At 37.3% G+C, this 52,944-nt stretch overlaps 1 protein-coding gene across 4 annotated transcripts; it reads left to right on the forward strand.

Annotated features, from left to right (window-relative positions):
• Positions 1–629: 629 nt before the first annotated feature.
• On the forward strand, positions 630–38,775 carry RC3H2 (ring finger and CCCH-type domains 2; the record flags this gene model as incomplete). Of its 4 annotated transcripts, none has more annotated exons than XM_079705999.1 (20): positions 630–860; positions 3,114–3,231; positions 5,845–6,078; positions 12,508–12,683; positions 18,792–18,992; positions 19,459–19,591; positions 19,704–19,822; positions 20,738–20,850; positions 27,475–27,783; positions 31,453–31,667; positions 32,593–33,026; positions 33,621–33,791; positions 35,173–35,319; positions 35,647–35,860; positions 36,101–36,185; positions 36,747–36,828; positions 36,926–37,060; positions 37,314–37,421; positions 37,519–37,667; positions 38,281–38,775. In XM_079705999.1, 20 exons carry the CDS (start codon positions 630–632, stop codon positions 38,474–38,476), a joined length of 3,570 nt encoding a protein of 1,189 aa, XP_079562125.1. In that variant the 3' UTR covers positions 38,477–38,775. The 4 variants fall into 4 exon arrangements, with proteins under 4 accessions (XP_079562125.1, XP_079562128.1, XP_079562126.1 ...); XM_079706002.1 differs by having other exon boundaries at positions 37,519–37,648; positions 38,281–38,437; XM_079706000.1 differs by lacking the exon at positions 37,314–37,421.
• Between the last annotated feature and the right edge of the window lie 14,169 nt (positions 38,776–52,944).

The following is a 52,944-nucleotide window of genomic DNA, read 5'->3' on the forward strand; positions in this document are numbered from 1 at the left end:
AAAAATGAAATTGTGGAAAGTTAATCTGCTTATTTGATATGGTCATTAAGAAAAATACATGAAAGCTTTGATGAGCAACTGATATAAATATGTTTAGTCAGAAGGAGCACTATTAGGATATTGTTTCTGCACAAAAAATTTTCAGAAATTTAATTCAGCAAATAGATTTAAAGAAAAAGATGTTCAAAGCATATAGAATTATTCAGAATTGTTTTAGGTTTTGGGCCTCCCGGGTGGCGCAGTGGTTGAGAATCCGCCTGCCAATGCAGGGGACACGGATTCGATCCCTGTTCCAGGAAGATCCCACATGCCGCGGAGGAACTAAGCCCGTGTGCCACAACTGCTGAGCCCATGCCTAGAGCCCGTGCACCGCAGCAAGAGAAGCCACTGCAATGAGAAGCCCGCATGCAGCAATGAAGACCCAACACAGCCATAAATAAATAAATTTATTTTTTTTAAAAAGTGTTTTAGGTTTTGAAGCTGTGATGGTTGACTTAAGCAGTTAACTCTTGAAAGGTGAATGATGAATATGTGGTTAATTCTTACTTTTGTCCATTTCCAGCTTACAAAACACTACCCAGCAAAATAATGATCTGCTAGACTGCTAACCCGAGCATCCAGCTTCCACAATGCCTGTGCAGGCAGCTCAATGGACAGAATTTCTGTCCTGTCCAATCTGCTATAATGAATTTGATGAGAATGTGCACAAACCCATCAGTTTAGGTTGTTCACACACTGTTTGCAAGACCTGCTTGAATAAACTTCACCGAAAAGCTTGTCCTTTTGATCAGACTGCCATCAACACAGACATTGATGTGCTTCCTGTCAACTTCGCACTTCTCCAGTTAGTTGGAGCCCAGGTAACCTTTCAGGATTTTACGTGTTTGGTATAAGTAATAATTATAGAACTTTGTTCATTAAGGGGTACAAAGTATGTTTAGGGATATTGGAGACATAAAAAATACTCAATATACCTGATTTTCATTATTGTATTCCACAAATGATTTTCTTTAGATAATGTTATAAATCCTTATGCAAAACTGTAAATTGCATATAGTTATATACTTTTTTGTATTCAGTGCTGTGGTCAAAAGTTATGTTTTTAAGTGATTTTGGTGGATAAGAAACATTTTTGTATAAGCATACATAAATATTTAGTCATTAGGGTGCATGAAAAGAAATGTAATCAAAGCTTTGGCCAGAAATCAACCATCTAGAACCCTTAAGTGGAGGTTTTTTGGTTTTCTTTTAAAACTTCACTTGACTTTTAGGATGATATAAATGAGAAAATAGGTCTGTATAGGTATATATACATATACAAGATGTATGTATAGAAAACCAATTTCTGGAGTGTCAGTAACAAATTCTGCAGTTTCTGCTTATGCTCATATGCTATAAAAATAGCATATCTTATTTATCATTTTACTGAATCATCAAGACCCTAGATTTATAATAATTTTCATTTAATGAGGGCCTACTTTGTGTTAGGTATGATAGTAAGCAGTCCACATCTATTATTACTAGTTCTTGTCATAGTTCTTCAGGTAGTTATTATCCCCATTTTACAGGTGAGGAAGAAGATGAAATTCTGTACCTCATGTACTACATATTAAATCAAGAAAGTAAGGATTTTTCTGATTAATCACTTCTTAGAAAATTCAATGAATAAAAATACTCCATTCCTTTAGTGTCTTGATATTTGAGGTTTTCCTTTTAAAGCACATTTCTTTTCAGTGTTCATAATCCAGTTAGACACTCTGAAATCAAGATGCATCTATTTATCAATAGTGTGGCATAAATTAATTGGCAGTTTTTTCCTTAATGGTGCATAAAACAATAGTGCCTCTTGCAAACAGTGGCATCTTAGATTCAATAAAATACTGTAGATTATTTGTAATAATACTAGCTATCATTTAGCATCTGCTATAGGTCAGGTATTGTGTTTTTTCACTTATAGATGTTCTCTCAGTTGGTCCTTAAATTATCTTGCAGGTCTTTACAGTGTGACTTCTATTACCTTTTCAGCCTTATCTCCTGCTCTGTCCTCACTCTTCCTGCTTAAGCCACACTGGCCTCCTAACCAATTGTCAGATGTGCCAAACTTGTTCCCACCTGAGGGCTTTTTCAGTGACTGTTATTTTGCCTAAGATACTCATTCTCTCTCCTCTTTCAAGTCTATATTCAAATGTCATGATTCCCAAGGAAGCCTATCCTGACCACCCCTGTTAAAATTGCAATCCCCCTCCAACACTCTCAAATCCCCCTTATCCTTGCTGTATAATTTTTACTGACCACCTTCTATCATACTATATATTTATTTATTTAAAAAAAATTTATTGGCTGCTTCCTCTTTACTAGAATGTAAGCTACACGAGGGCAAGATATTTTGTCTGTTTCGCTCACTGATAGATGCCTACTGCCTAAAACTGCTTGGCACGTGGTAAGCACTCCATGAATATAAATATTTGTTGAATTAAATTGAATTTTCATAATGGCACTGTGAAACAGGGATTTTCATCTTCCATTTTGCAGATAGAGAGACCATGACTTGGAGCAGTTAAATAATTTACTCAAAATCATATGTAGCAGTTGCAGAGCTGCCCAAGGTTTTACCCAAGTTTTGACCTTTCATTGAGAACAATGGGGGACAGACATAAACAATAAATATAATAAGTAAATTATATAGGAAGCAGGTGCCAAGTGCTAAGGGGAAAAAAGTTCTTGACTTTTTTCCTACTTTTTATTTTGAAATACTTTTTTTAATTGCAAAAAACAGTACACAGAGAACCTGTTAACTTTCTGCAGCTTCCCTTAATGTTAACATTTTTCAAAGTTATAGCATAGTTATCATCCCCGAGGAATAACATTGATACATTGTACAATTAACTACCTCCTTTTTTCCTCTCATTAATTCACCCAGCCCATGCTATTAAGTATGATATCCTTGGTTCTTGGAAAGCAGACTGGCTAGGTGTTTGGCTTTAATTTTACTTAAACTACTTTGATTGTCTGTGTATTAGAAGTTTATACTCACCAAGATTATTATCAAATATAAAATTAACAATTGCATGAACTGGATGAATGTATTTCTTCAGTTTTTCTTTGTTTTTTAGGTACCAGATCATCAATCAGTAAAGTTAAGTAATTTAAGTGAGAACAAACACTATGAGGTTGCAAAGAAATGTGTTGAGGATTTGGCACTCTACTTAAAACCACTAAGTGGAGGTAAAGGTAAGTTCATAAAAAAGTATTTTTATGGGTGAGTAGGACTTGGTAATACATTAATTTTGGAAGACTTGATGTTGATACCCTATTAAGTAATTTTGAGTTTTGATAAATGAGTTTGCTTAAAGAGATCATGGAAATCTTTTTGATTGAGAACATTATACTGTTTTCTAGAGATAATCAATATTGTTATTAATTTAAGAATTCATCGGACATACTACATATTGAGATTTATACAATGTTTATATTCACTGATTAAACTAATGGTGCTATAGCAGAATATTAGTTTTAATGAATCCTACTAAGACAATGTCATGTATTCATTCAGTCATTTATTAAATTTTATGGAGCACTTAGAGTTAACTTACAGGTTAAGGTCTTCATGGAGCCCACGGTCTATTGGGGAGATAGGCATATAAGCTCAGTAAGTTAAATGCTGAGACAGAAATGGAATTCTCTTCTGTTTATCACTGCATCCTCAGTAGCTAGCAGGTCATAGATGTAATAAAAAGTTGTTGAGTGAGTGAATTAATCAAGTATTTATTTTGTATCCGCTCTGTGCTTTCCACTGTTGGATATTTTGGACACAGTGACTTCCTTGAGAAACTTATCCTATCTACCTCATTCATTCATTGAACAGATACTTAAAGAGCATGTCCTAAGTACCAGGCACTATGTTACAAATGATAATTGCTGTGGAAAGAAAACAGTATAGTTAAATGGATCAGAAATGTCAGAGTGAGGGGAAAAGGGTGGGTTGCAATTTTAAACAAGGTGATTAGTGTAGACCTTGTTAAGATGGTAGCTTTCGAACTTGAGATGAAAAAGGTGAGGTAGTTAACCATGTAGGTTCCTGGGAAAAGACTGTTCCAGGCAGAAGAAATAACAAAGTCCCCAAGGCATGCCTAGTGTCTTCAAAGAACAAAAACAGGAGAATATACCTGGAGTAGGGTGAGTGAGGGGGAGAGCAGTATGAGATAATGAAAAGAAATGGTGAGGCCAGATGATGTACAGATTTACAGGCCATTTTAAAGACTTGAGCTTTTACTCTGAGTGAAATTGGGGAGTTGCTCTAGGATTTTGAGCCAGAGGAATGACATGATATGACTAATGGTAAAAGGGTCACACTAGCTGCTCTGTTGAGAATTCAGTGTAGAAGGACAAAGGGAGAACCAAGGTATTGGTTAACAGGCTGATGGGACAAGGTTAGTGGAAGTGGAGGTAGTGAGAAGTGGACAGTCTGGATGTTTTTTGAAGGTAGAATCAAGAGAATTTCCTAAATAATTGGATGTGGGTATGAAAGAAAGAACAGGGTCAAGTATGACTCCTGAGTTTTGGGGCCTGAGCACCTGGAAAGAGAAGTTGCCATCAACTTACACAAGGAATACTGCAGGGACATCAGGTTTAGATAGGAAGATCAGGAGTTCAGTTTTGGTCATGTTGAATTTGAGATGTCAGATCTTCACTTGGATGCTGTTAGGTAACCAGTGGATATATGTTAAGGAATGAGGTATAGGAGCTGTAATTTTGGGAGTCATTGACATACAGGTAGTATTTAAAGCAATAAGACTGGATGAGATCACCTAAGTAGTGAGTATAGATAGAGAAGAAAACAAAAACTGGGTCCTAGGCCGTTTAACATTAGGAAGTCAAGAAGAAAAGATGAAATCAGCAAAGAAGACTGGAAAGGAAGAAGGAAGGAAGAAAATTAAGAGACAGGGGTGTTCTGGAAGCCAAGTAAAGAATGTTTTTAAAGGAGTTAGGAGTGATCTGTGTTGAGTGCTCTTGAAAGGTCAGATAAGATAAGGATTGAGAATTGACCATTGATTTAACAAAGAGGAGGTAATTGTTGTTATGAGAAGAGCAGTTTTGGTCAAGAGATAGTGGCAAAAACTTGACTGGAATAGGTTTTATTGTGAAGTAAGGATTTGGAGATAGTGAATATAGACAACTCTAGAGGATTTGCTGCAAAACGGAGGAAAGAAATGGGGCAGAGCAGGTACGGGAAAAGGGATGAATAAAAGGATTTATTAATTTTCTTAAGATGTATGAAATAACAGCATGCTTGTTCTTACTGTATGCTGATGCAGGTGATCAAGTAGAAAGGGAACAATTGGTGATGTGGGAGAGAGGGAAGAATTGCTGGAGCAATATCTTTGAATCTGAAAAGGGAATAGGATCTAAGATTTTGTCATTAAACTGTGTTCTAAATGTCTTATATACAAAACAACAACAACAAAAAAAGCCCCAAAAACTAGAGCTGTTGTTAATCATTACATTTAGATTTTTTCATTTATTTAGCTCTAAATTTATCTTCAATAGTTTTAGTGAAAATGAAGAATAGACTAAATAAACCCAAATTACTCTCTTTTGTGGGACACACATAACCTAGAGAATAGGATACCCAAATAAAATTCGAAGTAACTAAAAATTAGGCTCCAATTACCACAGAGTAGTAATAAACAGGGACAAAATATTCATTGTTAAGAAATGAAAGTACCTTATGGGGACTGATTAGGAATTGTGGCTTAATAGTTATCTATTTTCATTAAATAGATAATGAAATTTGACTTGTCTTTTTTGATTGAAAAAAAACTGTAGTTTCCTTTTTTCCTAAAGGTGTAGCTAGTTTGAACCAGAGTGCACTGAGCCGTCCAATGCAAAGGAAACTGGTGACACTTGTAAACTGTCAACTGGTGGAGGAAGAAGGTCGTGTAAGAGCCATACGAGCAGCCCGTTCACTTGGAGAAAGAACTGTAACGGAACTAATATTACAGCACCAGAACCCTCAGCAATTGTCTGCCAACTTATGGGCTGCTGTCAGGGCTCGAGGATGCCAGTTTCTAGGGCCAGGTAAGATAGATCACTGTCTTGCCTTTCGTATTGGCTGTCAGAGCTAGAGGATGCCAATTTCTAGGAGTAGGTGAGAATACTCAGATTTATACATACAAATATTGACATAATTAAAGATAAATTAGTTTTTATTCATAATTTATATGATAAACAGTGTGATAGTGTTTTAGAATAAATTTCTCATTTCTTTAAGGAAAGTGACACAGATCCAATTTTACAAATTAGAAAAGTGAGTTAGAGAGAGGCCTAATAGTACACAGGTAGTAAGTAAAGAAAAGTAAACCTTTTTATGAAAGAAATTAAAAGTTCATGATTGTCTTTAAAATTGGGAAACAAATTATTAGAAAAAATAAGAATCATCAGGGGATGATTCCTTTATAGTTACCATCCTCTACATTCTGTTTAAAAAATCTTTACCTGTACCCAGGTTATGAAGTACTTTCCTGTGTTATCTCCTTGAAGCTTTATTGTTTTGCCTTTCTGATTTAGAACTATAGGCTAGGAAGAATTTATTTTTGCAAAGGAAACTTTTTTACTAAGTGGCATTGGGATCACTGGATAGACATGTGGAAAAAGATAAAATTGGATGTAATTTTTTCTTCTTCTTCTATTTCTTTTTTTCATGGATTTTTTTAAAAAATATTTTTCTAATTATTTATTTATTTATTCTTAGCTGCATTGCGTCTTCGTTGCTACACATGGGTTTTCTCTAGTTGCGGCGAGTGGGGCTGCTCTTCGTTGTGGTGTGCGGGCTTCTCATTGCAGTGGCTTCTCGTTGCAGAGCATGGGCTCTAGGCACATGGGCCTCAAGCAGTTGTGGTGCACGGGCTTAGTAGTCGTGGCTCGCAGGCTCTGGAGTGCAGGCTCAGTAGTTGTGGTGCACGGGCTTAGTTGCACCGCAGCATGTGGGATCTTCCCGGACCAGGGCTTGAACCCGTGTCCCCTGCATTGGCAGGCGGGTTCTTAACCACTCTGCAACCAGGGAAGTCCCCATGGATGTATTTCTTAATACTCCTTAGCTACATAAATTCCAAGTAGGTTAGAAATACTTATGATTAAAAAATAAATTGTATAGGTAATAAAAACAAATACATGAGTGAATTCCTTTATAACCTAGGAGTAGGAAACACTGTTTTCTTTGGCTCCACATCCAGAAGCAATAACAGAAAAGATTGGTATTTGGCTATATAATTTTTTTAATTACATCATAAGAAAAGTAAAAAAAAAAAGAGAAACTTGGGGAAATATTTATATTATATCCAATACAGAGGGCTAATATAACTAATATATAAGGTACTTATAAAAACTCAGAAGAAAAATACCAACTACCCAGTTAAAAAATTGACTAAAGATGCACAGACAGACAACTCAAGGGAAAAAGTAATGTAAATGGTCCTCAAACATATAAAAATGTGCTCAGTCTTTCTCATATTAAGAGAAATATACATTAAAATTATAGTGAAATACCATTTCTCACCTATCAGATTGGCAGAATTCAAAAGTCTGACAACTTTTGTCTCTTTTCAAGGCTGTGGGAAAGCAGGTGCTTTCATCCAGTAATAGTGGGAATGCAAAGTGGTGCAAACTTGAAAGAGAGGGATTTATCAATTATCTAGCAAAATCACCTCTGCATCTACCCTTTGGCCCAAAAGTGCTATTTCTAGGAATCTGTCCCATAAATATAGCAAAAAATGCAGAATGCATAAAGTTATAAAGCACTGTTTACAACAGTAAACATCTGGAAGCAACCTGAATGTCTATGAATAGGAGACTGGCTTAGTAAACTGGTATATATCCTTCCAGTGGACTACCATGAATCTGTTGAAAGTAATGAGGAAAATGTATATATTTTGCTGGGTGTGATTTCTAGATACATGAAGTTAAAAAATAAATCAAGGTGCAGAATAGTGTGCATATTATAGTAAAGCACACTTTTAAATAGGGAAGGGAGAGAGAGACAACCAGTTTCTAATTATTTGTTTGTATTTTCCAAAGGAAGCAATGGTAGGAAAAATTAAAAAATAATAAACATGTAGAGTAGGGAAGAACCAAGAGAAAGCAGATGGAGACAGAAGCTAGATCTCGCTCAGTGTACATTGATTTGTAGTTTGTACCCATGTAAATGTTTTATGTAATCATAAAACAATTCTTAGTAAATATAAGTTTTAAAATTGTAAATAAAATGAATAAAACAAAAAAACGCCTAAGAATGAAAAGCTAAAACATTCATAAGTTGGTAGCATATTCATCAGGAATGAACTGTTTCAGGTGACTTTAGAACACAGTGTTTTTGATTTTTATATTCCTAGTGTGATATATAATAAATCCTAAATTGTATTCACTAGTCATATTGTTTATAATTCTATTGGTATTGTTATTTTGAAACTATTATACAGACACAGTAGGAGAAAGCAAGTAGGTAATTATGTTAATGCCATCAGGAACCAAGGTTTTTGGCATTTAAAAAAAGAGAGATACAAGTATGAAATCAAAGAATTTATGTAAAAACCCTGCATTCTTAAATTTGAATTGGCAATATAAATACAGACTCATTTATTTTTCTTTTTCTAGAAAATGACTGTTTCCTAGCTATGTCTACTTAAAAGGCTTGGAAGCAATGAATAGCCATAGCACCCAAATTGTGGCCTTTAATAAATACCATTTCCTACCAAAAAGAAGCAGGGCTCTTTTAATAAATTTCTTATCCCAGTTCTAGGGTAGAAAAGTACAAGATGAACCTGGGAAGTCTTGTGCTAGAAAGCAAAAAAGCTATTAAAGACCATCAGAATCTTGTCAAAAGGACAGAATTTGAAAAGGCTCCCACTGGACAAAAGTGGGACAATCTGAACCTCCAAATGAATAATGACTATAATGGATTGAAACACATAAAATGTGTAAAGATCCATGATCTTGTAATGATAGTATAGTACAGAAAAAATAAATTGGTTATCTTTGGCAGTTGCTATAGCACCAACACATTATGCTCAAAATTAGAAAAGGGAGTGGGGGCTTCCCTGGTGGTGCAGTGGTTGAGAATCTGCCTGCTAATGCAGGGGACACGGGTTCGAGCCCTGGTCTGGGAGGATCCCACATGCCGCGGAGCAACTAGGCCCGTGAGCCACAACTACTGAGCCTGCATGTCTGGAGCCTGTGCTCCGCAACAAGAGAGGCCACGACAGTCAGAGGCCCGCGCACCACGATGAAGAGTGGCCCCCGCTTGCCACAACTAGAGAAAGCCCTTGCACAGAAACGAGGACCCAACACAGCAAAAATTAAAAAATTTAAAAAAAAATTAGAAAAGGAGTAGAAAAACATCAAGCGTGTTTTTTCTGACTTTCCTTTACAAATTGCTTTCAAGGACAGTTTCTCAGGGTTTTGAGGGTAGGTTTCTCTTTTAGCAAAATTCCAGCTAATAAATTTAGAAAAACAATGTTAAGGTTAGAAAAATCACATAAAATGAATTAATGGGTCTAGGCAAGAATTATTATTGGCTGTTAAAACCAGTAGATGAAAGGTTAATAAATGAAAAGGCCCAAACCCACTGATCAATCTTAACATTACTAAAAGTGAGACATCTAGGTCTTAAGTATCTCCTGATGTGATACATAGAATAAGGTGTATGCTTGCCCCCCCCAAAAAAAACCCAAAAGCTAAAAACTCATTCTGAATCTAATCAAGTCTCTAGTTTACATGAAATAAGGAGGATAAAGGAACATCACAAATACAAAATTAGCCAAATCGAGAATGTGGGAGTATTGTTTAGAAAAATGATTGTTTCTGCAAAAAATTATTTTCTTTTAAACAGGTGGGTGGGAGAGTGGGGGAGAACTAGTATAGGTTTTCTTTTTAAGCTTGAAGACATACAAATCAAAAGCAATATACGGACTTTATTTGGATACTTACTCAAAGAAACGAACTATAAGAAGAAATTTTGAGACAGTGGGAGAAAGTTCAACCTGAACTGGGTATTAGATGATATTAAGGAAATATATTACTCTTTTTAGATATGATAATGGTGTTATGTTAATTTAAAATTCTTACGTGTTAGAAATACATAATGAACTATTTAAGGATGAAGTACTATGTTATCTTGGATTTGCTTCAAACCACTCCAGCCAAAACAAACTAGAAAAGTGGGTAATGAGTAGATGAAACCTTAGTGTCAGCCGCTGTATTATGGGTACATGTTATCCCTACTTTTGTATATGTTTAAAATTTTCCATAATACAAAGTTAAATTGAAAAATAATTTTTAAAATCCATATTTATATATAATTTAAGAATGCTTACCTGTGGATGTTTCCTCATGTTTATTTACCTTACCTAAGAAGCACTAGACTAGGTACCAAATATCCTTTGTTCTATAACTCGACAACAAAAAGATAAACAACACAATTTTAAAAATGGGCCAAGGGCTTAAATAAACATTTCTCCATAGAAGATACATAGATGGCCAAGAAGTACGTGAAAAGATGCTCAGTGTCATTGGTCATTAAGGAAATGCAAATCAGAATCACAGTGCGATACCATACCCACTAGGATGGCCATAATTTAAAAAGTGGAAAATAAAAAGTGTTGGCAAGGATGTTAGAGAACTTGGGAATGTAAAATGATGCAGCCTCCATGGAAAAACAATTTGGCAGTTCCTCAAAAAGTTAAACGTAGAATTACCGTATGACCCAGCAGTTCCACTCCTAGGTGTATACCCAAAGGAACTGAAAACAGGTAGTCAAACTAATACTTGTACTCGAATGTTTATAGCAGCATTATGCACGATAGTCAAAAGGTAGAAGCAATCTGGATGTCCATCAATCCTGATGAATGGATGAACAAAATGTGGTATATTTATAAGTAGAATATTATTCAGCCATTTAAAGGATTGAGAAACCAATACATGCTACAATGTGGATGAACTTTGAAAATGTTATTTTAAGTGAAAGAAGACAGACAGAAGGTCACAATATTCTGATTCCATTTATATGAAGCATCAACAAAGGTCAATCCATAGAACCAGACATCAAGCTAGTGGTTCCCAGAGACGGGGGTGGTGGGGGGGTGCGGTCAGGGGTATGGGGTGTGACTGCTTAACGGCTATAGAGTCCCTTTCAGGTGATGAAAATGTCTTAGAGCTAGATAGAGTTGATGGTTGTACAACATTGTGAATTGTATACTTTAAAATGGTTAATTGTAGTTACGTAAATTTTACCTCAACTTTTAAAAAGTCCTTGGTTCTAATTATAATTTTGTTGCTAACTAGTTGTGAAACTTGGCCTAGTCACTTAACTTTTCTGGGCCTCGATGTCTTACTTGGGAAAAGAGGGGTTTGATTTTTAATCTAGATTCTAGATGATCTTTCAGTTCCATTGTTTTCATTGAGAGTCAGTGTATTTTTAACTTTTTAATTCTAAATAATTTCAAATTTACAAAAAGTTACAAGAATAATGCAGAGAATTCCTATATACTCTTTATCCATATTCACTAGTTTTTAATATTTTGCTATGTTTGTTATGTAATTCACTCTTTCTCTCTTCTGCGCCATTGAGAGTAGGTTGCATATTTCATGCCCCTTTACCCCTTGCACTTAAGTATGTGTCCTACGTAAAAACAGTACATTCATCAAATTCAGAAAACTTAACATTTGTACAGTGCTGCAGTCTATAGTTCATACTCCAGTTTTGTTGGTTATTCCAAAAATGCCTTTTATGGCATTTATTTTCTTTCATTTTATGATTGAGTCTAAGATCATGTATTGTGTTTATTTGTCATGTCTCTTTTTAGTCTTCTTTAACATAGTACCATTCCTCAGCCTTTCTTTGTCTAATGTTGGTATTCGTGAAGAATGCAGGGAGTTATTTTATAGAATATTCCTTAATTTGAGTTTTTCTAATGCTCCTTCATGATTAGATTCAGATTATACTCTACCTCCCTGGCTGGAAAACAACATAAATGGATGCCTTCTTTAGGTATTGCATCCAGGGGCTAATATCACTTTTAAATTATATACAAAATAATTCTGACAGGCAAAGCAACAGTCTCATGCATTAAAAAATTACCATTTATCTTAAGACTACTATGTGTTCTCTACATGTTATTTAATTGTCATAGTAGCTCTGTGAGTTTTAAAAATGAGGGCTTTTTTTCACTTTAACATTATCATTATCTAGTTGACTATTAAATACCTACAGAAGATATATTTTGTTTAAGTTCTGTTGACTTGTGTTCTATTTGGTTGTTTAGTAGGACGCATGTTTTCTTTTGCTTGATTTCTTTTTAAGTAAACTGTATTTGCGCACGTGTGATGGCCTGTTTTTCTGCTAAGTATTTACAGACTGCAGATAATGAACCACCATAAACTAATACCCAAAGTAGTCTGACAGGCATGATCTGCAGGTCTCTTCATTTATTATGAACTCATGTTCTTTACTTTTAGCTATGCAAGAAGAGGCCTTGAAGCTGGTGTTGCTGGCATTAGAAGATGGTTCTGCTCTCTCAAGGAAAGTTCTGGTACTTTTTGTTGTGCAAAGACTAGAACCAAGATTTCCTCAGGCATCAAAAACAAGTATTGGTCATGTTGTGCAACTACTGTATCGAGCTTCTTGTTTTAAGGTAAGTAGCAAGCAACCATCTAAACATTACATGCCTGGGTGTGAGATACCTGGAATGGGTGTTACCTGGTCTAGAGGCCCCAGAAATACAGAATGCTTACAAGGGTTAAAAGGAAACTTTGCCTTCTGCATTTATTGCATCTGTGATACTGCATATGTGTGATACTACTATGCGTGAGTGTAAGAACACATACGTGAAGGTGTCAGTAACACTGTGAGGAAATAGTTTGGTAAACTTGGCTCTTGGAATAGTAAAAGTGAACTAAAAAAGCCTACTTCATTAATGTTTACCATCTTAAAAGGGAGTCAGGAAGCATACTGAAAACTTCATAACAGTAGGTAATGTTTTAACTTCCCTATTATTATTTTTATCTGTTTCTCTGTGGTGATTAGATTAAAGCCTTTAATCTGAAGATGTCCCATATGTTGTCTTATGGATGACAAGAGAGTGAAAAGTTGAGGATACTGCCCCACTCTGCATTTAGATTGGTGGGGTTTTTGGCATAGAGGATAGGGATGAACCCTAAGTTATTCAGCAATGTAGTTTCATTGCCAAATAGGCTTATGGGTGATGACAGTTACTGAGAGATGTGGAAAGTAGGCTGAATCCTTGACGTTTCTGCATGTTACAAGAATATAGGTTACTGGTGGGGACTTGAGAAGGGCCCAAGGACTTGGAAATAGAAAGACCCATTGGCTTCTATAAAGCAAAACATCTATAAAGTACTTCTATAAAGTAAAACATCTGAATTTGAAGCCAAAGCTTATTTAAGCTATTTTGCTGGTTTTATAGTCCAAGAATGAAAACAGTACAGGTAGAAGGGAGGTTTTCTTGGCACACTGCTTAGTTTGAGATAACAGGTTAATTGATGATGGAAATATGTTCAAATGAGTTCACTTATCCCCACAAGTGAGGGTTGGACACTATCTGCCTGATAGTTACAGTGCTTGATTGTGTCCTTAGGGCAACAATTGAAATGAATCTCTGGTTCCTCAAACATAATGTTTTTGGCTAAGCAGGCAAATTACAGAAATCATTTATCATCCTGAAGTGACTGGCTTGGTTCTCACACTGTGTATTGTTGACTTAATGTTGTTTCTTTTCCTCAGTGGTATCATACAGATTTGTGTTTTATGATTATCATACACCTTCAGCTGCTCCTAACATCTGACATTTGAATAGCACTAAGTTTAGAAAGATTTCAATTTCATGCTCCCATTTCATCTTGTACTACTGCCCTGTAGTTTAAAATGTTAAAAGCAGTGTTTACATGAATAAAAGGATATCATGCTGACAGTTGCCAAAAGGCCTCTCTCCAGGGCATTTACTTTAATAAACTCACCATTGTTGCAGGTCTTTTCCTTGATTATAGGCTTACAGACCTGAATTTTGGGGGTTCCTCAGGAACAGAATCACCACAACCAAGGTCACATACTACATATTATCAATTTTATAATTTTTTTTGTGTGTGTGTGTGGTACGCTGGCCTCTCACTGTTGTGGCCTCTCCTGTTGCGGAGCACAGTCTCCGGACGCGCAGGCTCAGCGGCCATGGCTCACGGGCCCAGCCGCTCCGCGGCATGTGGGATCTTCCCGGACCGGGGCACGAACCTGTGTCCCCTGAATCGGCAGGTGGACTCTCAACCACTGCGCCACCAGGGAAGCCCCAATTTTATAAATTTGTAATGAGGAGTGCGACTTTTAAATGACTTTAATTCTCACGTCGTAGCTGTTTTCCTGTAGAAGAGTATCAAACCTTTGCTTGCTTAGCATGGAATCAGAACAAGGGGAGTTAATGATTCTATTGTTTAATACAGTGATTCTAAACTGAAGATACACATCAGAATCACCTCTGGAGTTTTGAAGAGTATACATTTGTGGGTCCCATCCCTAGATACTTTGATTTGGTATATCTGATACCAAAATATACCAGTGAGACTTGAGCATTCATATATGCTTGTTAATTATGCAGTCCTTGAAACCAGGGATTCTGATTACCTGAAATTGTAGTTTTCAAAGCTTCATAGGTGATTTTGATGCATGTTTATAGAACTTCAATAGGACCAGGCTCTGTTAGCCACCTGTATACATCTTACAACTCAGGTGGATAGATGTTCATGCTGCCCAAGAGGCACCCTGTACCTTGGTGGTTGGATGAATGTTACCATCCTCTGGTTTTTTGGGTTTCTTTTTTCTGTTTTGGATTAATAATTCCTCCTTTTGTTTCCTCAGTGTTTCTTTCTGTTTTTTTTTTTTAATATTTATTTATTTGGTTGCACCAGGTCTTAGTTGCATCAGGCGGGCTCCTTAGTTGTGGCATGTGGGCTCCTTAGTTGCGGCATGAGAACTCTTTGTTGTGGCATGCGTGTGGGATCTAGTTCCCTGACGAGGGATCGAACCCAGGTCCCCTGCATTGGGAGTGTGAAGTCTTACCCACTGCACCACCAGGGAAGTCCCTCCTCAGTGTTTCTTTAAGTAGATTATTTTGTAATTTCTAAGTTATACTCTGCTCTGTCTTAAATTCTACGTAAGACTGTGTTGATTAGAATTTTGGGTGTCCCATACTTTATAATGTATTCATATATTCTCAAAGAGAATTGTGAACTGATACTATTAAGTTAACTCTCAGATGATAACTTGATTTCCCCACCTTCATGTTCTTGGGGTCATATTACTTCTGTCTCATGTGCCAACAACAGCAATCAAGACTACCAGTGAGGTGGTCTAGGGAGATTTTCGTTTCCTGATGAGAAAATCATTAGTTTGAATAGTTTGAACTATTTGTTCAATCTAAGTTTCAGAGCCTGTACTAGGCGTAGGTATTCTAAATTCTAACCAGGTATCAAATTTCATTGTGGCCATTAGCAAGTTTTAATGGTTCAGAAATAAGTGTATATCATTTATTGTGGAAATTATCTAGCCACATACCTGCATGTTTAGATAATTAGACAGTTACTAGGACATGTGAAACTCTACCTTTTGAATTGATGTTTTTTATCACTTAAGTATAGATTAAAGCTATAAAAATACCCTAATAATTTTTGTGGTGGCAGAAAATTTCTTAATCATCACCCATAGCACTAATGTTTGCCTAACCATCATGTCCCTCTTCTACTTAAAAGTCCTCAGTGGTTTCCCATTCCCTACAGGATAGTATAGTCATACCTCAGATATTGCAGGTTCTGTTCCATACCACTGCAATAAGGCGAATATAGCAATAAAGCGAGTCATAAATTTTTTGGCTTCCCAGTATATATAAAAGTTATGTTTACACTATACTGTAGTCTATTGTGTACAATATCATGATGCCAAAAATGTATGTACTTTAATTAAAAAATACTTTATTGCTAAAAAATGCTAACCATCATCTGAGCCTTCAGCAAGTCGTAGTCTTTGTTGGTGGAGAGTCTTGCCTCAGTGTTGATGGCTGCTGACTGATCAGGGTGGTGGTTGCTGAAGGTTGGGGTGTTTATGGCAATTTCTTAAAATAAGACAACAGTGAAGTTTGCCCCACTGATTGACTCTTCCTTTCACAAATGATTTCTCTGTAGCATGCAATGCTGTTTGATAGCATTTTACCCACAGCAAAACTTCTTTCAAATTGGAGTCAATCCTCTCAAACCTCACTGCTGCTTTATCAACTAAATTTATGTGGTATTCTAAATCTTTTGTTATCATTTCAACAGTCTTCACAGCATCTTCACCGTTCTGTCTCAAGAAACCATTTTCTTTGCTCATGCATAAGAAGCAACTCCTCAACCATTAAAGGTTTATCATGAGATTGCAGCAATTCAGTCACATATTTAGGCTCCACTTCAATTCTCGTTCTCTTGCTGTTTCCACCACATCTGCATTTACTTCCTCCACTGAAGTCTTGAACCCTTCAAAGTCATCCATGAGGGCTGGAATCATCTTCCTCCAAACTCCTGTTAATGTTGATATTTTAACCTCTTTCTGTGAATCACGAATGTTCTTAGTGGCATCTAGAATGGGTGAATCCTTTCCAACTGGTTTTCAGTTTTCTTTGCCCAGATCCATCAAAGGAATTACTGTCTATGGCAGCTCTAGCCTTATAAAATGTATCTCTTAACTAATAAGACTTGAAAGTCAGAATTACTCCTTGATCCATGGGCTGCAGAATGGATGTTATGTTAGCAGGCATGAAAACAACATTAATCTCATTGTATATCTCCATTGGAGCGCTTGAGTGACCAGGTGCATTGTCAACGAGCAGTAATATTTTGAAAGGAATCTTTTTTTCTAAGCAGTAGTTCTCATCAGTGGGCTTAAAATATCTAGTCAACCGTATTGTAAGCAGATGTGCTGTCATTTGGGCTTTGTTGTTCCATTTCTAGAGTACAGGCAGAGTAGATTTAGCGTAGTTCTTAAGGGCCCTAGCTAGGATTTTTGGAAAGGTAAATGAAGATTGCCTTCAATTTAATGTCACCAGCTGCATTAGCTCCCAACAGGAGAAGCTTTGAAGCTCTGAAGACAGGCACTGACTTCTCCTCTCTAGCTATGAAAGTCCTAGATAGCGTCTTCTTCCAATACAGGACTGTTTCATTTACATTGAAAAATCTGTGCTTTAGTGTAGCCTCTTTCATTAATTATCTTAGCTAGATCTTCTGTATAACTTGCTGCAGTTTCTACATTAGCACTTCCGGCAGTTTCTACGTTAGCACTTCCGGCTTGCTTCATCTTGTAATTTTATGTTACAGAGTCGGCTTCTTTCCTTAAACCTCATGAACCAACCACTGCTATCTTCACACTTTTCTTCTGCAGTTTCCTCACGTCTCTCAGCCTTCAGAGAACTAAGGGGAGTTAGGACTTGCTGTGGATTAGGCTTTGGCTTAAGGGAATGTTGTGGCTGGTTTGATCTTCTATCCAAACCAATAAAACTTTCTCCATATCAGCATATCAGCTTTCTTATCATTTGTGTGTTCACTGGAGTAGTGCTTTTAATTTCCTTTAAGAACTTCTCCTTTGCGTTCACCACTTGGCTAGCTCTTGGCACAAGAGGCCTAGGTTTCAGCCTGTCTTGGCTTTCAACATGCCTTCCTCACTAAGCTTAATCATTTCTAGCTTTTGATTTAAAGTGAGAGATGTGACTCTTCCTTTCACTTGAAGCCCATTGTGGGGCTATTAACTGGCCTACTTTCAATATTGCTGTGTCTCAGGGAATAGGGAGACCTGAGGAGAGGGAAAGAGGCAGGGGAACCCCGGTTGATGGAGCAGTCAGAACACACATTTATCGATTAAGTTCACCATCTTTTATGGATGTGGTTCATGGCGCCCCAAAACAACAATAGTAACATAAAATATCATTGATCACAGATCACCATAACAAAAGTAATAATAATGAAGTTTGAAATATCGCAAAAATTAACCAAAATGTAACACAGAAACATGAAGTGAGTAAATGCTGTTGGAAAAATGGCGCCAATAGATTTGCTTGGCACAGAGTTGTCACAGACCTTCGGTTTGTAAAAGACGCGGTACCTATCGGTGAAGCACAATAAATTAAGTGCACTAAAACAAATTGTGCCTGTCCCAAAATTTCTCACCATAGTATACAAGGCCCTCTGTGATTCTTCTCCAGCCTACATCTTAGCCTTTAATTCCACGTGCTCTGCTCTTTCATGTTTCTGTTTACCACTTGCTACTCTTTTTAGAATTCTGTTCCTCACCCTTCTTTGCCTGGGGAACTCCTATTCATTCTTCGGGACTCAGTTCATGTAGCCTTCTGCCGGGGGAAGCCTTCCCTGATACTCACCCTTCCCTCCCCCACCTGTCAGATTTAATTGCCTTTCCTTTATGTTGCCATAGAGTCTTACAATAGCACTTACACTATAACTTTCTATTTACAAGTTTCTTCCCTACCACCTGCTGAGCTCATTGAAGGAAGGCAGAACTCTGTATTAGGTTTTGTAAGTTCTGCTTTGTTCCAAAAAGAATTTGTGGTGAGGACATTATTTTCTTTGTACCTTCTTCGTGTAGTATCTGATAGGCTATAGGTACCTCCCCCATCTAAAAAAAAGAAAAAGTTGTTTGGGGAAGGAGGAAGAGCAGAGTAATTCTGATGGGTTTTTCTCTCCTTTCTATTTTTTAGGTTACCAAAAGGGATGAAGACTCTTCCCTGATGCAGCTAAAGGAGGAATTTCGGAGTTATGAGGCTTTACGCAGAGAACATGACGCCCAAATTGTTCATATTGCTATGGAAGCAGGTCTCCGTATTTCACCTGAGCAGTGGTCTTCACTTCTGTATGGTGACTTGGCGCATAAATCACACATGCAGTCTATCATTGATAAGGTTTGTGAAATTAGAGGCGCTGATTTTATATCATTCTGCTACATTGAAGAGTATTTGAATCTTCTGAAGGGAGTAAAGAGACAACCAATTGGAGATTCCTGTTTTTACATATAAGACTCTTATAAATATCTTTATTTTTTATTATTTTCTAACTTTTAAAATAAACTAAGGGGGGCAACAGGGAAGCAAATACAGGATGTTAGCATAAAAGCAGCCTGGCTAACCAAGTCTGTCATTTATCTATATTCTGACTCCAGATAGCTAATAAATAAGTTTTCTAAGTGTCTAATGATGAATTTCATAGGGCAGATTCTGAGGTGAAAATTTAATTCATCATTGATACTCCTACTATGGAATCTGAAGACACTTGAAAACCTATTCAGTATGTTGACTGAATGAAAGCATTTCAATATAGACAGGTCATAAAAACCAGAGTAAAAACCATTCTGTTTTCTTTTTGTGTTAGCTGCAGTCCCCAGAATCATTTGCAAAGAGCGTTCAGGAATTGACAATTGTTTTGCAACGAACAGGTGACCCAGCTAACTTAAATAGACTGAGGCCTCATTTAGAGCTTCTTGCAAACATAGACCCTAATCCAGGTATTTGACAAAATAATTACTTATACTTTTTCTACCTTTGAGGTAAATAACACAAGAGACTTACTGCTAACAAATTCTTTTCCTCATCCCATCCCCTTGGTGGACTATACAGATGCTGTTTCACCAACTTGGGAGCAGCTAGAAAATGCAATGGTAGCTGTTAAAACAGTGGTTCATGGCCTTGTGGACTTCATACAAAATTATAGTAGAAAAGGCCATGAGACACCTCAGGTAAGCACATTTATTGTACTTCTGACTGCTGTTAATTTTTTTTTTTTTTTTTTTTGCGGTACGCGGGCCTCTCACTGTCGTGGCCTCTCCCATTGTGGAGCACAGGCTCCGGACGCCCAGGCTCAGCGGCCGTGGCTCACGGGCCTAGCCGCTCCACAGCATGTGGGATCCTCCCGGACCGGGGCACGAACCCGTGTCCCCTGCATCAGCAGGCGGTCTCTCAACCACTGGGCCACCAGGGAAGCCCTCTCCTGTCCTTTTTCTATTAGAAGATATTATAATGTTCAAATCTTAACTGAAAGATGAATGTTTCATATTTATTAAGGTCATAGAAATAAGGTCATAGAAATAACAATGACATCTTAGATTTTGATGCAAATTATAGCAGTTATGATGATGTTTTTATATTTTGCCTCATTATTTGTATGAACTTATCTCCAAGCCTTAGAAGAAAGTTGTACTCTCAAATTGACAAATAAATTAGTATTTCTTAATTTTTAACTTCTGGGGTAAGTTGTCTTCTCCCTTTTCCTGAGAACATTTAAGTGGACAAAGCTTATGACTTTTTTAATGCTTTTTGAAGTTGGTTGCTTGATTTGGGTATCATAATTTTAAGACAGCAATGAATTGATGAGAAAATCTTTTATTTTCGTGGGCATTTTGTTGCCTGACAAATAAGTAACATAACATTTGAACCAGTTCCAGATAATCCTCAGAAGGAATATCTAAAATGCCAACTCAGGGTTATGCCACGTAACTCATAACAGGAAACAATGCAGTGGTAGTTGTGTCAGCACAAGAATTACTTATCTAACGTGAAAAAGAAATAAAGGTGTAATCATAAAATTCTGGAGTCCCAAGAGTGAGTGACAACTGGAATCTTCACTTTTCCAAACATTGATTTTCTTTTCATAGCCTCAGCCAAACAGCAAATATAAGACTAGCATGTGCCGAGATTTGCGACAGCAAGGAGGGTGTCCACGAGGAACAAATTGTACTTTTGCCCATTCTCAGGAAGAGCTTGAAAAGTAAGTTAGGAGAACTCTCTTTTATTTGGGATTAATTTTTGGTCATTATGAAAGTGTTATATAGAGTCTTAAAGTTTGTGATGAGTTTCAAAGATGCAATCAAGTTTGCATTGTGGAAGACTTTAGATTGAAAAATAACCTTTTCTTTTGAAACCACACCTTGTTGCTTCTGGCAGCATGGTTAACATAATAAGTGATTTAGAACCTTATTCAGGTGTCATATTTTAGACCATTGTATATCTGGAATCCATGTTTCTGCTAAACACCTGTGCAGAATGAAAGTATTCTTATGTTCACTGTTACTTGCTCAGGCTCCATTGAAGGTAACAGCTGAGTCCCAGGTAAAATGGTAAAGCAGATACATTTTCTTTTTATGGTTTTTGGTCTTTTTAACATTCTTTTTTCTGTCTTCTTTTCCCTTTCTCTTGTCCTGTGGGTAATCCCTTTTTCTATGTCCATTTACCCCAGACATAAAAGTAAATGGATATAAGCTGTAATATGTGTTTTCCAAGTTTTTGTTACTTTGTTTTTTAACCAAAACATTCATCATTGAGATCTCACCAAAAATTGATTCCAGCCTTTCTACTGAATAACTGGTCTTTATATCAACTCTTAATGGACATCTCTCTTTTGTTTTTAGACACTTTAAACCCAATATGAGCTAATTTTCTCCTCTTGTACATCTTTTCTTGTATACATCTTCCATCTGCTATCCCCAAGTGTACGCTCTCCAGCCAGTTGTACGTGCCATGTTATAGGAATCATCTTTGCCAGCTTTCACCTGCTTGTCTTAGTCACCAAGTGCTGTCAGTTCACCTTCCTATATATTTCTTGACTCTTCCTTTTTCTTTCTATCCTTGTAGTCTAAGCTATCATCCCCTTTTCTTGATCCATAGTTGCCTCCTAACTAGTCATCTTACAGCTATGGTTACCCACCCCCAATCCCATTATTCCCCACAAAATAGGGAGAACTTTACACATAAGGCTCATTGCAGGTAATGAGACTTGGACATCCCTGTGGATAAACATATAAAATCTACTCTGTGGCCCGCAAGACTCTGCGTCATCTAGTTTGTGCTTACCTTTTTTATCTCATCTCACAACGCTCCCTAATTTTATTGTATACTCAAGCCATGCTGACCGTTTGTCAGTGCCATGCTCGTTCCCACCTGAAGTCTTTTATATAATGCGGTTCCTTCTAGCCTTGCCTTTGGAGCTTTCCCTGTGCCTAGCTCATCCTTTCTTTTTCAGGGGCATCCCCCCAGTATTTCATACTAAACCAGGTTCCTCTTTTTCCTGCTTGTCAAAATTATAATTAACTTACGGGGTCTGTCTTGGGGGTTGACAAACTTTTCTGTAGATGCAGATAGTGAATGTTTTCAGCTTGGTGAACCATTCATTGATCTCTGTCAACCACTCTACTCTGCCACTGTAGCAAAAAAACCACCATAGACAATGCATAAAATGGGCATGGCTTTAAACTTTATTTACAAAAACAAGCAACTTTCACCCATAGGTGATAGTTTGCTGACCCCTGATCTATTTATTGAATGTTTGTCTGCCTTACTGAAGTGTAAGGTCCATGGACTATATCCATCTTGTTTATTATTGTCTCCTCTTTTCAGTGGCTAGCACTGGGCCCTGCACATAATGAGCTCTACAGCAACAGCAGTGTGATAGAAGATAAATGTGTGTGCATTAAAAAGAAGAGCAGAAACATGCTTCCCTTCTTACTATCCCCCTGCCTCCCCCAGAGTGGAAGATCCCAGAGAGGCTGCAGGAGTCTTAAGAAAAAAAGGGTGCTGTTTGCATGTAGTCTAGGCAGTTCTATATGATGTATACAGAGTTTTACATCAAGATGATTTTTTAGACTTGAGATATTTTGAGCTTGTCCATACCTAAAGTAGAGCTTTTTAGTTAAAATAGAGCTTTTTAGGGGACCTTGCTTGGGAGCACTTAAAAAAGAGAAGAAACTGTGTGATTTCATTGTCATTCCACTCACAACTGGTGCCCACCTGAAAATCCATTTTATCTCTTACACCTTCAAATTGGCTTCCTGCTCTCCATCTCTAGTGCCTACTTCAGAACTTTATTATTTCTTGCCTGAACTTATAATGGTAGCAGTAAAAATAATAATAGCCAAATTAATCAGTCAAATTTTGTGCCAGGTGCAACATTTAATGTTTCACGTGTTTACCCAATTTGTCCATTCTACTGCTATGTGGCTTTTTTTAAACTTAATTAATTGATTAATTAATTAATTTATATATTTATTTTTGGCTGTGTTGGGTCTTCGTTGCTGCACGTGGACTTTCTCTAGTTGTGGCGAGCGGGAGCTACTCTTTGTTGCAGTGTGTGTGCTTCTCATTGTGGTGGCTTCTCTTGTTGCAGAGCATGGGTTCTAGGTGCGTGGGCTTCAGTAGTTGTGGCTCGTGGGCCCAGTAGTTGTGGCTCACGGGCTTCGTTGCTCTGCGGCATGTGGGGTCTTCCTGGACTGGGCTCGAACCCATGTCCCTGCGTTGGCAGGTGGATTCTTAACCACTGCGCCACCAGGGAAGTCCTGCTATGTAGCTTTTTACATGCATCTCCCTATGTCTCAACCAAGATTTTCTTTGACAAATACGGGTTTAATCATGTCCATCTTCTGCTTTAAATTCTTAATTGGTTCCTCAGTATATCACTGGTTCTGGGCCCAATCTTGCTTTCCAGCCTTATTCCACTTTTTGCATTCTTTATTTTTTTAAGGTACATCCAGTTTAATACTATATGAATTCTTTCACTCTTCTTTCCCTTATACATGTTGTTCACTATATCATATGCTTTCCTCTTCTCTGTTTGGAGAGCTCCTGTTCCTGATTATACTCAGATAGCATCTTCCGTCTGAAAACTTCCCTGACTTCCCAGGCAGTGTTAGTTGCTTTCTTCACTGTGCTGCCATAGTACTGTGTACCTGGTAACTTTATAACTACCAGTTCTCTCACTGTATTGCAATTATTTATTTACTGGTGTGTATTTTCACTGGACTTCATTTATTTTATGGGTTATTCATCTTTATATTTTCTGCACTTAACAGGTATTTGACATGTAAACTCAGGATATTTATGTTGAAAGAGCAAATAATCTATAGTTCATATTTCCAACCAGCTTCACACTCTCTGTTGCTGTTAAATAAAAGAAGAAGAAGAAGAAGGAAGAACAGGGTAATACAAAGCATTAAGGAAATGGAAGATGTCATTATCTCGTTGGTTAAAAAAATGCATGTTGCTACCCAACTCTGGACTTTTTGAGGGTGGAGCCTTTATCTTAGCTCCCATAATGTACCAGGAGGAATTCAGCAAATGTTTAACTTAAATAAAGTTTATCCCAGCCTGCTTTCTCTACTATACATATCTCTAACCAAACAAATGCCCAGAATCTCTCTTAAGAATATTTGTGTGAATATATTTTAGAATTTAGGGTGTTGGAATCCTGTTCCCCAAAATTGCTGCATTCTGGAGAGTATCAAAAGCCTGAGGTCAACCAGCTCAAGAAATATTTTAAAAAGTGGTTGTTAAGTGCTAGGTACTATTTGAGGTACTTCTAGTGGGGAAAGAAGAACAGTAAACATGTAAACAGACAATTTCAGTTACCGATAAAATGCTCTAAAGAAAGTCTGAGGTGGAAACAAGCTTGTCATGTTCAGGAACTAGAAAGAAGACGAGTGTGCCTGGAGAACGAGAAGAATGGCAAAAGATAATGTTGTAGAGGTTAGGCGAGGGCCAGACCATACTGGCTTGGTGGACACTGGCAAGGAGTTTGCATTTTATCTTGGAAGCTATTATAGGGTTTTATTCAAACGGAACAATGAGATTTTAATTTTGTCTTAGAAATGTCACTCTAGTGTCTGCATGATGTAGACCAGTTAAACTGCTGCAGTGGTCCAGGCATGAGATTAGTAGCTTGGTCCTAGGACTATAGTAATTGAGATGATGAAAAGTAGCCAGATTTGTGTTATATTTTGGAAGTAGAGCTGATAGGACTGATAGATCGAATGTGGGGTATAAAGAAAAGAGAAGATCAAGGATGACTCCAAGGTTTGGGGCCTGCATAACTAAGTAATGTCTTTTACTGAAATAGGAAATGCTTGGGGGTAGAAAATCAGTACTCTTGGCCATGTGAAGTTTAAGGATTACTCCACATTCATGAGGGAAATATTTATGGAACACCTAACATGTACCAGGCACTGTGCTGAAGATAGAGAGATGAATAAGGAACACAGAATTCTTGCCCTCGTGGGGCTTACATTGTAATAGAGAAGATCAACATAAACCAAATAAATAGAAAACATAATATCTGGTACTGATTGGCACTATGAAGAAAAATAACAAGGTAAGGAGAAGGAGATTGGGAAAGGGGAGATATTTTAGATAAGATTGTCTGGGAAGGGATCCCAGAGGATATGACATTTAAGCAGACACCTGAATGAAGTGGTGATGCACTAGAGAAGAAAAGATAATTATAGGAGTGAAGTCTTTGAGAAGGCAAATGGGCTTGGGACCTGGGGTGCAAGTGGAAAGATTGGCCTGAGTTAGGAATAGGAGCTCTTCCCCTCCTATTTTAGGTGTAGTTACAGAAGCAGGAAGGTTGGCGGGATTGGTGATGGAAAGATAAGTAATTCTTCTCTGGTGTCATCTGTTTTCTCTGTGAAGTGGGAGGCAGCATGATCAGCTGTGGCGGGGCTCTGGCGAATGGAAGGGAAAAGGATGTTAGAGATAGGAAAGTGAATTTAGTAGAGAAGTATATTAATGTAGTGCTTAGCCATTTTAAATACTTGATCATGATTTTGAAGAGAGTTTAGTCAGCATGATTGCATGATTTTTCTCTAGCAGCATTCACCTACTTGAGCAGACACAGAATAAGAGAATAAGCAACAGATTGGATTGGGGTTTTACCAGGTGAGTTCAACAGGGTAATTGGACCAAGGGAGTTAAAGGTATTTACAAGGGAGGAATTAATGGTAGATAATGGATTTTAAGCTGGGTAAGGCAGGGAGCCAATACTTCAGGGAGCTCATGGATGACTTTAAAAGAATAGGAAGTAATTGGCTTTTTCAACTGTGAGGTCCAGATTCCAAGCCTAAGTCTTTAGCTGCCTAGATGCCAGGAGTCGAGTATGTATCCCTGTTTGTCCCTTACTTTACCTTACTCCTCTCTTTTAAGAGACTCACAATTAAAACTATTTTTTGCCTGCCAGAGCAATCTTAAGGATATTTGAAATTTATCCTTTGAGAATGGAAAGCAAGGAGCAGCTGGGCATTTTGTGCAAGAACCTTTGAAGTGAAGAATGAAGAGCAGGTTTCAGAGTAGTGTGTTGAGGAAAGCACTGGCCTCTCCATGCCACCAAACTGCCTTTCTAAAATACAGGTCTGCTCATAACCCTCATTCTTCAAGAAGTAATCATTGGTTCCCCAGATCTATAAGATGACATATATAAGCTGGCCATAACCTGTGGTTTTTTAGAACTTCATGTTCTATCACTCCACCTTTAGCCAGTCTCATCTGGGAATACTTGTCTTTACTGAGCTTTGCTGCTTCTGTCAGTGTGTGTGTATGAATGAGATGGGGAGAATTGAATGATGAAGCTGTTTATAGATACTGGAGGACTAAAAGGGAAACTGTTGTGAAGGCATTGCTCATCACTAACACTGTTTGTATTTAATTAGCATATGTTTGGTTATATATAACATTAATATCAGATTAATTTAGGTATATGTAATTATGAACCCGTATGTGTGTAGTCATCTTTCTATTCATATAACATAGTTGTTCACCACTTTAAAATATTGGAGGGAACACTGACTAGGACTACATTGTAATGAAATTTTTGTTGTATGACTGGAAATAAATTTTCTTAAATGGAATCGAAGATCAGTTTGCTTTATGTATTAGAGTATTATATCTGACCACCATAAATAAAACCCTGAATTTAATATCAGAAAATATCTTTAATCCTTTTACTTTTTACTTTAGTCATAAACTAATCTGAAAAATAGAATACTAAATTTCTATATTTTGGTGTAATGTTTAAGAATGAGTTTTGGGGTTTTTTTTAATCTCTTTAAAATTATATGATGCCTTAACAATTTGGTAACAGAATTCTTTCAACTCTTGCATAACTTTTCATTCTACATTCCCAAATAAATTTGGTATGGTTACTTTCATTTTTATATCGTGTACTTTCTATTCCAATTGTACAAAATTTTCAAGATCTCTTCCCACTCTCTCAAAATAGTTTTTTGAATACATTTGTACTTTTCTTGCTACATTAATTATGTGTCTACATACATAAGTATTGTGTGTACATATATATATTGTATATGGCAGATACATTTTCATGTGGTGGCTATCATAGCAGAGTTTGATGTAGACTGTATTTGATATTTAGCTGAAGAAACTTTTTTTTTTAACATCTTTATTGGAGTATAATTGCTTTACAATGGTGTGTTAGTTTCTGAAGAAACCTGTTTTTCAAAGTTGTTCTTCCTTTTAACATTTTTTCCTATTGCTCCCTCCCCTTTTTTTTTTTTTTTACTTAGGGTAAGATTTAGTGAAATATTTACTGATATGTTTATTGTTTTTGAAACAGGTATCGATTAAGGAACAAAAAGATCAATGCAACTGTAAGAACGTTTCCTCTTCTAAATAAAGTTGGTGTAAACAACACTGTCACAACCACAGCCGGAAATGTCATTTCTGTCATAGGAAGTAGTGAAACAACGGGGAAAATTGTTCCAAGTACAAACGGAATTTCAAATGCAGAAAACAGTGTTTCCCAGCTAATTCCACGTAGTACTGACAGTACATTAAGAGCTCTGGAGACTGTGAAGAAAGTGGGGAAGGTTGGCACTAATGGTCAGAATGCTGCTGGGCCTTCTGCAGAGTCTGTAACTGAAAAGTAAGTATTAGGTAAAAATGTTTAATGTGAGTAATTTAGCCTTTTTATAAGTACCTGAGTATTTTTATTCATCCTGAGGAAAAGCAGTTAATCAGAATTTTTATGCAGAATGTTTCATGTAGTAGAAAAAGCACTAAATACCAAAAAAGTTGAGTTCTAGTCCTGGATCTGCAGTTGAATAGCTCTGTGACCTTGGAAATTCACTTCAACTCTGGGTTTTGTTTTCTTCAACTGTAAACTGAAGAGGTTGGATCAGAATTGAGTTTTTCTCACCTTATTTCCTTGAACTTTAGGATTGAGTCCATAGAGGTGCCAAAAAGGAACTAAGCAGGTGAGATGCTTGAGCCTCCAGCCCGTTTCAATTAGAACAGTTCCACTTTATGCTCTGTAATGATGTGTAGTTGTTAAGAGGGAAATCTTTAAAGCCAACTCTGGGTTCAAATTCTGGCTCAGTGTTACCCAGCTGTTTGATCTTAGGCCAGTTACTTAATCTGTCTTCCTCAGTTTACTTATCCATAAAATTGGTATAATAATACTACCTGCTTCATATGTTGGTTGTGAGGATTAAATGAGTTAATACTGCAATCTGCTTTGAACAGTGCCTGCCACATAGCACTCACTAAATATCTGCTGCTGTTATTATAACTACCATTATTATTATTACCATTATCGTTGTTTTGGGGTTTCAGCATAAGATTTAATTTGGCGGAAAGGTTTTGGTTCTTTAAGAAAAAAGTTTTAAAACTTTCCGATTATCTGAAAAGTTACTTCCCCTCTAATATCTCAGGCTTTTGTATTCTTTTAGCGTCTTAAAATCTGAGCTAAAGCATGTTTAGATTATGTTGCCCATAAATAGTCTGTCGATGTCTATTATATACCTTTTGGGGAAAAAGTGTTATGCTAGGCACATAGTAAATTGCTGGGGATTTCAAATAATAAATGGATAGGTAGACATTTATATTCCTTATTTCTGCAATTATCATGTGATTGGGAAATTTGTTTATCAGAGGATTCTTATAATTTTTCCTCAGAGAGATCTTCGAAGAGATAAATCAGAGAACACTCTCTAGTTTAGCAAATGTTATTTACACACTAATACTGAGCTCTGATTTTGGCACTCTTGAAAATACATGAGAGTGCCGCAACTGAGATCTAACACAGCCAAAAAAAATAAAGGAAATTTTAAAAATAAATAAAGAAAAAAAAAATAAGATACATGAGATGTATAAGATATCTGTGCATTTAAGAAACTTATGAAGACATAGTTGGGGAGACAGCATTTACATAAATGAAGCAATATTGGAGTTGGATTAAAGAATAGGAAAATTTTATATTGCTGGGTGAAATATGATAAGATTTAGATAGGTAGGTTGGCACCAGATTATGGAGATCTTGTGTTAAATATATTTAGGAAATGAGCTTTTGAAGGGTTTTGGCAAGGTAAAGTTGTAAAACCATTTTATATTCATAGTGAAATGTTACTCAGCCATTAAAGAATAAGGTACTAGTACATACTACAATATGGATGAACCTTGAAAACATTATATTAAGTGAAAGAAGCTAGATACAGAAGCCACATATTGTAGAATTCCATTTATGTGAATGTCCAGAATACGCAAATCCATAGAAGACAGAAAGTAGATTAATAGTTGCTAGGGCTGGGGGACAAGGGGATGGGGAGTGAATGCTAATGAGTACAGGTTTCTTTTAGGGGTGGTAAAAATGTTTCAGAATAAGATAGCAGTGATGGTTGCACAGCCTTGGGAATATACCAGAAATCACTGAATTGTACACCTTACAAGGGTAAATATATCTTAGTTTTTAAAAAAATGATGGACTAGAGAAAACAACTTTCAAAAAAGTAAATCTCGGTAAATAAATCATTTATTCATTCAGAAATTATGGATCTTCTACTATGTGCCAAATACCAGGACAATTGGCATAGTTAATGAAAATGAAGTAGATATACTCCCTGCTTCTAAGAGTCTTCCAGTGTAGTTTGGGAGACAGACATAAACAGATATCATATAATATATTCTGAAAGGTATTGTAATGGAGTTGTGTTTCAAGTGTTATTAAAACACAAAAAATCACAATAATTCTACCTGGAGTTATTGTGGAAGGTTTTTTAGAGGTAAGGTGATGACACCTGAGCCATTCCAAAAGTATGGCTAGTTAGGAAGGAAGGGTCTTGTCTGTAGAAAAAGCAGCACAGGCAAAAGCATGTAGGTAAGAGGGCCTGCTGCAAAGGACAGCCTAGAATCCTAAATTCATCTAGAATCTAGCTGTCTGGCTAGAATGGGACTGAAAGTTAGCTTTTTCCTTAAGTCTGGATTTTTGGGATAGCTTGCATGATTTCATAAGGCTATGAACCTTGTCATGGATTTTGGTACCTTTTTCCTGCAAAGTCTAAGAATTTGTCATTTCAAAGTACTTATCTGAATTTTATGGTATATAACATTCTGCTATGGAGGACCAGATAATCTATGTAAAGCACTTAGAATAGTGCCTGGAATGTGCTCATTAATTGATTAGTGTTACTTATTATTGTTAAGAGGAAATCCTAATCATTTTCCTTGTTGCCTTTATTGAACTTCAAAATATAAGCACAGCACTAAAATATCTTTAAACTCTAAGCCATTTGTACTTACTATTATTATCCACAGTTTCTTATTTTCTGCATTTTAATACACAATTACACATAGAAGTAAACATCTGCTAGACTAATCTCTGCTAGACTTAAAGGCAGCCCATACTCCTTGTTATTTATACTCTTGCTTTAAAAGAGCTTCTCTAGTTTGAGAAAAACCCTCTAATCTAGTTGAGATGCAATGTATTGAATTCCTGCATCATTAACAAGATCTTTTTCTTACATCACCACATATCTCAGCTCTGCCAAAGTTTGACTTCTTCAGAGGGCCTAAGAAGCCATGGTGAGATCCTCTGGAGCTGATCGCCTGGTGAATCAACAAAGAAAATCCTTTGTGTTTTTTTTTTAAAAAAAAGAAAGCTTGTGTGTTTTGCATCAATTTAATGAGTAACCATTTCATTGGCATTCTGTTCATCTAGCAGATATTTACTGAGTACCTACTACGTGGCAGGAACTTTTCCATTTGTCCAACAAATATTTACTGAGTGCCTCCTGTGTGCCAGAAACTGTTTTAGATCCTGGGTGTGTAGCAGTTAACAAAATGGACAAAAATGGCCTTTCTTCAATAAGTTTACATTTCAGCTAATCTAATGCTTAATATTTAGAGCAGTCCTTCCCTTTACATATGTCTTATTTGTGTCAAAAAATTCAACTGGTAAACTATATTGTTTCTGTTGAGAAGTTATTGAACAGGATTTTTTTTAAACTTCCAGTAGGAAAAATCTTTGTTTAAAGTATGAGTAAAAAGGGACTAGTGGGTCACATCGTGCCTGGGATTTGTTTGCAGTTTTTTGTTTTGTTTTTCACCCTCACCAAAGTATGAGATCTGTTCCTATAATCTTGTGAATTAACAGTGTAAGGTGGTAATGAAATTCATGGCCTTATTTGTCACTGTGGAAATACCTGAAGCATTTGCTGTTAGTGGTCACTATAATTTTATGAACCATTCCTACTGAGAAAGACTTTTAACAGTCATAGATAGTGATTTATCATTTGCTCTTGTTAAATTTTCTCTCCAGTAAAATTGGTTCTCCACCCAAGACTCCTGTAAGTAATATAGCGGCTACCTCAGCTGGGCCCACTAATGCTGGAACAGAGCTGAATTCTGTGCCTCCAAAATCCAGCCCATTTATAACTAGAGTACCAGTATATCCTCAGCATTCTGAAAACATTCAGTATTTTCAAGATCCAAGGACTCAGATACCCTTTGAAGTCCCACAGTACCCACAGACAGGTAAGTAATTTTAGACAATTCTAAGAAAAAAAGAAACTACAATATAACATTTGTTGTAATAAGTTAGTGAATCATTTATATCTGTCTAGAAAATCTGCATTAAAAAATTAATCCTTTGGACTATATGACCCCTAAGTTTTCTTCCTGTCCTAAGAATCTATGATTTTACATACCAGTAGTTTTAAGATTCTCATTCCTATGAATCAAATGTAGGGTCCATGGATGAGCTTTAGTGAGTTCTGTATGTCCTCTGAAATAGTATACTAAATGTTTGGTTTATATATACTTAAGTATAATTTTGGAAAGACAATGCACAGCTTATATAGATTGTGAAAGAGGTCTTTAACCTCTGCTCCCCAAAAGGTTAAGAATCAATGATGTAACTAATTACTTAATCTAAAACCTGTGGCAATACATGGCCTAGAAGGAAATTTACCAGCCATCTGTTAATAGCTCATCAAGTGTTTTTAAGGAGCAGTTTAACAAATTATTGAACATTAATGATTTTCATATAGTGGTGTCTTTTTTTTTTTTTTTTTTTTTTTTTTTTTTTTTTTTTTTGCGGTATGTGGGCCTCTCACTGTTGTGGCCTCTCCCGCCGCGGAGCACAGGCTCCGGACACGCAGGCTCAATGGCCATGGCTCACGGGCCAAGCCGCTCCGCGGCATGCGGGATCCTCCCAGACCGGGGCACGAACCCGTGTCCCCCGCATCGGCAGGCGGACTCCCAACCACTGCGCCACCAGGGAAGCCCCATATAGTGGTGTCTTGAAAGCGTGTAGTGTCTTTCTAAACCAGGGTAACTAAAGTAAAGTTCAAAGCTTATTTTATTTTCCAACATTAAAGGCTGCTTTAGACTTTAAACCATTACAAAATGTTAAATTTTACTAAGATTACATTAAATATTCCTTTTTCCAATTTTCAAGGATACTACCCACCACCTCCAACAGTACCAGCTGGTGTGGCTCCCTGTGTTCCTCGCTTTGTGAGGTCCAGTAATGTTCCAGAGTCCTCCCTCCCACCTGCTTCCATGCCATATGCTGATCATTACAGTACATTTTCGCCTCGAGATCGAATGAATTCTTCTCCTTACCAACCTCCTCCTCCGCAGCCGTATGGACCAGTTCCTCCAGTACCTTCTGGAATGTATGCTCCTGTGTACGACAGCAGGCGCATCTGGCGCCCACCTATGTACCAACGAGATGACATTATTAGAAGCAATTCTTTACCTCCAATGGATGTGATGCACTCGTCTGTGTATCAGACATCTTTGCGGGAAAGATATAACTCATTAGATGGGTATTATTCAGTGGCTTGTCAGCCACCAAGTGAGCCAAGGACAACTGTGCCTTTACCAAGGGTAAGTGATAATGGAAATAGGAATGCTGATATAGTGTAGTGGTTAAGAGTCTAGAGTCTGGTGTTAGACCATTCAGGTATATATCCTGGCTCCTCCACTTACTTATTGTGTGACTTATGGAATTTTACTTGACTTCTCTATATCAATTTTTTCGTATTTGATGGAAATCATAGTAGTACCTACCTCATAAAGCTGTTGTGAGGATTAAATCAGAAAAAGCAAAGCTCTTAGAATTGGACCTGATGCATATTCATGCTCAATAAATGTTATGTTTGGATACGAAACTGAAGGGAAGGTAAAAAGAAATCTTCAAAATACAAAGACAGGGCCTATTTTTAGTATCCCCACGTATATACATATGATTTTCCTAAACCAGAAAAGTGAGTGCTCAGATTTTACTTTTAACATTTGACTAAATATTAACCCTTTCGTTTAAGTGTATGGAGAATAGGCTAGGGTGACTTCCCTACTGTATTTTTTTTTTTTTTTTTGTCCCAACAATATAGTAAATGTTCACATTATTTCCACGGAGCATAGTTAAATTTATTTACCACTCCCTAGATGATTAAGATTGTTTCTTTTATCCCCCCTTAGGAACCTTGTGGTCATTTGAAGACCAGTTGCGAGGAGCAGATAAGAAGAAAGCCAGAGCAGTGGGCACAGTACCACACTCAGAAAGCACCTCTTGTCTCTTCAACTCTTCCTGTGGCAACACAGTCACCAACACCACCTTCTCCTCTATTCAGTGTAGACTTTCGCACTGATGTAAGAAAGGTTTTAATTACTTGATGTTGCAGGGATAGGTCAGACAACTGACTTCAGAGCGCTCATTCAAGCCAGAGTTACCTATGTTGGATATTTTGCATTGGTTTGGTGGCAGTTGAGTTTAATTCAATAAACACTGAGTATGTAAGCACTATGGCTAGGCATTGTGATACTCTGAAGACCACTAAATCACAGTCCTTTTTCCACCAAGAATTCAAAAATCTTTCCAGTGGTATAGTTCTCATTATTTTTATGGCTTTTATTAATAATAAGATTTATGTCCACCATTTATTGAGCACCTACTTGTGCCAGGCACTGTACTAAGCAGTTATTTTATTTAATTCTTACAGAATCCTTAGGGGGCAGGTATTACCCATATTTTGCATGTTAGGAATCCTACTCAGAGAAGTTAAGTAATTTGCCCAAGTAGTAAATTCACCCTATAAGTAGCTTGGATTTGAATTCTGGTCTATCTGAGACATTCCTTCCCTACTTCACAAGAGGTGCAGAAATGCCTGCTGTATTATTTATGGTGTTTTAAATCACTGTTAATTATTGTTCTTATCATTTCAAAACAAGTTTTTGTACCAGGATTGTTTTAATGTACCCTGTTTTCAGCACTGTTACATTTAGAGCAAACCATTAATTTTTTTTTGATTCATCTGGTTTATTTCCTATCCCTAGAGATACTAAAATAAAATTTTTTTCTAGTCTTCATTAGGAAAAATTTCAAACATATGCAAAAGTAGAGAGAATAGTAATAAACTCCATGTACCCGTTACCCACAATTATCAACTCAGCCCATCTTGTTTCATTTGTACCCCCTCTTCCTACTGGATTATTTTGAAGTAATCCTAGACATCATATTTTTCCATCCATAAATATTGAATTTTTAAAGTAGATCCAAATTTATCTCATCAAACTTGTACTTCTTCAAAGCAGCTAACCCTCTTGACAAGAGTGATAAGAATTGCCACTTGCTTAATATAAAAATGTATTTGTATTAATCTGTGTATGTGTATGTGTGTGTTTTCTTTTGCTTTTTTTTCATTTTTTAGAGCACTTTTTACCATGTTAGAGGCATGCTATAAATTGTTGATTGGTCTGTATAGTATCAGTCAGGGGTTCCTTATGATTTCTTAAAGGACAAAGTAAAAAAGAGAAGGCATTCTCTTTTCTATTAATACGTAATATAAATACAAATAATATAAATACCATTTGTTACTTGTTACAGTTTTTAATATTAGTTATTGAATGTTTAATTGTTCACTATAAAGTGCTGTGAATTCTATAATAGTTACTTTATTTTAGTTACAAGTTTGTAAATTTAAATTTCTTACCAATTGCCTGTGCCTTTTTTTTTTTTTCTTTTTTTAATCAGTTCTCTGAAAGTGTGAGTGGCACAAAATTTGAAGAAGATCATCTTTCCCATTATTCCCCCTGGTCTTGTGGCACCATAGGTTCCTGTATAAATGCTATCGATTCAGAGCCCAGAGATGTAATTGCTAATTCAAATGCTGTGTTAATGGTATGATTTGGGGGGCAAGGGTTGTCGTGCATGTTGACTCAAGTTTTAGAATGATTGAATGCTTTCATCTTCATATCGTTGGTATGTTACTCATCTGTAAGCAGCAGAGTTACATTTAGGTAAGCCTGAAATAAATTGCACTTAATGTTTAAATTATTTGGGCATAGTTGAGTGTTTTAAAGTAGATGTTGGGTTATCATTGAGATATACAGCTAATGTTAAATTTACCAGAAAACTTAATTTAATGTCTTTTGAAAGCATGTACTTGTATTATTAGCTGAAGTAATTGCCAACAATCTTTTTATTGATTTTCTTTTATTTATGCAGGACCTGGACAGTGGAGATGTTAAGAGAAGAGTGCATTTATTTGAAACTCAGAGAAGGACAAAAGAAGAAGATCCAATAATTCCTTTTAGTGATGGACCTATCATCTCAAAATGGGGTGCAATTTCTAGATCTTCCCGTACAGGTTACCATACCACGGATCCTGTCCAGGCCACTGCTTCCCAAGGAAGTGCGACAAAACCTATCAGCGTATCAGGTATTCCATTTAACTAATACTTCACCTGATATGTTCTAGCACTGTGCTTTTTAATCCTCACTCTGTTAGATACAGAACATTTCTCTTCATTTAACAGCCACAGTAAACTCAGAATTAAATGGCTTAGCCAGGAGAACATGGCTAGTTGGATAAAATATGGATTTTTTTGAAAAGTATACATTCACATCTATATCTGATCTTTCACTTTTCTGATCATTGTTGCTTTCTACATTTCTATAGATTATGTCCCTTATGTCAATGCTGTTGATTCAAGATGGAGTTCATATGGTAATGAAGCTACGTCATCAGCACATTATATTGAACGGTAACGTTATGCTTAATTCTTTAGGATTCTCTATTCTCAGAGTACAGATCCTACTCCCAGTTATTCATGAACTGTGCTTTGCTAGTTTTAGCTATATAACAAATTTCTGAAAAAAATTTTACATTTGGAATAATGACTGAAACTTTCAGGGTTGATCTGTTATGTAAAACATATATAGGACTTCCCTGGTGGTGCAGTGGTTAAGAATCTGCCTGCCAGTGCAGGGGACACAGGTTTGAGCCCAGGTCTGGGAAGATCCCACGTGCCGCGGAGCAACTAAGCCTGCGTGCCACAACTACTGAAGCCCGCCTGCCTAGAGCCCGTGCTCCGCAACAAGAGAAGCCACCACAATGAGAAGCCCGCGCACTGCAACACAGAGTAGCCCCTGCTCGCCACAACTAGAGAAAGCCTGTGCGCAGCAATGAAGACCCAACGCAACCAAAAATAAATAAATTAATAAATTAAAAAATATGTATAATATATAGTCATTATATAGTCATTACTGCTTTAGTTGCTTCATTTATTTCATTTTTATAACAGTAAACTTATTTTTCTTTAAAGGGACAGATTCGTTGTTACTGATTTATCTGGTCATAGAAAGCATTCCAGTACTGGAGACCTTTTGAGCATTGAACTTCAGCAGGTAGGCTCTGTGTCACTCTGCTTTGAATTTTTTAAAAAATAGAATGACATTTAAAAGTTATGGATGGAAGCTGACTTTACTTTTTTTTTTCCTCTAGGCCAAGAGTAACTCGTTGCTTCTTCAGAGGGAGGCCAATGCTCTGGCCATGCAACAGAAGTGGAATTCCCTGGACGAAGGCCGTCACCTTACCTTAAATCTTCTAAGCAAGGAAATTGAACTGAGAAATGGAGAGGTAAGGAAACTGAACCTCTCAGCTTCATGCCCAATATATTTGCTGTTTGCTGCTGTTGCATGTTATTTTATGCCATTACTTAGTGCAAAATTTGGCTTTTTCTGGTGGATGAATGCTTTTAAAACTTAAGAGTAGAAATAAAATTGTAGTCCTAGATTTCTTTTTTTAGATCAATCATTGGGACTCCCATTTTAATTTAAAAGGGAAGCCGCAGTTTCCACAGATATGAAATCACCATTTTTCTTAATTACAGAGTGATTATACAGAAGATGCAGCTGATACTAAGCCTGATAGGGATATAGAGTTAGAGCTTTCAGCACTTGATACTGATGAACCTGATGGACAAGGTGAACAGATTGAAGTAAGTACTGCAGTCACACATCTAGGAGGCTTTACTCCATTGGAAATTAAAGTACAGAATACTTTCATACTGAAGGATTAACATTTTATTTTCGTAGGAGATCCTGGACATACAGCTTGGTATCAGTTCTCAGAATGATCAGTTACTGAATGGAACAGCGGTAGAAAATGGGCATCCAGTCCAACAACACCAAAAGGAGCCCCTGGAGCAGAAGAGACAGAGTTTAGATGAAGACCATGTGATTCTGTGAGTGTTAGACATAAAATTCATAACCAGTGGGCATAGGGCATGAATAAAAAGAAATAGATGCATTGTTAAATTCATTTTTGGTTTTATCCTGTGAGGGGAAGACCTTACGTAATAAGGCAATGATTTGGTCAGTCTGGATTTTTAGGAGAGGAGAACTAAATTTGAACTAACCAAGGGGTCCATTTTAGTAGCCTAAAACTTGCTTTTGGTTGGGATAAAAGTTTATGTTTATGCTCTAGCATCAGGTTATACTTCCTCTGATAGCCAAACATCAAGACTACAAAATGGAGAACTAAAACCTAAATGAAGGGTTTCCCTTTTTAAAAATCTTGCTAAGATATTTTTGGCCTTTAGTATATAATTACTGCCAAAAATATGGGCTAATCTTGAACTTGATTGTTGGCCTTAAATTAACCAGTGTTCTAATTTTTTATTATAATTTTTGGAAAATGGGACTTTTTTAGTGACCTCCGATACTTTTTAGTGAAAAAGACGTGCCTTTGCTAGGGGCTCTTAAAGTGTGTTACAACTTTTATTCAGCGTGTATGGTTACTCTTAAAAGTTTTCACTTAAAGCTAATTTGTTTTCAATGTCATTTATTCTCTCCCAGGGAGGAGCAAAAAACAATTCTGCCGGTAACTTCTTGCTTTAGTCAGCCACTCCCAGTGTCCATTAGCAATGCGAGTTGCCTCCCTCTTGCCACATCTGTCAGTGTTGGCAACCTCATTCTGAAAACTCATGTTATGTCTGAAGATAAAAACGACTTTTTGAAACCTGTTGCAAATGGGAAGATGGTTAACAGCTGAAAAGAGGTTCATCTTTCAAATCTGTGACCATACCATGGAAGCATTTACACTAGCTTTTTATATATATAATATATATTATATAATGTATATTTTTTTTAAAAAAAAGATATTACTGGGGGCATCCATTTCCTGTGGACTCTTTGATACTTCAAGCCCTCTTGCATTAGCATTATGAAAAAAAAAAGAAAATTTACTTTACTAGGGTAACACGTTCACTTTCCAGAAGTGATTGGAATTTGGACATTTAACTTAAGCTTCAAGCAGCTTTTTATGAGTTTGTAGCAATCCGGTGCAGTAACTGAGCCATTTCCTATTTTAAATGGCTTCTATAGAAAATTAACAACTCAGTTATTAAACTAGCAGGATCCTACAATGATACATCTAGTGAAAGTAGACTTAATTAACTTATTTATTTCTATTTTATGTTTCACTGAGAGAAATTTCCATCTCATTCCAGCTGCTTTATTTATCTTTTTCATGGGACTTTGCATGGATTTTTTTTTCTTTTTTTTCTTTTTTTTTTAAATTTTGAAGAGTGGAGTTAGATGTTCTTACCATAGAATTTTACAGGGTTATATACTAGCTTTCTTTACTGCATTATATGTAGGAGTGTGGTGCAGTGCTTTTATCTGTAGCATTTAAATTTTTTTTCAATTTTCCATTTTTCAAAAATAGTTTCTGCTTTGTTAATATTTATACACAGGCTACTTGTTGAAGTAAGTAATTAAATATATAACCAAGTGCCTAAGTCTTTCAGCTGATGTACTAGATATTAAATTCTCCTAAGTTATGCAGAATCGTTTTTACAATTTTGATAAATTATGCACTAATGTAATGGCAGTTTTTTAAAATGCAGATTTAAGCCTGTACATTATGAATCTGATGACTTGGCAAAAGAATCAGGTGCTTTCAGCTTTCTTGAGAAAACCCTGTATGTAGTGTTTGCACTGACTAACAAGATGGTATTGCTGGGTTTTTAATTTAAACTAATTAATTTGGATGTTCATTGCATTATCTTGGTTAAATATCGTTTATTGTTACTTCATGTTGGGGTTTAATTTTCCTTGTTTTTCTGACTGTTAGGTTGATATGACTATGAACCATGTAATAATAGAACATTGGCTAACCTTTATTCATACTTAAAAACATGAATAATTTCTGCCCTGCTAAAATGTGACTGAAAAGTGTTTTGACTTGGCATCTGAAAGTATGCAGTATGTTCAACAAGCCAGGCTCCAGATTTGTGGGAGGTATTTTATTGAAACCTAAATTTCAGTCAACATTTGAAAACAAAAGCTGGGCATTCCTTCTGGGTGATCTTACCTATAGTTTGTGTCTTTGTTTTTCCCCCCATTTCTTTAAGATTAGTTTGACTTTTATTATTATTTTTAATTAACTTCTGTGAAGTTGTTTACTCTGAAAATTGTACTGGAATATTTTAAGCCAAGCTGATCTTTCACCAGGTGTACTGTATGTAAGGGCTTTTCCTGCTAGCAAGATGCTTAAACAGGATCATGTTATTGGTCGTCTGAGCTATTTAGTTGTTTTACAAAACCACAGCATTGTATCAGATAAGATTTTGATAAAAAGTTTTGTGCACATTTCCAGGGGCGGGAGGGTTGACATTTCCCTGAAATTTCTTGATCAGAATGAGTAAATACTGGTGTTTGATACCTGTCTTAATGAACATGCTCATAAGGTGACTGATAAGTTGTAAATATACCTGAGAAACAAAGGGGTAGTTTTGATATTCTGGTGTCAGTATGGAAGATCTTACACATTTATTTAATACTCAAATGTATGAAGATGTTTGTTTGTAGCATAACAGCACAGTAGCCTTGACTTAGTTTCCTTGGTTAGTACTGTACCTTTTTGCCATGGCCAGTGCCCCCATCCCTACAAGGACATTTTATTTATTTCACTCTGTAACCTGAAATGAATAGGAACAAGAGTTTTAAACCATGTTACATTAACTTATTTCCGACATTATAAATTAGCCTAGGATATTACAGGAACGTGATTGTTATATAATTTATATCAGAACCTTTCTATAAATATGCGCTTATTACATTTGAAATGCTTCCAATGTACTTTATTTGCTGTTTGTATTTCCAAAAAGGATATGCAAACCAGTATGTCTATTTCATGGATATTTAAATAGTGAGATCTTCCATGTTGAAGGTAATGTATTTTTTTTTAAGATTTTAAAATTGCTATTTTGTTACAAAATAGAGACCTATTAACAGTTTGAGAGCTCCTTATGTGCCCTCAGGGAAAGAACCCTCTGTGCAACAGAACTACGCAAAACATCTTCAGCACGTTCTGAGGGTGAATATATACTACATAAATTGATCTTGTGTATTTAACCTTATCTTTTTAATTTTAAAATTGAAGTTTCGAAACTTGGTTGTGCTCTGCTGGAGGGGGTTGGGATAAACTGCTTAGGTGTTTGCCTACTTGTCCAGTGAAATTACATTTGCATCAGTGTATGTATATACCTGCCAACTTATTGGTATGTCTCAGAACACATTTATATTAAAATAATGCTTGTCTTGCAGCAGGTGATCCCATAAAACAGTAACTCCCTGTTCATAAAAACTTACTCTCTTCCTCACTAACATAGGAATTGTTTCTATGTTGGGATTATTCGGTATTGCATCCTTTATGTAGTGATCATCTTCTGTTTCTCGTGGTGTGTTGGATGTGAAATAAAGACATTGGTTCTCTGCCACTTGAGAAGGAAGAGCAGTTTATCTGATCCTTCTTATGAAAGGTACCTAATGATATAGAGGAAAAAATTACAAATTGGACCTAGAATGTGACTTTTTAAAATAGGGGGCATTCCCTGTCATTTGACCCTTTACCAACATGTTGTGATGCACATATGTTTGAAATCAAAGGATATAAAGCAATAGGAGAGGAAGTTTGTAATGCTGTCAACTAAACTGCATATGTGGTGTATGGTCTAATAAGGAAAAAGTAATCCGAGGTCTGGAAAGTGGGAAAATGGTGAGGTTTTTGTTTTGTTCTGACTTTTTGTGTTTTTTAAAATGTCTAAGTCCCATTCTGAAGGCCATGTGCCTCATTCAGATACTGTGATGTAGCATCAGTAGTTCTTTCTTTGTGGTCTCATTTCATCTTATGAATCCTGAGAAAGTTACTTAAGTATGTCATCTAGTTGGTAACTGAACAAAGCACATTTCCTTTGCCTTTCCTGCCATGACTTACTTTCAATACCATCTAGTAAACCAGCGTCATGCATGAAAGTTGTGCATCGTAATTTTCAAGAGAAGGTACTTCAGTGGGTCAGTGGCACTGATGTTTTTCCTAGTAACTGTTTACTCTCACAAGAGGATAGTAAAAGAAACCTATACTAGAACTGAATTTTTCCATTTGTATGGATCTGGTCACTTTCACTCAAATTTCAAGTTGATTCTAAGTTTATAAAGCACATCCCAATTTTATATGCTGCCTTGAGAAAATTACCGGATGCACAGTGATTTGTAGGAATTTAAAACGGGATCATTTAAACATTTGAAAACATAGTTTTAAAAACCATCTGGCTTGCTTTTGCGTTTTACATGTTAAAGCCCATGTTGTCTTGTTAACAGGGGTGGCGTTTGTAATGATCAGATTCAGCATGTGATTTCAACTTTGAATGTTTCTTCCCTAGCTTCTAGAGTCATTTTCTGAGCAGACTGTCACCAGTATTGGTGACTAATCATTCAAGGGGAAAGTTGCATTGCAACTATGTATTAGTTTCCTGGAAGAACTTCCCCTGTGTTTTAGTGAATGAGGAGTGTTAATGGGATCACTTACTGTAACTCCTTCTACATAAGAACCCCTTCTGCAAGCAGACCACAAATGAACATGCTCAAGGAGTATCTCATTTTCTGGGTAAATTGAATAAATTTGCTAGTTACTCCTTTATATTAGTAGTGGTTTCTTTGTATCCCTTTGCTGGCAAGGGAATACAAGGAGTCAAGGCCACCAATCAGAACACCCCACATTTGAGTGGAGTCCTGTTTTTACTCCAAGAGCAGTTATTCCCCCAAGTCTGAAATTGGCAGTTTTTTTCTTTTTTTAAATAAAAAAATTTAAATATCCTTAAACCAGTGGAACACAGACACTGGCTGCACTTAGTACTGCCAAAAGCCAAGGTCATTTGCATATATTCCATCAATCTGTCAAGAATTAGGCCTCACTTTATAACCCAAGGCATGGAAGTGCATGCATTCTCTTAGCTGGGCAAACAATTATACTGTAGTTGTGATACAACACATGTGGCTTTTATTTGTACTGCACATATCCACTGTACAGCCACCTGGGAGTATCGTGGTTAGCTTGCAGCAACTGCTGTCTGCATTTATACTGTTTATTGCATATTCTTTTCCCTGGAAGTGAAAGAGAAATGTTTTTCTTGTTGCATTGATTACATTTTATAAATTTGCTTAGCTGGAAAGTTTGGGAAAAGAGGCCTGTTTGTCAATTGTACAACCGATTGTGAAGCTCTAGTGTGAATATTTTTACGTCTGTATTAGACATTTTCTTTGCAAATCTATTGTTCGATTGAAATGTAAATGAAATTAAAGATGGTGTACACCCATCATGTAAAAAGCAGGCACCATCTCTAAGATGGATTTAATGCTCATTTTTAAGGCATATACTCAGCTTCTATTTAAAACTATAATTTAAAATAATTCTGTACAATGAAATGGGGAATATATATGGGAATAAATTCTATTCCATTTACTTCAATTTGAATTTCCAAATTGTAATGTTTCCCTTTGTGCTATATAGGAATAGGATTAAATGGGGGAAGGCTAGGATTCATAAGGCCTGTATATGGGGGGAGGGCAGAGATGGAACAATGAGGGTTGTGATGATAGTGAATAGCAAAGAGTGAATTCTGTGTGTTTTTGCTGTAGCACTGAAGTGAAGAGATATTAGCTTTGGCTGTTCACAGAATGGAGCATCATGATTTTCAGTGTTTGAGAGAAAATTGATGGAAAAAGTTTGCAGTACTTGACATGTATTTGCATGCACAAAATAAAATTATTTGTCCACCTTAAAAGTTGTTTGTTTAGTGTCAATATTAAGTTTATAGTGCATTTTAGTTATCTTGACTTCCTTGGTAAATTTTTTGGTTTAACTAAGCTACCAGGTTACTCCTTAAGATTTAAACAATCACCTGCCTCATGCATTCATCACAGGATCTGAAAGAAATGAATAGGCCAGGGAGGTTGAAATAGTCCTCAATTCAATCAGTCACTTTGTTCATTCAATATAGAGTACTTTCTGTATGGGAGATGAGGTTGTAGATAATACTAGCAGTTCACAGTCTAATGGAGAAAATAGGACAAATAGATAAATAACGGATATGAAGCAATATATTACAGAAGTATGAAGACTGTTCTGTGGAACCTCAGAGTGTAACAGAGAATGGCCTGAGTGATTCTAGACACCATGTTCACTGGGCCTTGAGTAGTTTTACTCATTCACTCAACTGATGAATTTTAAGCCCCTGTCTGTGCTGGTCATTAGGGTTGAAGGTCAGTGAAACAACAAGCCCTCTCTCTAGAAGCTCTCAGGGTGGGAAATGGGAAAGACAAATCTGAATAACCAGCTCAGTGAGCTATGTTCTAGTATAAGGTATATGGAAACTCCAAAAGGGAAATTATGGAGTGGATGGTAGTGATAGTGAGCCAGAGGAACTGCTTCTTTGAGAAATGACCTCAAAGAAGGGCATTTCTTTGTAGGCTGAGTAATATTTCACCAAGCAGAGCTAAGGGGAGAAAACACCTGAGAACCTACTGTAACTTCACAACAACCCACTCTGTATCCTAACAGCCCTTCACTATAAATATTATGATCCCTGTTTTATATTTGAGATGTTAAGTAACTTGCCCAAGACCTTGTAACTAGAAAGTTAATGGAGTCAGATTTCTGATTCAAGTCTTATTGTACCTTCCAAAGATGGTGATGGTGATGGTTGGAACCTATTTTAGCCAGCCATAAGTGTTACAGTGGAAGGAGTGTTTGAGGAATAGCTTAACTAACTCTTAACAGCACTTAATATGTTCCAGACACAGTTCTAAGTGCTGTAGGTATATTATCATCTAGAACCATTATTGTCACCATTTTACACATGAGAAGACTGAGGCAGAGACCTTAGAGAATTTGTCCAATTTGTCCTATTTACCTCATCTAGCTGTGTGATCTGATCATTGCGATCAGATCACATAGCTAGATGAGGTAAATAGGGACCTCTGTGAAGGACACTAAATACTAAAGAGACTGTTAGGGAGTCTTGGAAGTTAGATGATCTGATTGATTTGGGGTTTTAGAAGATCACTTTGATAATAGTGTGAGGTGAAGCTGGAGATTGACCAGCAGGGAGACCAGGCCAACAATCTAGGTAAGAAGTGTTTAGGGCATGGCCAAAGAGAGGATGGAGGAAGAGATGGATTTGAAAAGTAGGAGAGCGCAATTGACAGGATTTGTTGTAGAGGAAGCCTACCAGACATCTCTACATTATCGTGGATTAAATTTGGCTTAGAATCCCAGACCTCGTTGCTGAAAACAGACCGATATTTGTGGAACGGGTGATCTTGTATAAGCCCTGGCGTGATCATTGAGATCAGGAAGAAGAGGAAGAACCATGGATAGTTGATCCAGGCAAAGGAGAGGAAACTTAACTGAAGGAAATGAAATCCCAGGAAGATTTTTATTTCCCTTATAATTGACACCTATTGGAGTAATGATCATGCACTTTAACAAAGATTTTTTATAATTGAAAACTCAATAGTGCAGTGGTTCCAAACTTACCTGCACATGGCAATCACCTAGGGAGCTTTTAAAAAATCCCAAAGCCCAGATCACACCCCAGACCAATTAAAACCCACTCTCAGGAGGTGGGATCAAGGCATCAGTACATCTGAAGCTCCCCAGGTGCTGCCAATGTGCAGAAAAGTTTGGGAACCACTGCCGTAAAGAATGAAAACGGGTTTGGGGCCTGTCTTAGCCCAGGTGCATTCAATGACATCCATCATCAAATGTTCAGGCCTAGGTAGTTTAGAGAGACATTCAACAAATATACTTTTGAGAATCTACTGCGTACTGGGCATTAGAGAGACAGTAGTGAATTAGTCCCTAATTTCATGGAACTTACATTGTAGTTCTAAGTACTGTGGGCAGTTTTAGATAGGGCAGTCTGCCGAACATCTTCATTTGGGTCTCTAATGAACATTTCAGACATAACATGTCCAAATCTGAGTCCCCAAACTGTACCTCCAGTCTTCCCCATTTCAGTTATTTCCCCCTTGACTACTCTTCGTAGTCCAGCAGCAAGTCCTGTCAGCTCTGCCTTCAAAATAAATGTTCAGAATTTGACCACTTCACCACTGAGGTCCAAGCCACAGTTATCTTTCACCTGAACTGGGATGGCTTCCTGTTCTCCCTGCTGCTGCCCTTGCCTCCCTTCAGTTTATTCTTAACCACAGCAGCTACAGAGATGGTCTTAAAATGTCAGTTTGATCACTTCACTCTTGGCTCAAAACCCTCCAAATGCTTCTTACCTCACTCAGGGTGAAAGCCAAAGTCTTTTCTTTGATACTTTGTTCACTGTGCTCCAGCTGCACTGGCCTCTGAGTTCTTCACCAGGCCAGCCAGGCATGCTCCCATCCTAGGGCCTTTACCCTTGCTGTTCTGTAAGGGTAGGAGGCTTCCCGACCCCTGTAAGAATCTTCATCACTAGCTCTCTAACATTCTTCAGGTCTTCACTCAAAAGTCAACTCAGTGAAAATTAGATGCAGAGTAATGGGGGTGGAGGGTCTGGGGAGTGCTATTTAAAATAGATGTTTTAACCCAAGAGACTGGATGAGATCAACTGAAGTTGTTTTTGTCCTGTTTTGTTTTACTTTATATTCTGAAATAATTATAGATTCATAGGAATTTGCAAAAATAATACAAAGAGGACCCATGTACCCTCATACAGTTCCGCCAATGGTAGTATCTTACATAACTATACTATAATATCAAAACCAGGAAATTGACATTAGTAACAATCTACAGAACTTACTCAGATTTCACTCACTTCCACATGCATTCATTTGTGTGTGTGTGTGTGTAGTTGTATTCAGTTTTTATCACATGTAGATTTGTGGAACCACTACAACTTAAGACAACAGAACTGAAAAAAAAAGAACAATTGTTCCATCACCTCAGTGATCCCTTGTGCTATCCCTTTATATTCATGTCATTCCCCTCCCTTACCCCCATTTTCCTATCCCTGGCCCCTGGCAACCACTGATTTCTTCTCCATCTCTGTAATTTTGTCTTTATGTGAATGTTATATAAGTGAAATTATGCAGACTGTAACCTTTTGAGATTGGCTTTTTTTCACTCAGCATAATTCCCTTGAGATCCATCCAAATTGTTGCATGTATTAGTAGTTCATTCCTTTTTATTGCTGGGTAGTATACCATGGTATATGGACATACCACATTTTGTTTAAACATTCACCCATTGAAGAACATTTGGGTTGTTTAGATTTTTTGACTATTAACAAATAAAGCTGCTATGAACATTTGTGTACATGTCTTTGTGTGGACGTTTTTTGTTTCTGAAGTATTTTTTGAGCAGATAAATTAGTGTACTTGGTCAACCTCTGAAGGAAATGGATAAATTCGACTATATGGTCTTAACTTAAAAATGGACAAATTCCTTCAAAATACAATTTACCAAAACAGATACAGGATGAAAAGGAAAATTGGAATAACTCTTGTATTAGTTACCTATAATCACATAACAAAGTACCCTCAATTTAGCAGCTTAACACAATCACATTGTTTCACAGTTTCTGTAGGTCAGGAATCTGCATGTGACTTAGAGGAGTCCTCTGCTCTGGGTCTCTCACAACCTAGGCGTTAGCTGGCTCTGTAGTCATCTCGTGGCTCTCCTGGTGAAGGGTGTGCTTCCAAGCTCACTCCCCTTATTATTGGCAGGATTCAGTTCCTCCTGAACTGTTGGAATGGCAGCCTCAGGTTTTCATTGGCTGAAGGTTGCCCTCAGTTTTCTGCCACTTGACCCTCTCTAGGGCAACTTACAATCAATATGCTAGCTTGGCTCATCCAAGCAGCAAGCAGGAAGAACCTGGGACCAAGCAGGGGGTGGGGGCCAGGTTGCATTCACGCCTGCACAAGAGAGAGAAAGCACGCAATAAAGTCACAATCTTTTATAGCCTAATCTTGGAAACAATATCCCATCGGTTTTGTCACTTAGAAGCAAGTCACTAGGTCCAGACCCCACTCGGACCGATAAAGCTTCCAAAGACCCCTGCCTGGTATTCATGTCCTGGCATAAGCTCTCACCTGAGTGTGGACTGGACCTAGTGACTTCTTTATCCCCCATCAGGAGATAAAAACCATAGAGGGGGGCTTCCCTGGTGGCGCAGTGGTTGAGAGTCCGCCTGCCGATGCAGGGGACACGGGTTCGTGCCCCGGTCTGGGAGGATCCCACATGCCACGGAGCGGCTGGGCCCGTGAGCCATGACCGCTGAGCCTGCGCGTCTGGAGTCTGTGCTCTGCAACGGGAGAGGCCACAACAGTGAGAGGCCCACGTACCGCAAAAAAAAAAAACCAAAAACCATAGAGGGGATGTTTGACACAAAAGAATTATTAAAATTTAGTAGATGAGCGACTATAAGATTAAGGAAATCCCATATGGTACCCTATGGCTTAGGGAGAGTAACTAAGGAAGGACAGACTTGGAAAGGGGCCTCTTATCAAGACTGGGGTGCAGACCTCATTGGAGAAGGTGAAGTTCAGCCCACTGGGCAGCAGAGAAGTTTGCTGGTTTACCCAGGCTGGGACTGGTTGCTGGCAAGCAGAAAGCAAGTCTGGAAACACAGGCGAGCTGCAGAGGAGCCTGTGGAGGGAACTGGCGCCAGTGCAGACAGGAGGCCTTCAGGACACTGATTTTTCCATGTTGAGAGGGTCACAGGAAAATTATTGCTAGTCCAGACAGGTTGCAAGATCATCAAGGAACCACATGTGCTGGGCCTGTGGCTGGGGAAGAACCCACTGCATGTCCTTACAGCCTTACCACTGACCACAGCCCTCCCTCCAGTGCCCTCTAGTGAGGAAGCTTATCATTGTGCTCACTGCAAAGGAGAGATGTTTAAAGGAATTCAGTCCATTATTGCAAAGCAAGAAGGGTGAATTGAGAGCTGAGAGACAGATTATTTATTGGCACAGGGACCATTTTAGAAGCTGCCTGCCATAGCGTTGTATCTACTAAACAAGTGAAATTCATTATGAAAAGCTTCCCACAAAGAAAACTCCAGGCCTCCCAATGGTTTCACAGGTGAATTCTATTAAACATCTAAGGACAAAATAACCTCAGTTTCACAGAAGTGCCTTCAGAAAATGGAGGAGGAGGGAACTTCCTAACTAGTTTTATTAGACGAATAAAACCCTGGCATCAAAACCTGATAATAAATTTACACAAAAATTACAGCTCAGTATCCCTTGTGAACATAGATGCAAAAATCTTTAAAGTGTTAGCAAATCCAGATATTTATATAAATTATAATACATCATGTCCAAATAGGGTTTATCTCAGTAATGTAAGGTTGGTTTAACACTTGAAGATCAACCAGTGTAATCCACCATATTAATCAGAATACAGGCTATATTTGTTATTATAAGGTCTCAAAATTTAATGAAGCTCCATTCTGATTGGCTTATAGAGATTAAAAATGTCTGTAAATAAGAGAAACAGAAATATTTCTAAAAAAGAAAAAATTTGCCTCTTACATTTTTAAGTGTGTGGGCTATTTAAAGAAAAATATTGTTACTAAGAATATTGTTACTAAAGCTATGAAAGCAGAGGTTTTCTGATTTTCTCAGATGCTTTCAATCAAAACCTTAGAAAGAAATGTAATTGGTTCTTAAAGACAATCCAACATCTAAAGCAAATTTCAAGTTACAAAATTAAAGCCTACACTAAAGATACCAATTAAAAAAAAATTTTTAAACCATTATATAAGGAAGTGGTCCTTACTGGTTTTATATTCATTAATACAAAAAGAAGTTTAATCTAATTGATGTCTAAAAGTTGTTTAATTTCTTAAGAAAGACGTGTTCAATTGCCACAAACTGGCCCCACACTGACAGGGAGGGAGGAAAAGAGAAAGACCGGTTATTTCAAACAATCCTCATACTGGTTGATGTCATCCAAAACCATCTTTAGACCTTTAATACTTGCATAACAAAAATAATCCAAGTGGCAGGGACAAATCTGTTCTAAATTTATAAAAATATTGGTGGAAAAAATTTTATCTGGGCAACTCAGTGGAGGACCAAATCTTGTTTTATCTCTAATTATTATGATCTGGAAAAACTATAAGGGGAGAGCAAGCCTTGGAACCCAGCTTCGAGGCATCTAAGCATTTCTATATAAATTTCATTCAGTTACTTCAAAACTTTAAATATGTTTAATAATAGTTTGTAAATCTTCTGGTTGGATCAAGATTTTCCCTTGATAAAAGGCAAATGCTTTAACAGCTTATTTTGGTTTTCCCACTAGGGAATACCTTCAATCTCTCTATGGATAAACAAAAACCTTACATTACAGGTAAAATACTTGACAAACTATAAATTACACATGGTACTCTCATTAAAAGGAAACTTCACTATCCACATCATCCCCAGATACTGGTAAGATAAATGGAGTGGTCCTGATGAATACTGTTAACTATCTCATGTACACAGTCATATTCCTGACAGATGCAAACTACACTCCCAGCAAGGATACCACTGGATAATCCCTCTATAATACACAACTAGGAGAATGAATATATTAAAAGAGACCAATAAAGATGAATCTTAAAACTGTAAATTTACATTTAGACTTGCATTTTATTAGTTTTCTCCTCCTATTTCTCTTACTTTTTACCTTTTGTTTATTCCTGTTTTCTGTCTCCTCAACTCTTTAAGCTGTGTAATTTACAATGACAGCTATCCTTTCTGGCTTTTAATTATGTTACCTAACTTCAAAATCCTCAGGACTTCCCTGGTGGCTCAGTGGTTAAGAATCCGCCTGCCAATGCAGGGGACATGGGTTTGATCCCTGGTCCGGGAAGATCCCACATGCTGTGGAGCAACTAAGCCCGCGAGCCACAACTACTGAGCCTGCGTGCCACAACTACTGAAGCCCGCATGCCTAGAGCCCGTGCTCTGCAACAAGAGAAGCCACCGCAATGAGAAGCCCGCGCACCACAACGAAGAGTAGCCCTCGCTCACCGCAACTAGAGAAAAGCCCACAAGCAGCAACGAAGACCCAACGCAGCCTAAAAAAAAAAAAAAATCCTCTAAAATATTATCAACCTAAATATGTCTCCATATTTAACTGGCCTTCAGTCCCCCTAAAGAGAGCTTCTGTGGTAAGTAGTTCATAGGATGGGCCCCTGAGCCTCTTGGTATGGTATTCATGTTCTTGTGTAATTCCTTCCCCTTGAGTGTGGGCTGGACTCACTGGCTCATTTCTAATGAAAATAATACAACTGAAGTGATTGGGTGTAACTTCTAAGGTTAGGTTATAAAAGACTGGTTTCCATCTTGGTCTTAGATTCCGTGTCTCTCTCTCTCTCTCTCACAATATACAGAGCCAACCTGTTCTGTGTACTTTGACTTAACAGTTTTCTGGAGAATCTATAAATAGCTAACATTGTTTTCATTGATGCCTTGAGCCAGACAGCTCCAGGGCAGACTGCCTAGACTGACCGCTTTGCAAAATGCTAGCTTGTCAGTTTCCCTCTAGAAAAGCAGACAAGGCTCATGGTTTCCTGACATCCCACATTTCCCCCCTGTCTTTTATGAATCCATTTTTTAAACCCTCGTTGACAGTCACCTATTGATTCTCTCCTTCCTATGAGTAAATTTGTTTGCATATAATTAACTGCCTCCATGGTATTCTTTGACAGGAGTATATATAGAACGAGTATACACAAAGAAGGTGTCAAAAGTTTGAACCTGGGGCATTCCGTTATTTAGAGGTCAGAAGCAGAGCAGTTAATGAGGGTATCAACAAAGCTGGAGAAACTAGGAGAAGGTATCCTTCTGAAAACCAAGAGAAGAAAGGGTTTCCAGAAGGAGGAGTGATTAACTGTCAAATGCTGCTGAGTGGTTCAATTAAAGCAGAACCGAGACTTTACCGAGGATTTGGCAACTTGGAAGTCACTGCCTTCATAGGTGTGGTTTCAGTGGACTGGTGGGAACAAAAACCTAATTGAAGTAGGATGAGGAGGGAACAGGGCAGATCTATTAGATTTGGCTGTAAAGGAGATCAGAGAAATGAGATGTGGCTGGAGAGGCATGGTGAGGGAGGAAAGTGAGGGTTGACTCTAAAAAAATAGTTAACTTTTGGAACATAATAGATAATGCTTTCACATGATTAAAAATTACGCATAAAACATTATGTATAAAATGTCTCCCTTTCACTCCTGATTCCCATCTTAATTTATTATTTCTTGTATATTTGTCAATTCTTTTCTTCATGCACACATAAGAAAACATTATTCCTATTTTTTATTGCAAAAGGCAGGAAACTAATACATAATGTTCTCCATGTTCCTTTATTTTTAAACAATACATTCATGCAAGTATATCTATAGGATAAACTTCCAGGAGTGGAATTGCTGGGTTAAAGGCATATGTTTTTGCAATACTGATAGATATTTCTCAATTGCCATCCATAAGAGTTGTATCAACTTATACTTTCACCAGCCATGTATTCCCCACAGTCTCACTGTTATCAAACTTTTTTTAAACAATCTGAACAGTGGAAAATGGTATCTGAGAGGATTTTCTTTTAGAAATGAAAACTAGGAAAATTTTAGAAAGAAAATAGAAAGTATTAGAAAGAAAGCCTGAATATGCAGGGGAGAGAGAGAGGAGGTAACTGCAGGCGCAGACTTCCTTACTAGGCTGGAGGAGCGGGATCCGCTGCACTGGTGATTCATTTAACAGGTACAGATGCAGGGGGTTGTTGTACGTTTTGAAGGTGCAGGTCTCTTTTGATTGCTTCTATTTTTCATGTGAAATAAGAATCGCAGTCATAAGGTAGGCGGGGAGAGGGTGTTGAACATTTGAGAGAAGAGATGTGAACTGCTTCGCCTAGAGTCGGGGAGTAGCCTGCCCAGGGCAACTACGATTGTTGAGCAGCTCTGAGGGCCCCCATGAGGATTGCAGCCTTAAATTTAAAGTGAATTTTGAAGGAAAAGGAGCACCATGCATGAAGAAGAACCCTGCTTCAGGGAGATGTGAGTAAAAACAAAAAAGCAAAGCATTTATCTAGTATTCATTTAACAAATATTTAGGGGGACTCTCCTACACAGGGGCACTGTTGCTGGGTCCTGGCTTGTCACTTAACAGCAGATCACAAGCATATTCAAGTTGGCTGTTCAC

This window comes from Hyperoodon ampullatus (assembly GCF_949752795.1).
Source record: "Hyperoodon ampullatus genome assembly, chromosome: 6".
In the NCBI taxonomy this organism is placed as follows: domain Eukaryota; kingdom Metazoa; phylum Chordata; class Mammalia; order Artiodactyla; family Ziphiidae; genus Hyperoodon; species Hyperoodon ampullatus.